Source organism: Capsicum annuum, chromosome 12 (genome assembly GCF_002878395.1).
Source record: "Capsicum annuum cultivar UCD-10X-F1 chromosome 12, UCD10Xv1.1, whole genome shotgun sequence".
Classification (NCBI taxonomy): domain Eukaryota; kingdom Viridiplantae; phylum Streptophyta; class Magnoliopsida; order Solanales; family Solanaceae; genus Capsicum; species Capsicum annuum.
In genome coordinates this window covers 100,909,953-100,982,041 of record NC_061122.1, presented here as the reverse complement: position 1 = coordinate 100,982,041, position 72,089 = coordinate 100,909,953, and positions in this window count along the sequence as shown.

Genomic DNA, 72,089 nt, shown 5'->3' with positions numbered 1-72,089 from the left:
GTTCTCTATAGAAGGCTTTGAAAGCCATAAAAATTTTGTGATGATTATATGGTGTGAGAGGGACATGCGACACCTCTACTTATTTGCTTTGTTACACTTGTTCAATTGTTTGACTTATTATACTATAAATGAATATGTTACTTGAAAGTAAATAAGTGTAGTTACTTGAAGTTGAATTTTTATTTTGAATTTTGTTGAAGCATAGGTACTTGAAATGTGAACTTTTTACTATGAATTTTGCTATGCTTGGTAATTTTGAATGTGGTTTAGTTTGGTGACTTGGGTGGTGACTTAGTGACTTGAAATTGATTAAGTGTAGGTAGTTGAAAGGTGAATATTTTTTTTGAATGTGGTTTAGTTTGGTGACTTGGGTGGTGACTTAGTGAATTGAAATTGATTAAGTGTAGGTACTTGAAATGTAAATTTATCATTTTGAAGGTAGTTTAATTTGTTGTTTTAGGAGGTGACTTAGTGACTTGAAAATGTTGATGTTTAGGTACTTAAAATGTGAATTTTTGTTTTGAATGTAGTTTAGTTTGGTAACTTGGGAGGTGACTTAGTCACTAGAAATTGATTATGTGTAGGTACTTGAAATGTAAATTTATCATTTTGAAGGTAGTTTAGTTTGTTGTTTTATGAGGTGACTTAGTGACTTGAAAATGTTGAAGTTTAGGTACTTGAAATGTGAATTTTTATTTTGAATGTGGTTTACTTTGGTAACATGTGAGGTGACTTATTCACTTGAAATTGATTAAGTGTAGGTACTTGAATTTTTAATTTTTGTTTTGAATGTGATGGAATTTGGTAACATGTGAGGTGACTTAGTCACATAAAATTGATCAAGTGTAGATAATTGAAAGATGAATTTTTGTTTCGAAAGTGGTTTATTCTACTAACATGTGAGATGATTTAGTCACTTGAAATTGATTAAGTGTAGGTAGTTGAAAGGTGAATTTTTGTTTTGAATGTGGTTTAGTTTGGTAAAATGTGAGGTGACTTATTCACTTGAAATTGATTAAGTATAGGTACTTGAATTTTGAATTTTTATTTTGAATGTGATGGAATTTAGTAATGTGAGGTGACTTAGTCACATGAAATTGATTAAGTGTAGATAGTTGAAATGTGAAGTTATCATTTTGAAGGTAGTTTAGTTTGTTGTTTTGGGAGGTGATTTAGTGACTTGAAAATGTTGAAGTTTAAGTGCTTGAAATGTAATTTTTTATTTTGAATGTAGTTTAGTTTGGTAACTTGGGAGGTGACTTAGTCACTTGAAATTGATTATGTGTAGGTACTTGATATGTGAATTTATTATTTTGAATGTAGTTTAGTTTTGTTGTTTTAAGCGGTTATTTAGTGACTTGAAAATGTTGAAGTTTAGGTGCTTGAAATGTGAATTTTTGTTTTGAATGTAGTTTAGTTTGGTAACATGTGAGGTGACTTAATCACTTGAAATTGATTAAGTATAGATAGTTGAAAGATGAATTTTTATTTTGAAAGCGGTTTATTCTACTAACATGTGAGATGATTTAGTCACTTGAAATTGATTAAGTGTAGGTAGTTGAAAGGTCAATTTTTGTTTTGAATGTGGTTTAGTTTGATAACATGTGAGGTGACTTAGTCAGTTGAAATTCATTAAGTGTAGATAGTTGAAAGGTTAATTTTTGTTTTGAAAGTGGTTTATTCTACTAACATGTGAGATGATTTAGTCACTTGAAATTGATTAAGTTTAGGAACTTGATATGTGAATTGTTATTTTGAATGTGGTTTAGTTTGGTAACATGTGAGGTGACTTATTCACTTGAAATTGATTAAGTGTAGGTACTTGAATTTTGAATTTTTGTTTTGAATGTGATGGGATTTGGTAACATGTGAGGTGACTTAGTCGCATGAAATTGATTAAGTGTAGATAGTTGAAAGGTGAATTTTTGTTTTGAAGGTAGTTTATTCTACTAACATGTGACATGATTTAGTCACTTGAAAATAATTAAGTGTAAGTAGTTGAAATGTAAATTTTTGTTTTGAATGTGGTTTAGTTTGGTAACTTGGGAGTTGAGTTAGTCACTTGAAATTGATTATATGTAGATACTTGAAAGGTGAATTTATCATTTTGAATGTAGTGTAGTTTGGTGACTTGGGAGTTGACTTAGTGACTTGAAATTGATTAAGTGTAGGTACTTGAAATGTGAATTTTTTTTGAATGTGGTTTAGTTTGGTAATTTGAAATTAGGTACTTTTTTATTTTGAATCTAGGTACTTGAAATGTGAACTTTTATGACTTGAACTAATTAGTTAAATCTGATTGATTGTGTAGATGGAACCTGATTATAGCTGGATATATCAACGAAATAATGATAATAGAATGGGCCTTAGGGTGGAATTTGTTGAAGGTGACGATTTGTTGAACATGCTAAGACACTTGATGCTTGGTCACGTTTTTGGGCTATTCCTTGTCGTTGTGTTAGAAATGATGGTACATGTCTTTTAAAAAAAGAAGTTGTGAAGGAAAATTTTTGTAGAAGGGGTTTTCATGAGGATTTTTTAAGATTGCGTTCTATTGATGGTTCTATTTACTATGCTCTGTGAATTGAATATGATGAAGACGACATGATAAATTAAACATAGGGTAGGAATATGTAAATCGATGCAATAACCACGTGATGAACATATAATGTCATAATATTCTAAATAAACCAAATACTAGGTCATATATGATTTTTAACCAACATACCTCAATCTGAGTTAACCAGAGTCTAACCTATAACCCTAGTTGGAGTGTGTTTTGTACCTTGCCAAGGGTACAAACACGGACTAACGTGAATACATTAAATTGATGTCCAAAAGGGCTAATGTGTCAAGATGGTCTGACGGTTAACCATTTAGAACCTAAGGTGGCCCCATAGTTTTGGGACTTAGGGACTAGTACCAAAGGTCTCAGCCTAATTAATGAGTGAACCTTCAACTTTGGGTCCACTCGGTTCTAAGTAATAATCCCAACTAAATGACACTGATAATAGGAATGCTAAATAATAGTAATATTCTGAAGACTGAAAATTTATTTATTATTTGAGAGTATTCAAAACATGTAAATTTGGAGATATAATACTTATAAGTATATGCATGAAATCCTAGGTCATTCGGTGTTCATAACCAGACTTCCCTAATGAATGTAAGTATTATGAAAATACCATAAACTGAGTGAATTAAGGAATTTAGTAACTCAAGATCAACAATCATAGATTTAACATTATAATTAAGGTTTATACTTTTGAATATGTAATGGTACTGAAAATCTTGTTAAAACGTGGGTATATAACTCAATTGGTGGAAAGAGACCCATTAATGAAATCTCAAATGTTTGGATATGGAAACCTTGGTGAAACATTTGAATTTAGAGTTTGAAGTTGAAGAACCCTAGTTATGCATTGGGAGAAGAGAATTGCATCTATCTCTAATTTCTCTCTATATGTTGACTGAATTTTCAATTAATGGGGAATTTGGGGTATCTTAGTCTTATATTTCAGCCTTAGGAAAGCTTAAATGACATAGTTTTGGTATTAAAACAGTGGGAAAAGGCCAAACAACCCCTTTGTCAATGTTATAGCATTGCATAATAGTTTTGGCTCAAAGTTCAGGTGATCAACCATCAATCCTTTGACTAGCCATCGAAAAATCACCAAAATTTTGTCTTACTACATAATCCTATTGTCTTGCCCTGATGGGTCATTACAGGTGTAATGGTTCATCAACTGATCTATCGCACTGTGTCAAGAAAACTCCCTCTGGTAAATAGAGCATAACTGTAATCTAATATTAGATTATGGCAAAACTTGATGAGTTGGAAAACAAAATCATAGCTCAAAAACACTTGAGAATATAAGACAAAGAGTTTAATTTATCACACTGTGTAATCATTTATTGGGTATTGAGTTCAAAAATACTTCAGAATCTTAGAGTTATGGTCCTTTGAAGTTTACCATAGAAAGATAACTCGAGCCATAATACTATGGCAAACAAAGACCCTCTGGTTTACTAAGCATAACTTTTACTACAATATGAGATTATGAAAAAGCTTGTTGCATTTGAAAGAAAACTGAAAAACATTTAATTTGGTGGGTATTGAGCTAAAAAAATATTTTAGAATGTAGGATTTAAGGTGGTTTAAAGTTTACAACATAAAGATTCTTCAAAAGAAATCAATCGGTAAGGAAGGTTTTGAGTTGGCTAGTACCTAAGAGTTTCTTATGGCATTAATAATTGTCTAAATCATGTATCATACTATAAAAACATTATGTTTGGATTTACAAGTACTTAAAGCATCATTTGAATCTTAGATTTGATTTTGGGGATGCTGCAATATCTCACTCTTAGTGTTATTCATCCATGAGTGAAAACTAACAAATCTGAAGTGTCAGGGAAAAAGCTGCAATTACCACAAAAAATTTGTAAGACCTAAATACTAACATTATAATTGTTTCTACAACTGAAACATGGACTAAAATAAACCCATGAATTTATTTTATGAAATGAAAATAATCAAATGATATAAAGAGGAAAGAACTAAAAGAGAATAAGCTATTACCTTATACTAGAACTGAGTTTGAAAGAGAAAGGTGGAGGGAAGGGGTAATTCGTCATCATATCTACCTCAGATTCCCAAGTAGTGCCCTGAATAAGTTGATTTTGGCAAATAACCTTTAAAATGGTGACCTACTTATTCCACAACCTACAAACCTGACGGTGACAGATCTTCACTTGGACCTCCTCATATAAAAGTGATATGAGGAGGTTTTATGCATCTTAATATTGTTATTGTAGCTTATTTAGCATTATTTTTAGGAAAACTTATGTTTTTAATATATTAATTATGATATAATTAAGAATATTAGTTTCTAATTATGTGATTACTACGTATAAGGTATATTTAAAACAAGATTATACTTAATTTGATCATGTAGAGTTCATATGAGAAAAAAGTGTTACTATCTTGAGCTAGGTTTTGTTCTAGTTGATCGCGATGGATTTTGATGTGTGTAATGAGTTCCTAATGGAATTATTGTGTAATTATATGTTTAATAACTTTTTTATAGTGTTCAAAGTGAAATTGGATCATGTCAAGAGTCAAAACTAAGTGAAAGATTAAAAGGGGCAAAACTAGTATTCTTATCTTAAGTTTCTAGTTCGTCATCTTGGATATTGTGTTGTTTCGAGCCTTAATTTGTTGTGTTTAATTCTATAGTATTCTTGATGATTTTATTATTATGATATATAAAGGATATAAAAGCATTAAATCAAGTAGAAACAACACAAAAAGGCTTGGAATGGATCAACAAAAGCCCAAGACACAATTTGATATAAATTGTAAACCTTGGATGTCAAGGGTGCATCACAGACAAAAGAAAAGGCCCTAGGGCGTGTTAAATACATAGGTAGCTTCCTAAGGGACCCAAAACATCCTGAATCCATGATAAGGGAATGTTGCGGATGTATACACAGAGAATTATCCCCGCAATGTTGCCTAGTACAAAAACTCAGCAGTTTTGTCCTCCTATAAATAGGACACTTGTACTTGATGTTGTACACCATGGACGGATTTGAAACTTTGATAGGGATGGAAAAAACTTATATTAGGGTTTTTATTTATTTACTTTTGATTTTTGATGGATTTTATCATGTATTCAATAATCTTGATTACGGTTATGTCCATGAGTGGCTAAAAGCTCTATTCCGGGGTTAAGGCCAAGAACATGATTATTATTTCTTTGAATTGACTTGGTTTTGATATATTATCATATTTTGTTATTTATTTATACTTTTTATATCTAACTTAAGGATTATTTTCCCTTAGGATACATCCATTGTCGACTTTGTGAGCCTGAGAGGTGGAATTAGAAGATAGAACATGGGGATAGATAGAACAAGGTTCTTATTCTTTTATAAAATAAGAAATTTTAATTAGCGACTAGGATTGAGATATAACTAGAAGCCTTGTTTGGTTCACAGGTTGGATGATAGCTTCATACATCTAATTGGATTATTACATCCACGCTCAAAGATGTAGTTGTAATGTCCAAGTTAGGTAGACGATTAGAGGTCGGGAAACCCTAATCATGTGATAAACCTTATGAATCATCAACCAAGTTAAGTAGTCTAACTAATGAAGTTCAATGGCATAGTATGATTGTTCATAAGCCTTAACCCTGGGTCTCTATCTATTTATTTTCCAAAGTAATTACTTTTCCGCATTAGTTACTTTACTTTTAGTTTACATCTCTAAAACTTTTTTTGTTACTTTATCTCAATAGTTGAACTAGAATTGGATAAGATGTTAGCAAAAGTCTCTGAGGAATTGATATTCAGCTTTATTTAAGGCCACTGTATTACTTGGTGAGACCATGTATACTTGTGTGTGCGCTTGGGCACAAAGTTCTTAGTGCCATTGCCAGGGATATGTAAATATGCAACTGTCTTGATTTTAGTTTATATATTTTGAGTTGTACATAGTTTAGGTTGTTTTTTTAATTTCTTTTACTTTTTTTTCACCCTTCTTGATATGTTAGCCTGAGATAGATGGTTTTCAAGTGATGATGACTCTTGTTATTTTTGTGGGGGACCCCATCAAGAAGGTTTTTGGCAAGATTTTAATTGAAGCATATGGTCCCCTTCACAATATGAGGTGGATACTATCCTATCTGTGGAGCAGACCATAAATTAGTGTATATTTTATGGTAATAGTGGTCATTCTACAGCTGTGTGTGCTATTAATCCAGATTTGGTAATGTTTGTGGGCTATGCTCAAAGGCCATATTAGGTGAATGCCTACAACCAAGTGAAATAGACTCGGACACCAATTCAATCATGGAACAACTGGCAACAACAATTTCAATAGCAACAAAAAAACATGCAGGCAGCAACATAGAGAACATGCTAAAAGTGATCATGGCCAACCAAGAACAGTTGGTTCTTGAACTTAAAAATCGACAAGTAATTCTGAAAAAGTTAGAGAATCAGTTGGGGCAGATGTAGTAGGAAGTAAATACCATGAGTCAAGGTGGTTGGCCAAGTGACACTGAACCTTCTAACCAAGTAATGGCAATTACATTAAGGAATGAGAAAGATATGAATGAAGAACCTCCAAAGACAATTAAGAAGGTAGATGCATAGTTGACTCTCCAACCAGTTGCAGACAAAACTGCTGATAGTTTGAGGAAGTCTGAGTACTCAAAAAATAAAGTTGCTTAATAGGTTAAGGAGATACCACGACCACCATCTCCATAGAGGCTGAGTAAAGAGAAGGAGTAAACTAACCAATGTGTGGAACAGACACAAAAATAGCAGCCATTCAGTTGTCATCTTTTTCTTAAAACTAAAATGGATAAGATGAATAAAAGTGAGGTTGTTGTGGGTTATGTAAATTTGAAAGTGGGATTGGTTGGGCCTCACTCAAAGCACTTTTCTACATTATATTTAGATAATGTCTTGACTATGGAATCATTTCAACTAGTGGGAGAGTGTGAATAGGAGGAACGAGAATCTTATATTTATGATTTTGCACCAGAAAAGCAACATAAAAACATAGCTTACTTCAAGGACGAGTGGTTTACCAAGCACCATCAATTGCTTGGTTCCTTAATATTTGTACCACCATCCTATGAGTGAAGCAAAAAGATGAATGTGAAATTGGTGGTGAAATTCATATCCTCAAGGGTGAGAAAAAAATTGATGTGGGTCATGCTGTGACACTAAATTAGGTGTTTCTTGGAAGGCAACCGAAGTAAAGTATGTTTTATTTGCAGTATGTTTAGTTTTTACTTCACTAGCTTTTTTCGTTGAGTCATAGGTTTATGGAAAGTTTGGGTATTGGAAAACCTGAGCTAAGAGGCATGGTGAAGACTAAGTGTGGGGTCCCCTGAACCTTCTTAATATGTAAATATGCTACTATCTTAGCCTAGAGGCCACAGGGAGTATTTCTATCTCTGCTTTTAAGTACACTTTGGGGAGAAAATAGATATTTATGTATGGGGTGGGGAAATTTCAAATTTTTAGGGTAATTTTTAGGGGAGAAAATAGATATTTAACCAAAGTTTTGATTACAGACTCGTCTGTGAACCTAAATCTAGGTTACTCCTATTTGCAATACCTATATTACAAGCACACCTTGACACCTTGGCTAAGTTTACCTTAAAATCTAGCTAACTCTAACCTGCAACAAGCTTAGGCAACTCTACCTCAACACTTTTCTCAACAAAATTAAACACTACTCTTATAGCATGAGTTGTTAAATTTCTAATTAGTATTTCACTCAAGAAAAACTTTTATTTAAGCTCACACACTTACTAAGAACTTGAGTAATGTTGAATCTCTGAGTTTTTTCCTTTCTTCTCTTTTAAGCTCTTCAAAATATTTGTAAAAATCATTTGATGAAGAAGCATCCTTTTCATTTTATAGATGAATGATGATTAGGGTTGAAATATCATTGGACCAGGTGTCCTATTCAGTACAACCAGCACCTGCAAGTTTGTTACGCAAGAGGACCAAACTGTACAGACACGCGTGTTAGTTGTACTATACCATGAAAATCAAGGGACCAAGTCCCTTGCAGTTAAAGGCTCATCATCAAAACTACATATAGCACTAACCATCCATCTGCTAATTAAAATCCATAATAAGATGAACCTGGTACCATGACACTTCTAAAAAGTTTTCAAAAATTGAGATATAAACTGGGTACCTCTATCTAAAATGGTAATCAGAAGGACTCTATGCTATATCACCAACTCCTTAAGATAGAGTGTAGCATAATCTTTGATTGAACTTGAAGTATTAACTGGCAAGAAATGGGCCAAGTTATTTATTTTTCCCATGATAACCAAAATAAAATTATGCTATCTACGTGGATGAGGCAATCTTGCAATGAAGTACGTATTAATCATTTCCCACTTTAAAGTAGTAATACTAATATCCTGAAGCATACTACCAGGTCTTTCTTTTTCAACCTTAACCTGCTGGCAATTCAGACAGTTAGCTACAAATATTGCAATGTCCTTCTTCTTTTCATCATTCCACCAATAGACTTTCATTAGGCCACATACATCTAAGTGGCTACTAGATAAATATAATACTGAGAACTATGAGATTTTGCTAGAATTAGTTGTCTCAAGTCATCCATATCTACAACACATAATTTTCCTTAACAACAAAGAACACTATCTCCTCCTTGGGAGAAAACTTCAACCTTCTTACCCTAGACCGCATCTTTGAACATAAGAAAAATGGGATACCTATCTATTTTTTCTTTTACCTCAACTATTATGGAAGATTTTAAACTATTCTAAACCATGATGTCTCCTTTAGCCTAATCAACCAACTAAATTCCCAATCCAGCTAGCTGGTGAACGTCACAAACTAACTCTTTATTCTCATCCTTAATATGAGCAACACTTCTCATAGACCATCTAGTAAGAGCATCAACCACAATATTTTCTTTACTCGGATGGTACAAGACCCTCATATAATAATCTGTCAACAACTTGAGCCACCTTCTCTATTTAATATTTAGATCTTTTTGGTTGAGCACATATTGAAGGCTTTTGTGATTCTTGAAAACATTAACATAAACCCCCATAGACATAGTTCCTCTAAATCTTTAAGGAAAAAACTATTAGTGCCAACTCAAAATCATGAGTTAGGTAATTCTTTTCATGAGGGTTAAGTTGTACAGAAGCATACCTTATAACCTTGTTATGTTGTATCAACATATAACCAAGTCCAACTATGGATGCATCACAATAAATAAAAAACCCATCTTACATTAGGTAGAGCCAATAATGAAGTCGCGGTAAGTCGAGTCTTTAGCTTCGAAAATCTTTTCTCATATGCATTGGATCACTGAAGTATGATTTTATCCTAAGTCATTCTTCATAAAGGAGAAGTAATAGAGGAAAACCCTTCAATAAATAGTCTATAGTAACCAACTAAACCCATGAACTCCTAATGTTTAATGGAAAGATGGGTTTAGGATAATTTTTAACTACTTTGGTCTTTTGAGGATCAACCCAAATGCCTTAACTAAAAATTATATTACTATGAAATGCTACTGATTTTAAAAAATTCACACTTATTGAACATTGCATAAAACTGGTGTTCTTTGAGAGTCTGTAAGACAATCCTCAAATAGTCTAAATATTCATCTTCACTTTGAGAATGATGTCATCAATAATGAAAATAATGAACATACATAAGTAGTACTTTAACACCCTATTCGTAAGTCCATAAAAGTAGTTGGAGCATTCATTAGTCTAAAATACATAACAATAAATTCAAAGTGACCATACCGAGTTTTGAAGGTTGTCTTTGGAAAGTCATATTCACTTGCTCTAAGCTAATGATAGCCTGATCTTAGGTCTATCATAGAAAATAACTTGGCCCCCTAATATTTGTCAAACAAGTCATCAATCCTTAGAATGAGATACTTATTCTTAATTATGACTTTGTTCAACTAGCGATAGTCAATGTACATTCTAAGAGAACCATTTTTCTTATGCATGAAAAGTATTGGAGCTCATATGGAGAGACACCAGTCTTGATAAAACCCTTGTCTAGGAGATCTTTCAACTTTTCTTTTAACTTCTTAAGTTTTACTGGAGCATTTTGTAGGTGGTGGAATTGAAATACTTTGGGTATATAGAAGGAGATCTATTCAGAAGTCAATTTCTTGCTTGGGAGGAACTTCTGGAAGATCCTTAGGAAATAATTTTGGAAATTAATTTCCATAGGAGTGTTGGGGTCTTGAAATTTGAATCCTAAACCTAAAAAAATGATAGATACATCCGGTAGAAATAAATTTTCTATCCTTGAGGTAAGAGATACGGTTTGAATCACCATTGGGAACTTTTTTGTATGCAGGTGGAAGCGTACTCATATTATTCCTGATTTTATTTTTCTTCTACTTTACTTAGCTAGATTACATACCAACTGGTATAAGTGGACCATAGTCAATCCTAAATCTATGCCCTTTTGGAAAACATCTGTAACGCCCTGAATCTGGTACCCATAACGCTACACGGTGCTCATAATCCTGAAAGACCATAAGCTAACCCATGACTGATATCTGTAACTGAGCCCTGAATAATAATGGTAATATCATAAATGGAAAAACATAAATTGAAAGGCCATAAGGTTCAATATTGATACATAACTGAAAATATGGTATAACAATATCAAAACAACTTAAATAACTGTCTGAACATGCTGTAGTCTAAAAGCTGCCAAAACTGAACTGTCTAAATAAAGAGTTGATGGGACAATCCCCCAACAAACCCCATCTGCTAAAATAAACTAAGTAGTGAGAGAATGAAATAATCAAATAATAACATCCTCAAATTATGAGGACTCACTGTTGACTCTGACTACTGAAACTGGAATGCTACTAATAATCTAGAGTGCGTGTTTCTGAACCTATGGTATAAAACACCATAGCGCAAATGCGTCAGTATGATTGAATGTACTCTTATGCAAGTGATGTAGGCTAAATACAATGGTTCATATGCATGATACTGACAAGACTTGACACTTCGTGAATACATAACCAACATCAACAATTCATAATACAATAAGTTGGGGGTTTCATAAAACACATGGTTGACATAATGTTGTATATTGATGGAATTGCATATAGACATGTCATACTTTCATTAAACTAATATCATGAACATTCCATCAAATACTCATAATGCACATAATACCATAGAAGTCAGTCTTGGTCATAAGGGTAAAGCATGCATTTATTATGTGAGTTACAATTGAGCTATAATACCCAATTTCTATCCTCCTAGCCATTTTGTCAAACACCCTACATGCACAACTTTGGGCAGAGGTAAAATCATCAAATTACACATCATAAACAACTTAAATCATGGATTTCATCTTGCATGCTAACGTAGTTTCATGAAAACACATAAAGATTCCAACTTGGGAATCATACAATAAGATAAACGTGGTTACAAATAACCCACAACATAAATATCATGTTTTATAATTTGAAAGAGGATTCTTGGACTTCATGGATGAAAGAAATCCATAAATCAACATTTGACATACCTTAGTTCCTGATTTTACAAAGATTAGTGAAGAGATTCTTGAATTTGAGTATTAAATTTAAATCCTTAATTGAAAACCTCACTTGTTCTTGAGAGAAACTCTATATTTTTGGTGAAGTATGGCTGAATCATGTGTTACTGGATTTGTCAAAGGATGGAAAATTGACCCTTATGACCTTAAAAATACGGACATTTAATGACTAAAAACTGGGTGCCAATGCTTCAAGCGACGCAGCGCGTTGATGGATACAACGCGATACTCAATGTGTCGCACCATGATTGCGTCAAGCCTAAGAAGTTTTGGCTCTGGAAGCCTGCACAAATGTTGACCAATGCTATTGGCGATGCGGCGTGCCATAATTGCATTGGTTCACTATTTTAGGACTCCAAACATGATCTAAACGTGTTCCAGAAAATCCTAAATTTGACCGGGAACACCTATTGACCTTCCTGATCATGAACAAGTAAAAATATGAACTATTAAAGGATGTTAAGGTGGAAAAATGAGATATCCAACTTTCAAAGGCCAATAATAGGCTAAGTCTGGGAACCTAGCTAGAATTTTCTAAGTCTTCGACTTCTTGATAAGCTTAAAGAATGGAATTAAGCTTTAGAATTTTACAAGGTCTTACAATATTTCCCCCTTGAGAATATTTATCCTCGAATGAGACTGACTGAGAGGGAATAATAGATAAACTGACATACATACTGAACATGAACAAATGGAACATAATTTCATGACTAACATGGTCGATAAACTTAATGTATCATACTGAACATGCATATCTGATGAATGGTTAACTGGTTCATGAATGCATGACTGAGTATACAATAGTAATTGATACCAAGTTTAGTATGGAAATCTGAGCATGAAATTGGATAAGTTCAAGATAGACTATTTTCTTAAATTGAAAATGCTAATGAGTGATGTGTTAGCAAAAGCTAATATGTTTAATGCTTTTTAGCTCAAAATAATTGTGAAATCTTAAGAAACTATTGTTGTTTTGATATGTTTACTTGTGATACTACAGAAAAAGGTAAAATGAATCATAATAAACAACAATGGAGCAAAATAGTTAAAATTGGAGCAAAAATGAGAGGAAGACATGGCAGATGACATTCATGATAAGTCATCATCCTTATGATAAGTTATCAGCAGTGCCATCAACCTAAACCAGAGATTAGAATTTGTAAGGAAGTTGTGATGACGTTTATGATAAGGCGTCAGGATCATGATAAGGCATCAAGGACATCATCAACCTTAAGCAGAGAATCAGGATTTCAAGGAGGAATCTAACAACGTTCGTGATAAGGCGTCAGGATTATGACACAACATCAGAGATGGCGTCAGCCTAAGGTAGAACTTAAAGAAAATAGGAGCACATCTGACGTCATTATTGATAAGGCGTCAGATCCCTGATAGGGCATCACCCACATCGTCATCTAATCTAATGATTTTATTTATTTTGTTATTTTATTTCCACAATTAGGTTTAGGTATAAATAGAAGTTTTGAGGTTCTTATTCAGGATCTCTCTCAATCTTGTTTTTGGAACTTTGGAGGAACGTACATTGCCTCATCTTTTTCATCAAGTATTTTTCTTGTTTACCCTTCAACACTTATCAACTATTGTGGATTATTCTTTTGTGATTCAATTGAAGAAATAATTGTTGTTTTCATCCACTTGTAAGTTTATCCATACTATCATGAATTCAACTTTTTATTTTGTTCATCAAATCATGAGTGGCTAATTCCATTAGCCCAAGTTATTGGATCTATGGATTAGGGTTTGATATGTTGCTAGGTACTTAAAGGGTTCAAAGAGTAGTAGGACATCTTGAAATTCTGTTGTTTTAACTAAAATCTATTGGTTGCAAATAATAGGTTATGCCTTAGGTTTGTTTGCTTGAACAGAGAAATAGACTAGAGGACGTGAATTATCAATAGGGACTCAAAAGCTACCAACCTTTTGTTTAATGATTGATGCCGTAACTGGATTAATTTACCTGAGATAACATGCTATTGGAAATAGATATGTTATCTAAGTTTGAAAGAATTAGATAATAAATTGTCTGGTGAGGTCAAAAGATAAGTCAGATAGTATTGTCGTCAGGGATATTCTATTGTTCCTACTTACTTCAAGAGTCTTAACTAGTACCTAGTATCTGGCAATTCCTGAAACCCACAGTGAATATAAATCTGGTTTTCCATTTATATTGATTGTAAACATTAATACTAAACCCTCATTTTATATTTTCGTATCATTTGTTTGAATTTAACTTGTAGCTATAATTTCAAACTAGTTTAATCGCCACTCATATTGTTCCCTGTGGATTCGACCCTGACTCCAAAGTTGGGTAAATATATTGATGACGACCTCCTTACACTAATTTAAGGTGTAAGTTGGGCGTTATAAAAAATGGCGCCGTTACCGGGGAACAATTTGGCGTATTAGTTGGTTTGGAATTTTAGCCTACTAGCTTAAATTCAAACTTGTAAATATTTATTTTTAGTTTTCTTTTATTTCTTGTGTTAGGTAGATTTTTATTTTAGTTTACTTATTACTATGGCATCATGGAATGAACATGATCTTGGTGGTTGGAAATCCTATCTTGATAATCCATCTTCATATTGTGATGGACCTCACTTTTGGCAAGATTGTAGAGATGCTCTTCGAAGAGAGATATGTACACCATCTCTATCCTACCGAGAGTATGATTATTCTTTATGTGGTGGTCAAGATGGACATTAGAGTGATTGCTCAAATCCCCCCTCCCCTATAGTGCTAACCTAAATTCTAATTCATCTTATGAGTTTGATAGGTCTTATAGTCAAGAAAAGGAAGAACGAAGCATCAGGAAGTCTGGCACTGAAGCTATGCTTCTACTAATGTCAGATCATGTAGACACAACGAATTATGTCATACATGATATACATCAAGACATAAGGGTGATTAATAAGGAAAGAAGAATAATAGATGAGATGGATATTGAGGTGAATTATTTAAAGAACTCTTCTACATTATACTTAGATGATATCTTGTCTGTAGAATCATTTAAAATAATGGAAGAGAGTGAAGATGAGGAGTAAGAATCCAATGTTGATGATGAGATTGATGTTAAGCAACCTTCGATGATTTCCTAACTAACCAAACCATTTATGAATGAAGATGCGAAAGACGAGAAAATGGTGCTAGAATCAAAAGAAGAAACCAAGAAAATCTCTTCTGAAGACTCTAGCCCAATTCGGGGTGAGGATTACCAGAAGGATGCAACTCTGAAATTAAGGAGAAAACATCATTGAAACAATTTTTTAACATTGTGCTTGGTGGATATGATGAAAGTCGAATTACCCAACAAATGATGAATTTTGAAAATGAGGAGGAAGATTCATACATTTTGGAGTTTGTCCTTCCAAAAGGGTATACCACAACCCCATTCTTGAAGGCCAAGGAGCTTAAAGATCAATGTCCATTTAGTGACTGTTTAAGATTCTCAACATTGCCAAATTAGCCCACACAAAAGTTTAATGCAAAATTGGGCAATTAGTTCAAGTCTTCGAAGTGGCATGATAGAACATTCCTCATCATGCCCTCACATTTTGCCAACACACCCCGAAGATATATTGATCAAAAGTTGGGCCGACGTTTTAAATCCTCCAAGTGGAGACAAAAATAATTATCAGTAAGGTATCTTGACGAAGTCTGAGTAGTCAAGATAACTAAGTCGCGCCGCGACATTAAACCAAGCGTTTCTTGGGAGGCAACCCAAGGTATTTTGTTATTTGTATTAGTATTATGTGATTGACATCAGATCTTCGAACCTATGGTGCCACAGGTATGTTTCTAACTCTCTTATTTTGGTTTGATGCATTGGAGACATTTCATGATTTTAAGTTGAGGGTGGGGCTACTTTTTATGATGATGTCATCCTTGGGTTTTTGTTGTCGTGCCTCTTTTTCTCAGATTCTTGTTCCTAGTATAGCCGGCATATTTAGGCTTATTATATTTTCTTTGTGATGTGTTGTGGTTAACTGGGAGAAAAATAATTATCTACGACAGTTGACATATTTTTTTGTTAATTTTCTTGGAATGATAACTACATCTCCAATTATCTATGTGGTAGCTGTATGAATTGCATTCATGTGTAACCACTATGCATCTTGTTATGGCATTAATTTTTAGTTGCTTGATAATCACTGCTAACAATTGCATAAACTGGATGAGTAGTAGCTGGTAATACACTTGTGTGCCATGTATGTGTGTGAGATCTTACTCAGTTTCCTTTGTATTGCCGAATCTAAAACTTTCCCAGTTTGTCTTACCTTAGTTGAAAAATAGGGGTTAGGAAAGGATTATAGGCCATTTTGACTTTTAGCCACTTTCAGCCTAAATAACCTTCCTTGTTATGTATGCTATCACTTGATCCCTATTTTGAGCCAGAATTGACCATTTCTTTCTATGACACCTATCACCTTTCCGTTTAGATCATAATGAACCTATTTTAGCCTCGGTCCTCCTTGGGCACTATGCACCTTGACTTAGACAAACAACCTAAGTTGAGGGTGACTATCATAGGGGTGCGTGATATAAATTGGGTATGAAGAGAGGTAGAATAAAAGAAAAAGAATAAGAGAAAAAGAATAAATTGGGTAGTGTAAAAAAGAATAATAAAAGAAAAATAATGAAAAAGAAAAGTCACATCCATCCTGAATAATGGGTGATGAAGAAAAGAGAAAAAGAGAAAAAAAGGAAAAGAAAAATAGAAAATAAAAGAAAAAGAGAAAAAAAAGAGGTTAATAAGTGGACCCCATAAGTTAAGGTACTGCCAAGGAGGTTAGTCACTCTAAATGCCATTTAATATCATATCAGCCCTTAGCCTACGTTACAAGCCGAGAAAGAGCTATAGTGATCCTAACTCACCTATCTGGATACCTTGGTAATGAAAATAAGGGCAAGCATATGGTATTTGGCATACACTGGCTGGAACTTCATTCTGGGAGTGAGTGTTTTTGTGCAAATCCCCATGTTTAAATTTTGATTTCTGAGATGAGACAAAAAGGGGAATTTCTTTGTTGTGAGGGAACACTAGTATCTTGCTAGGTTACATACTTGTTTGGGTAGTGTTATATTAATATATGCATGACTGTTGGTACTTAATTGATGTCATGGCTAGAATCCTTTGTGTTACATTATTGCTTTTCAATAATCTACATAGTTAGTTTAAATTTGTTGGCCTTGGATATGGTAACTGAGTTTCGAGCTAAATTGGTTGTTAACTGCTGGATGTGCTTTTTGTTCTCTTAGTTTTTTGGTTGCTTGAGGATAAGAAATTGTTTTAAGTTGAGGGTGTTGATATGTGAGCAAAAGCTAACACATAATAATTGTGAAATCTTAAGCAACTATTGTTGTTTTGATATGTTTACTTATGATATTGCAGAAAAGGGCAAAATGAATGATAATAAACAACAACGGAGCAAAAGAGTTAAAATTAGAGAAAAAAGAGAGAAATACATGGCTGACGACATTCGTGATAATTCGTCAACCTTGTGATAAGCTATTAGTAGTGCCGTCAACCTAAACCATAGATTGGAATTTGGGAGGAAGTTATGACGACGTTCATGATAAGGCATTAGGATCGTGATAAGGCGTCAAGGATATCGTCAAACTTAAGTAGAGAATCGGGATTTGAAAGAGGAATCTCACGACGTCTGTGATAAGGTGCCAGGATCATGATGCGGCGTTAGAGACAGTGTCAGCCTAAGGTAGAACATGAAGAAAACTGGAGCACATCTGACACCGTTCTTGATAAGGCGTCAGATCCCTGATAGGGCGTCACCCACATCGCCAGCTAATCTGATAATTTTATTTATTTTGTTATTTTATTTCCATAATTAAATTTAGGTATAAATAGAATTTTTGAGGGTTTTATTCAGGATCTCTCTCAATCATGTTTTTGGAACTTTGGAGGAACGTACATTGCCTCATATTTTTCATCAAGTATTTTTCTTGTTTTCCCTTCAACACTTATCAACTATTTTGGGTTATTCTCTTGTGATTCAATTGAAGAAAAAATTGTTGTTTTCATCCACTCGTAAGTTTATCCACACTATCATGAATTCAACTTTTTATTTCGTTCATCAAATCATGAGCTGCTAATTCCATTAGCCCAAGTTATCGGATCCATGGATAAGGGTTTGATATGCTGCTAGGTACTTCAAGGGTTCAAAGAGTAGTAGGACGTCTTGAAATTCTGTTGCTTTAGCTTAAAATCTATTGGTTGCAAATAATAGGTTATGCCTTAGGTTTATTTTCTTGAACAGAGAAATACACTAGAGGACATGAATTATAAATAGGGACTCGGAAGCTACCAACCTTTTATCTAATGATTGATGTCGTAACTAGATTAATCTACCTGAGATAACATTCTATTGGAAATAGATATGTTATCTAAGTTCAAAAGAATTATATAATGAATTGTCTAGTTAGGTCGAAAGATAAGTCAGATAGTATCGTCGTCAGGGATATTCGTCTGTTCCTACTTACTTTAAGAGTCTAAGCAGTACCTAGTATCTATCAATTCCAAAAACCCCCAGTTAACATAGCTCTGGTTTTCCATTTATATTGATTACAAACATTAATACTAAACCCCCATTTTATATTTTCGTATCATTTGTTTGAATTTAACTTGTAGCTATAATTTCAAACTAGTTTAATCGCCACTCACATTGTTCCCTGTGGATTCGACCCCGACTCCAAAGTTGGGTAAATATATTGACGACGACCGCCTTACACTAATTTGAGGTATAAGTTGAGTGTTATCAATGAGCCTAAAATTAATTACTAGATATGCACGAGAGGAAATATGTGAATGCAACTGAGTTTGGAATGTGATACATGAGCTAGATATCGTGATCTGAACTGCGTAACTTGAATACGCAGCTTACGGCTGAGGTCGGATTTTGAGGGTCAACTTATAAGTACCTCCTTACTCCAAACAAGATTCATTACGAAAAGAGATAATGGCAAGTTTTATGTCATGAGAGTTCAGGGAATTATCGCGTATCTCCCCCCTTGGGACACTAGGTCCCTCAAAGAATACTGATTTTGCTGAGATACTGAGGAAAACTAGGGCAATGCACAAGGCACCTACAAACTGAATCGCAACTGGATATCCAGGATCTTAAGCTAAGATAAAGTGATTAGACCTTACGCACTACAACTGAGACTACTAAAAAGATTTACGTGAGTGATAAGCACGAATGCATAAATATATACTAACTTTATCTGATTAACTGAATAACTTATATATGAATAATAGGCGTGTAAGACTGAACTGTACTTAGTCTGGATAGCTGGACTGAGACTATTGGGTATTATACATAAGAGGTAATGATTGACTAGGTAACATGAGGTAACTGAGCATAAGTGACGAAAACTGTATTACCTTAGGAATGCAAGACCAGGCGTCTAATCATGATTCAGAAACATTCTGTAAATTGAGGTACTGTAATACTAATAACTAAGTAACTGATGGCCATATGTTATGGTCGGGAAATCTTGAAACTGGACTGAGTTTCTGTTCTGACTACTGGACTAGGACTGAGACTGAGATTGTAGCTAAGATGGTAATTAAGACTGTAATCGTAAATAATACTGTAATTGAGACTGAATGCTAGTTTTCTATAACTGAGAGTTAGACTGGTATGGGAGTACTAAATTCTAAAGGCTAAGTAATTGATATCTGAAAGCCATGGTTCTGTAGGACTATTTGAGTCCTCTACGAAATATTGATTACTGAACTTACACTATAACTGAGGCATGTGGTATGGAACATTAACACTACAGATTCATGAGGGATCTAAATTGAGGGTATACGTGGCATAATCTGAGTTTGACAAAACACTAGGAGTGAAGTCATGAATCGTGTGGGCTAAGCATACTGTAAAACATAAAATGAGTGCATGAGTCATGATCTGCACGAACTGGGTTTGGAATTTCTGAATTCGTGGAACATGATCCACAACATTGGATGAAATAGGACTCCTTATATGAAGAACTTAAAATACACACTATTCTATGAAAAGTCCATGGATATAAGTTGTATTCGTGGGACTAAAACGAAAAGAATGCATAAGTATCGTGATGGTTGAAGTACCAAACTTTGCACTGAGATAGGAATGGGTTGGGAATCATCTTTCCTTATGGATTTCCTATACATACTAGTATTACTACTGGAACCTGAAGGCTTAAATTTCAGAGATTTCATAATCAAATAGTTCCTGTATACCTGTCAGGTTGTGTTAGACTAATTAACTGGGGTGGGGACTGGAAAAAGGTCCTATTAGCATTTGGTCTGGCCTTAAAGTTGGCTGCTATGCAAAGAGTTACAAAAGAAAAAGGAAGCTCCTGAATCTGAAGAAACGTGAACATGTAAATAAGGAATCTGTAACATACCAGTGGCTACATCAGGAGGACTTTCCTGATCCTTTCGGGACTAAAGTGCATAGAGTCTATTTGGGCGTTGCCCACTGATAGCACTAGAATTGGCACCCTGCTAATTTGGGGGACCAGATTGAGTTGAAGGATGACAGTGCTTACTTATAGGGCCAGGCCTAGGACAATCTCAGACCTTTTGACCTGTCTCACCACATCTGAAACACACATCACTATCGGCTCTACATATACCCTTATGATGCTTACTACACTCTTCACAAAGGCGATGAGTTAAAACCCTACTCTCACTACCCTAGGCCTTAGAGCCTGATGCCCCATCTCTACGGTTATTCCTGAACTTTGGTACTACTGTGCTAACTAAAGATGGAACTGGGGCTAAAATCTTCTGTCTATGTTGAGAATGGTTACCACCCTGTGACCCTGGCTGAGAAAAACTATAACTACCTGTTTTGGACCTCTTATTTTCCCTCTTCTTCTTCTTAAGTTTCTGCTCCTCAATCTATTTAGCATGGACCATAAGCCTAGGTATGTCCATCTCCTTAATCAACATCATAGTCCTGCACTCCTTAACCACTCTACCTGATATCCCAGAAATAAATTTATTAATTCTAGATATACTATTTGCTACTACATGAGTAGCATACCTGGCTAACTGAGTGAACTTGAGGGAGTATTCTTTTACGCTCATGCTACCTTGTCTGAGGTTGATGAACTCTAACACTTTGGCTTCTTTCTGCTCTGGAGAAAAGAATCTACCTAAAAAAAGTCGTAGCAAACTCTTCCTATTCTATGGGCTCTACATTTGTACCCCTTTTTACCTTTCACTGCTTAAACCAAGTATAGGCTACATCTTATAGCTGATAGGCGGCTAACTCGGTACTCTCACTGGAAGTCACTCCTATGATATCTGTGACTTTTTGAACCTGGTCGAGGAACTCCTGTAGATCCTCTTCAAACTTAGAATCAGAGAATAGGGGAGGATTCATTTGAATGAAGTCCCAAATCCTGGCTACAGCATAATTGGCTATTGGGTTAGCCGAAATAGCACCTGGCCGGTTGTTCTGAGCTGTGACAGAATTGGCTAGAGTAGTGAATGCAGTTCTGAATTCTACATAAGAGACATTCTCATCTAGAGGATCTACCTGGATGGGCTGAGGTGTTGACTAATTCCCTGTTCCTCTTTCATTAGCCCTTTTGAGAGGCATGTTCTGAGAGTTTGACTGGAGCTCATGCTCACTCACACGACATGAATACTGAAAGAAAGGAAACTATTCCTAAAATATCTCATATCCTCCTGCACATAAGTGTGGTGCACAACACACCCATGTATAAGACTCTACTAGATGCATCTTTACAGACTTCCTAGGATGATGTTGAACCTTAGGCTCTGACTCCAAGTTTGTGACGCCCCAAATTTGGTACTCGGAATGCTACAGGGTTCTCATAATATCGAAGGACCACAAGCTAACCCATGACTAATATCTGTAACTGAGACCTGAATAATAATGGTAATATTATAAATACAAAAACATGAACTGAAAGGCCATAAGGTTCAATACTGATACATAACTAAAAATATGGTATAACAATACCAAAATAACTAAAATAACTGTCTGAACATATTATAGTCTGAACGCTACTAAAGCTGAACTGTCTAAATAAAAAGTTGATGGGACAATTCCCCAACTAACCTCATCTACTAAAATAAACTAAGTACTGAAAGAATGAAATAATAAAATAATAACATCTATGAAGAATGAGGACTCACTGCTGACTCTGACTTTTAAAATTGGAATGCTACTGATACTTTGGAGTGTGTGCTTCTGAACCTATGGCATTGACTAAATTTAGCTGATTTGAAAAGAGTTCACTAAATTTCATTCACTGATAGAATACTACTGAGATCGGATAACTAACTGAGATTACTGAGATTATTGAGTTTTCCTGAATCATGTAACTGACTGAATTTTAATGATCATGGCTTGAATGGGAATATCGTGAAAGCTAACACTGGCTCTAGGCACACAACTAAATTATTTGGTACAAGTACCCCCAGGACTCGATAGCATAAAATTGATAAGACTTGACACTTCGTGAACACATAACCAATATCAACAATTCATAATACAATAAGTTAGGGATTTCATGAAACACATGGTCATCATAATGTCTTACATGGATGGAATTGCATATAGACATGTCATACTTTCATTAACCTAATCTCATGAACATTCCATCAAATACTCATAATGCACACAATATCATGGAAGTTAGTCTTGGTCACAAGGGTAAAGAATAAAGAATGCATTTATTATTTGAGTCACAATTGAGCTATAATACCTAATTTCTATCCTCCTAGCCATTTTGTCCATCACCCTACATGAACAACTTAGGAAATAGGTGAAATCATCAAATTACACATTATAAACAAATCAATTCACGGATTTCATCCTGTATGTTAACGTAGTTTCATAAAAGTACATAAAGATTCAAACTTTGGAATCATACAACAAGATAAACAGGGTTACAAAAAACCCACAACATAAATATCATGTTTTATAATTTGAAAGACGGTTCTTGGACTTCATGGATGAAAGGAATCCATAAATCAACACTTGACATACCTTAGTTCCTGATTTTATAGAGATTGACGGAGAGATTCTTGAATTTGAGTATTGAATTTGAATCATTAATTGAAAACCCTAACTTATTCTTGATAGAAACTTGAGAGAAACTATATTTTTGGTGAAGTATGGCTGAATCACATGTTATTGGGTTTAGCTAAGGATGGTAAATTTACCCTTTTCCCCTTAAAAATAAGAACATTTAATGACTAAAAACTGGGTGCCGACACTACAAGCGATGCGGTGTGTTAATAGATGTGATCCGATACTCGATGTATCCCGCTATGATCGCATTAAGCTTCAGAAGTTTTGGCTCTAGCATACTGCACAAATTTTGACTAATGCGATTGGCGACGCGGCGCGCCGTGATTGCATTGGTCCAATGTTTTGGGACTCCGAACATGATCTAAATGTGTTTCGAAAAATCTAAAACTTCTTCGGGAACACCTATTAACCTTTCTGATCATGAACTAATAAAAATACGGACCATTAAAAGATATTAAGGTGGTGAAATTAGATTTCCAACTTTTGAAGGCCAATAATAGGTTAATTCTGGGAAACTAGCTAGAATTTTCTAAGTCTGGGACCCCTTGACAACCTTAAAGGATTGAATTAATCTTTAGGATTTTATGAGGTCTTACAACATTATATTATGATTACAACTCGCAGTAGCTAATATGGGTTATTAAAACCTAATTTTGGGTACTGGTGAGATCCCTATCTATAGACTTTTTCTAGCCTCTATCTATCTTTTAATTCTTTACTTGTATTTAGAGGCAGAAATAGTCTTAGATAACCTTTATACTTGTGATATCACATTTTGCGATTCAGTTGTAATTTATTTCAGATATTTTATATCTATGATTACTATGGCCCAACTTTATTCTAAAAATCTTGGATTGCTTTATTTTCTTTCCCTTTCACATTTCAATTTTTTTATGGACATTTGGCTTACCTAACAAGGTTGTGTCAAGGTAGGTGCCATTATCACCTCAATTTATAAGTAATGACAAATTTTTATCAGAGGATCACGTTCACTAGACTCATCAGTAAAAGAGTGGGATGTCTAGTATAGTCTTTCAGATCAATATGTTGATGTCCATAATTGTCTTCAGAATACTATTGCATACTTTTAGGAAATATTCTCCAATATGATTCCTTATCATGCGAGTTGTGTAGGCCTAGTATTTTAAAATTCTATACCAATATTTTCTATGCAGAGAGTGAGGACTAGATCCAAAGTTGGTAAGGATGATAATCCGACACCAGCTTTTGGTGCCCCAACAACAAGAAGAGTTAGGGGTTGCAGCCTTAATAAAGTTATAATCTGAGAATAAGGAGTGGATCTAGCTAGATGATGAACTAAATCATGCTCTTCCAAGACTAATATTGAGCATGATAAATCTACCTACTAGACAGAGGCACTGGAACTTGCTGAAGACAAGTACGTTCTCTTCAGTTGACATAGACCCAGTTTTCTAAGGCTTTCCTGGAGAGGTTTTTGGCCTATACCTTGAGGGACCAGTTTAGAGATGATTTTGATCATGTAGATATAGGATCTATGAATATTATAGTGTATGAGGCTTATTTTCATACATTATCAAAACATGTCAGATTAGCATATCCATAGATCCCGAGAGAATCTAGAAGTTTGTGTAATACCCTGTAGTTTTCCTAGCTAATTTCATCTCAAGAATGTCTAATATTAGATTCTAAATTGAATGATGATTATTCCATGAGTAATTTTCAAGATTTTTACTTTTTTTCATATGGGAAATTCAATAAGCTTTCCATCGATATAAGATTTACCCAAATTTGATAATCGGGTCAGAAGTTATGACTATTTTAGGTTCCTATCGTAAAACAGTGCCATATTAGTCAGTGACGCACCACGCCAAAAGAGGAAATCATATTTGGAAAATTCTAGTAGGTTTCCATGATTATGGCATGTCACGCCAGCGCTCAAATTCAAAATTGTCCTTTTTCTAGTGTCTCAGCACGATTTTCCCTGCGTCACGCCAAAGTTTGAGGTCATAGAGGAAGGGACAACGTGATGGCTCTGCATCACGCTATCCCTCAGTTTCCTAATTTTCCATTTCCAATGACACAACACGATGGCACCGTGTCACACCAGTGGCCCAGTTCGAGAAAATTTTACTAAAATTACAAGACGCGTCCAAGGGTTAAAAGGGTCAATTTCCTACCCCTATTTAAACCCAATAACACATGATTTAGCTATTCTTCACCCAAAATATACTAGTTTCTCTTAAGTTTCTCTCAAGAACAAGCTAGGGTTTCTATTGGGGATTCAAATTCAAGAAGGTTCGCCGTCAATCCTCACAAAATCACAAACTAAGGTATGCATAGTGTTCATTCATGGACTCCTTTCATCCATGAAGCCCAAGAATCCCCTTTTTTAAATTCAAGTTTATGGATTTTCTTATGAATTTCATGAGTGGACTACTCTTGTTCATATTAATAAGGTGTAATTGAATTCTACTCCATGGGGGTGATAAATTCTATGTGGGATAATGATTATAGATATAGATTCATGCAAACCTATGACTAAACCCTTGAATGATAAAATTAGAATTGAACCATGATGTTTAATTATTGTACAATAATGCTTACATATACCATGCCTACAATATGAATGATTAAATGCCTAGATGAAGGAAAAGTGCCTAACTAGCATGACACCATGAAATCCCCATGTATGTACAAGTTATGCCTATCACATGTTTTGATGGAATACCTCTATAAATGTATTATGGATTATGATGTTAGTTATATTTTCAAGTAAGTTATCCTTGGTCAGTTTCCTTCGATCGAGTCCTGGGGGGGTACTCGTACCCGAAACATTAGCTGTGTGACTAGAGCCATGTCATGTTTTCATGATACTCTCAGTAAAGCTATAAATCCTTAGACTTCAGACAGTCTTATGACTCAGGAAATCTCCATGATCTCATGAACTCGGTCAGTTGTCAGATATCAATAGTATTCCATTAGTCAACAAAATTCAGTAACTCAGCCTATGTTCAGTTCATTTAATCATGTTCAGAGTCTATTCAGATGGGAATAGAAATTAGCACCGAGTGAACCCAAGGATAGGAGCACACACTATCAGATGAGGATGTGATTCTTAGAAGTTATCCTTGTATTCCAAAACTATGTAGCGAGCATAGGTTGAGACATCAACACTGTCCAATGAGATTTGATGAGGTGGATAAGCACTGTCAGATAAGAGCCCCACCATTTACTTTTGGGGACACTAAGTCGGATGAGGATCACCCACTACTTGTCCTTACGAGTGGCGCGGTATTGACACCCTTCCAATTAGGGTTACAGATTGGGCCCCAACTCAGCTATAATGACATATTAGGGGTATGTCGGCTAGATAACTACTTCCCACAGTTTCATATTATAGAATCAGGACTGTCATACATAGTCAATCAGTCTCAATAATAGAACTCAAATAGTTCTTCAGATTTTAGGACTGTCAGATACAATCAACTCAGATACAGTACGAAACTCCGATAGTTCCATCAGATTCAAGACTATCAGATACAGTCACTAATGTTATCAGTTATATTCAGATTCAGTATTCATGTTATCACAGTATTAGTGTCAGTTGTTATATCTCATGCATGTATTCTCATGGTCATGATAGTTAGTCAGTTATTATTATTGTTCACGCATATGAATCCTATGTATTCAGCCACCTCACATGCATACTAGTAAATTCAAAGTACTGACACATTTTTGCTATGGTGTCTTATACCATAGGTTCAGAGACATGAGCTCCAGAGCAACAGTAGATTCCAGATATCTGCTAACAGAGTTAGAAGTGAATCCTTATCTTTTGAGGACATGGTTATTTCCCTATTATCTCATTAATTAGTTTATTAGTTGGAGTTATTTGGGGACATATCCCATCAACTCCTTACTCAGACAGTTCAGAAAGTTAGAGGCTTTCTAAACTATTATGTTTCAGACCTCAATATGTTCAATTTTGTTTTGGGTATTCTGTTACCCCACACAGATGTTATATTATTCAGATCATCTTCATATTGAACCTTATGGCCTTTTAGTTCATGTTTCAACATTATTATATCATATTATACAGTGTACAGGTACAGATATTAGTCATGGATTATCTTGTGGTCCTTTGGGGTCATGAGCACCATATAGCATTCTGAGCACCAGGCTCGGGGTGTCACAAACTTGAATTAGAGCCTAAGGTTCAATAAAGTCCTAGGAAGTATAAAAGTCGCATCTAGTAGAGTCTTGTACATGGGTGTATTGTGTGCCACATTTATGTATAGGAGGCTATAAGATGTTTTAGGAATAGTTTCCCCTCTTTCAGTATTCATGTCATGCTAGTGAGCATAATCTCAAGTCAATCTCTTAGTCTAATCCATTTCTCCCTTTATTCTACAGAACATGCCTCCTAAAAGAAGAAACGAAAGTCAGTCAGCCCCTCAATCCAAAGATCCTTTGGGCGATCATGTTTCTCATGTGGAGTTCAGGTTCGAATTCACTACTCTTACTCAGTCAGTTGCCTCTCAAAATGAACAGCCAACAGTCATTCCGGCTAACCCAGTGGTCAATTTAGCCACAGCTAGGATTCGGGACTTCACCCGAATGAATCCTCCATCCTTTCTCGGGTCTAAGCTAGATGAGGACCCTCAGGAATTCATTGATCAAGTTCAGAAGGTAATAGACATCATGGGGGTGACTACTATTGAGAGTGTTAAGCTAGATATATATCAGTTGCAGGATATGGGTCATAATTGGTTCAAATAAAAAAAGTCAAAGAGGTCAGATGATGCAGGTCCTTTAGGATGGGAGGATTTTGTCACTGTATTCTTAGATAGATTCTTTCCCCAAGAGCTTAGAGAGTCTAAGGTTCTAGAATTCATTAACCTTAGGCAGGGCCATATAATAGTGAAAGAGTATTCTCTTAATTTTACTTAATTAGCCAGATATGCCCCTCATGTGGTTGCAGACAGCAGAGCCAAGATGAGTAAGTTCGCTTCAGGGGTAAATGATAGCGTGGTAAATAAGTACAAATCTACCATGCTAAATAGTGACACGACTTTAGCCAGGCTTATGACTCATGCCCAAAATATAGAAGGGCAAAAGATTAAACAGAGGGAGAAGCAGAATAAGAGAGCGAAGACAGGTAGTTTTAACTTCGCCCAGCCTAAATCAGAAGGAGGAAACCGTTCCTATTTTTTCCTAAGTCATCAATTCCAGCTTCTTCTTCAACTAGTGCTCCATATCCTAAGTTCAGGTATGGTAATAGAGATAGAGCTCCAGGCTTTAATTCTCAGGGTAGTGTCAGCAATGCCCGAAATAATCCCCTTTCTTAGACTTATGGTAAGAACCACAAGGGTGCTTACAGAGCTGGCAGCGATGTCTCTTTCGGTTGTGGCAAGCTAGGCCATAGAGTCAGAGACTACCCTTAGTCAGGTTATTAGAGTCATCCCCGCTCCTCAGCTCAGTACGGTCACCCGAATCAGCAGGGTGCCACCACCAGTGCTACTAGTGGGAAATGCCCAAATCGTCTCTATGATCTTCAGTCCTGATAGGATCAAGAAAATTCTCCTGATGTAGTTACTAGTATGTTACAGATCTTTCATGTGCATGTTTACGCTTTGCTAGATCCAGGTGCTTCCTTGTCTTTTGTTACTTCCTATCTAGGAGTTGATTTTAGAGTCAGTCCTAAAATTCTAGTAGAGACCTTTTTAGTCTCTACCCTAGTGGGTAAAACCATCATAGCCCGGTGGGTATACAGGAGCTGCACGATTATGATAGTTCATAAAGTCACTTTAGGAGACTTAGTTGAATTAGAGATGACTGATTTTGATGTCATTCTCGGCATGGATTAGCTTCATTCCTACTGGGCCACAGTAGACTATAGAAATAGAATAGTCTAGTTTTAGTTTCTGAATAAACCCATCCTTGAGTGGAAGGGTAGTACTTCAGCATTTAGAGGTCAGCTTATTTCCTACCTTTAGGCAAGGAAAATGATATCTAAGAGATGTGTCTATCATCTTGTTCATGTTAAGGATTCTAGTTCCAAAACTCCCAGTCTTGAATATGTTCTAGTTGTGAATGAATATTCAGATGTCTTTCCCAAAGATCTTCTGGGGTTCCTCCTGAAAGGGAAATAGACTTTGGCATTGATCTTCTTCTAGATACTCAGCCTATCTCTATTCCTCCATATAGAATGGCACCAGCAGAACTCAGAGTATTGAAAGAATAGTTGAAGGATCTCCTATATAAGGGATTCATCAGGCCCAGCATTTCCTTATGGGGCGCTCCAGTATTATTCGTGCGTAAGATATACAATTCTCTCAGGATGCTTATAGACTACCATCAATTTACTAAGGTCACGGTCAAGAACAATTATCCTTTTCCTAGAATCAATGACTTGTTTGACCAACTTCAGGGTGTCAACTATTTTTCTAAGATAGACCTCAGATCCAGCTATCATCAGCTCAGAGTTAGAGAATGCGACATCCCAAAAATAGCTTTTTGTACTTGGTATGGTCATTTGAAATTCTTAGTTATGTCCTTTGTTCTTACCAATGCTTCTGCAGTTTTCATGGACTTGATGAACCATGTGTTAAAATAGTACTTGGACATATTCATCATAGTTTTAATAGATGATATTCTGGTCTATTCTCGCAGTGCGCGAGATCATGAAGACCATCTCAGAATAGTACTTCAGACTCTCAAAAATCATCAGTTGTTTATCAAATTCAGTAAGTGCGAATTTTGGCTAAGGTCAGTAGCATTCATTGGTCATATCATTTCGGGTGATGTCAATAGAGTGGATCCTTAAAAGACCAAAGTAATAAGAAAATGGCCTCGCCCTATCTCTCCATCAGATATTAGGAGTTTCTTGGGTTTGGATGGCTATTACCGATAGTCTTTTAAGGGATTTTCTTCTATTGCATTCCCTATGTCCAGATTACTTCAGAAAAAGTCAAGTTTCAGTGGTTATATCCTTGTGAGAAGAGTTTTCAGAAGTTGAAAACTCGACTCACCTCAGCTCCAGTATTAGCTCTTCTAGATGGTCTAGATGGTTTCATAGTGTATTGTGATGCATCCAGAATAGTTTTGGGTTGTGTCCTAATGCAGCATGGTAAGGCCATAGCCTACGCCTCCAGACATCTTAAGCCCTATGAGAGGAATTATCCTACTCATGATCTTGAGTTAGCAGTCGTAGTATTTTTTTTGAATATTTAGAGGTATTATCTATATGGTGTTCACATAGATGTGTTCACAGATCATAAGAGCCTTCATTATGTCTTTTCTTAGAAAGATCTCAATCTTCATCAGAGAAGGTGGTTAGAGCTCTTGAAAGATTATGACATGAGTGTCCTTTATCATCCGAGCAAGGCCAGCGTAGTGGCTGACGCTCTCAGTAGACTATCCATGGGTAATGTTTCTCATTTTAAGGATACTAAGAAGAACTTAGATCAGGAAGTCCATCAGTTTTCCCAACTAGGCGTTCGCTTAGTTGATATAGAAGAGGGTGATATATGGGTTAAGAGTAGTTTAGAATCATCTTTAGTTTCCAAGGTGAAAGAAAAGCAATATAGAGATCCCAGTTTAGTCAAGTTGAAAGAGTCAGTTAAAGATCAGAAAGTGGAGGTTTTCTCCTAAGGGGGAGATGGTGTTCTGCATTGTCAGGGTCATCTGTGTGTTCCAGTTGTAGATGAGTTAAGGCAGCAATTTCTTGCAGAAGTGCATGGTGTGCACTACTCTATTCATCGAGGGGGCACAAATATGTACCACAACTTGCGGGAAATCTATTGGTGGAGTGGGATGAAGAGAGACATTATAGAGTTTGTGGCTAAGTGCTCTACATGTTAGCAGGTTAAGATAGAGCATTAGAAGCCTAGTGGGTCCATACAGGAGTTTAGTATTCCTATTTAGAAGAGGGAAGTTGTGAACATAGACTCCATGATGGGTTTGCCTCAAACTCATCATCAGTATGATTTAGTCTGGGTCATTGTAGACAGAATGAACAAATCAGCTCATTTCCTTCCAGTTCATACCTCTTATTCAGTCGAGGATTACTCCAAACTATACATCAAGGAGTTAGTCAGATTGCATGGAGTTCTGTTGTCAATTATCTCAGACATAGGTACCCAGTTCATCTCTCATTATTGGAAAGCATTCCAAAAGAGTCTTGGTACCTAAGTTCATCTTAGTACAGCCTTTTATCCTCAGACAGATGGTCAATTAGAAAGGACCATTCAGATATTAGAAGATATGCTAAAGGCATGTAAAATCGATTTTAAGGGAAGTTAGGAGGACCACTTACCTTTGATTGAGTTTGTATACAACAACAACTATCACTCCAGCATTCAGATGGCTCCATTTAAAGCTCTCAATAATAAGAGAAAGACTTTGGGATGGGCAGAGCTGACAGAAGTCTTATGTAGATGTTTGTAGAAAAGATTTTGAGTTTGAGATTGGTAATCATGTCTATCTAAAGATCTCTTCCATGAAGGGAGTGAAGAGATTCAGCAAGAAGGGAAAGCTCAGTCCTCAATATGTTGGTCCCTTCAAGATTCTTAGTCGCTTTGGCAAGGTAGCCTATGATCTTGAATTTCCTTTAGATCTAGCCTCAGTTTATCCAGTCTTTCATGTCTGTTTGCTCAAGAAGGGCATAGTTACCCATCAGTTGTAGTCCCTATTCATAGCATTAATGTTCAGAACACTCTCTTTTATGAAGAGATTCTAGTTAAAATCATAGACTATCAAACTCGTAGATTAAGGAAAAAAGAATTCCCTCTAGTTAAGGTTCTTTGGAGAAATCAGTTCGTCGAGGGAGCTACTTGGAAAGCAGAAGTAGACATGCGTACCAAGTATCTTCTCCTTAAGCTTACTCTTTTTCATGTTCAGTGTTTATCACAAACTTAGTATGCAGTTTCATGCTCATGTTACCATTATAAACTTGATATCAAGTACCATTTCATATTCATTCATGCACTCACATATCAGTTCAGTTATGTAATTATGCATCAGACATGCATTCTCATTTGAGAAACTTAGTTCTTCAAACACTTAGTCATGCATTCATGAATCAGTTACACATGCATCAGATATGCATGTTCAATATTATATGTTCAGCTTGTTAGTCATGAGATCATGTTCCTGTTATTCATGTTCATTATGTACATCAGTTTTCTTTTCTCCCCTCTCAGTCAATCTCATTTGAGGATGAATGCTCTCAAGGGGGAGATATTATAATACCGCATACTTTTCCTAGCTAATTTCATCTCAAGAATGTCTAGCATTAGCTTCTAAATTGAATGATGATTATTCCATAAGGAATTTCCATGATTTTTACTTTTTGTCATGATCGATATAAGATTCGTCCAAATCTGATAATAGGGTCAGAAGTTACGACAATTTCAGGTTCCCGTCGTAAAACAGTGCTATATTAGTCAGTGGTGCACTACTCCACAAAAGGAAATGGCATTTGGCAAATTCCAGTAAAGGTCCGCGATTATGGCATGTTTCGTCAGGGCTTAAATTCAGAATTGTCCTTTTTCCAGTGTCTCAGTACGATTTTTCCCGCGTCGCGCCAAAGTCCCAGCTCATAGAGGAAGGGGCAACGTGATGGCTCCACATTGCGCTATCCCTCAGTTTCTCAATTGTCAATTTGCAGTGACACATTGCGATAGCACCATGTTGCGCTAGGGTCCTAGTTCGGGAAACTTTTATTGAAATTACAAGACGCGTTTAAGGGTTTAAAGGGTCAATTTTCTACCCCTATTTAAACCCAATAACATATGATTTATCCATTCTTCACCCAAAATATACTAGTTTCTCGCAAGTTTCTCTGAAGAACAAGCTAGGGTTTCTATTGGGATTCAAATTCAAGAAGGTTTCACCGTTAATTCTCTCAAAATCACAAACTAAGGTATGCATAGTGTACATTCATGGACTCCTTTCATCCATGAAGCCTAAGAATCCCCTTTTTTAAATTCAAGTTTGTGGATTTTCTTATGAATTTCATGATTGGGCTGATCTTATTCATATTGATAAGGTGTAATTGAAGTCTACTCCATGTGGGGGTGATAAATTCTATGTGAGATAAATTATTATAGATATATATTCATACAAACCTATGACTAATCCCTTGAATGATGAAATTCGAATTGAACCATGATGTTTAATTATTGTAAAATGATGTTTACATGTACTATGCCTACAATATGTTTGATTAAATGCCTAGATGAAAGTAAAGTGCCTAACTAGCATGATACCATGAAATCTCCATGTATGTACAAGTTATGCCTATCACATGTTTTGATGAAATGCCTCTATAAATGTATTATGAATTATGATGTTAGTTATATGTTCAAGTAAGTTATGCTTGGTCAATTTCCTTTCATCGAGTCCTGGGGTTACTCATACCCAAAACATTAGCTATATGCCTAGATCCATGTCATGTTTTCACGATACTCTCAGTCAAGCTATGAATCCTTAGACTTCAGACAGTCTTATGGCTCAAGAAATCTCCATGATCTCATGAACTCAGTTAGTTGTTAGATATCAGTAGTATTCCATCAGTTAATAGAATTCAGTAACTCAGCCCATGTTCTGTTTAGTTAATCATGTTCAGAGTCTATTCAGATGGGAGTAGGAATTATCACCCACTGAACCCAAGGATGTGAACACATACTATCAGATGAGGGTGTGATTCTTAGAAGTCATCCATGCATTCTAGAACTATGTAGCTAGCATAGGTTGATACATAAACACTGTCCGATGAGGGTTGATAAGGTGGATGAACACTAATAGATAAGGGCCCCACCATTCTCTTTTGGGGACACAAAGTCAGATGAGGATCACCTGCAACTTGTCCTTACCAGTGGTGCAATATTAACACCCTTCCAATTGGGGTTACAAATTGGACCCTAACTCAACTATAATGGCATATTAGAGGCATGTCAATTAGATAACTTCTTCCCACAGTTTCATGTTACAGAATGAGCACTGTCAGACACAGTCAATCAGTCTTAGTAATAGAACTCAGATAGTTCTTTAGATTTTAGGACTGTCAGATACAGTCAACTCAGATACAGTATGAAACTCAGATAGTTCCATTAGATTCAGGACTGTTAGATACAGTCACTAATGTTATCAGTTATTTTCATATTCAGTATTCAATGTTATCACAGTATTAGTGTCAGTTGTTATGTCTCTTGCATGTATTCTCATGCTCATGATAGTTAGTCAGTTATTATTGTTGTTCATGCATATAAACCTCATGCATTTAGCCTACCTCACATGTATACCATTACATTCAAAGTACTAATCCCTTTATGCTATGTTGTCTTGCACCATAGGTTCATAGACACAATCTCCAGAGCAACAGTAGATTCCAGATATCCGCAAACAGAGTTAGAAATGAGTCCTTATCTTTTGAGGACATGGTTATTTCCCTATTATCTTATTAATCAGTTTATTAGTTGGAGTTAGTTGGGTACATGTCCCATCAACTCCTTACTCAGACATTTCAGTTAGTTAGAGGCTTTCTAGACTATCATGTTTTAGACTTCAGTTTGTTTAGTTTTTTTTTGGGTATTCTATTACCCCACACAGATGTTATGTCATTCAGATCATGTTTATTATTGAACCTTATGGCCTTTTAGTGCATGTTTTCGCATTATTATGTCATATTATACAGTGTACAAGTACAGATATCAGTCATAGGTTAGATTGTAGTCCTTCGTGATCATGAGCACCGTGTAGCATTTCGAGCACCAAGCTCGGGGCATTATAGTTTGTTAAGGTTTTGAATGGTTATTATTATTTGGCGATAGCTCAATAGTAATTTTGAGTGGTTCTATCCAGTTCATCATGGATCATGCTAAGTTGATTTAGAAAATTCATCAAACTACTCGACGTGGCGGTGCCAAGAGGATACGTCGACATGACAAGTTTAATGGCCATCCATCTTGTGATAGGGATTTATTTAGTAGAGGCTCTCGTGGTTATCATGATAGACCAATTTAGATAGGTTTGAAGAGTTTTTGTGTAGGTCTATGTGTTTTGAGGCTTTATGTAGTCAGATATTAGGTCATGCAAGCTAAAAGACTCATTCTGGTTTATCCAGTTATGGAGGGTGTTTTGGTTCTTCAAGGAATTCTTAGTATGATTTTTTTAGCAATGGTATTTTGAATTGGATTTGTTGATGTCATATTGGCTATGGATTGGTTGGATCCTTATCACACAATTTTGGATTCCAATAAGAATTTAGCTACCACTGGTGCGTCAACACTAAAATAGAAAAGGCACCCACAGTTCATGTACCAATGAAGTTATATATTTTTATTGTGCTCATCGAATGGTAAGAAAAGGGTTTCACTCTTATTTGGCCTTTCTTCACGATATAAGTGTTGCTTTACTACCCTTCTTAGATTGTGTAAGTTTTGTTAGAGAGTTTATAAATGTGTTTCCTACAAACTCACCTAGTGTTCCCTTGTATAAAGATGTGTTTCTCACTATTGATGTAGATTTGATCATGAAGACCATTTCCATTCCTCCAGATACGATTCCCTTAGAAAAGCTGAAAGATTAAGGGAGCAAATATAGGACTTGTTGACTAAGGGCTTCATTAGGCTAAGTGTGTCTCCTTGGGGTTCTTCTATCCTATTTGTTAATAAGAAGGATGGAACCATATTCATATGTACTGATTATTAGTAATTAAACAAGTTTACTATCAATAATAAGTGACCTCTTTATCACATTATTGATTTTTCATCAACTTCAGGGTGCCTCGGTATTTTTTAAGATTGACATAAGGTATGATTACTAACAGTTGAAGAATAGAGATTTGAATATTCTAAAGACAGCCTTTCATATATGGTATGACCATTATGAGTTCTTGGTTATGTCTTTTGGGGTTACTAAGGCACTGGCAACATTTATAGAGTTTATGGACAAGATATTTCAACCCTATTGTAATTATTTTGTGCTTGTGTTCATCGATGATATCTTGGTCGATTATAAGAATGAGGCTAAGCATATAGGACTTTTAGGGGTTGTACTTCAGATATTGTGTGATGAGAATTTGTTTGAAATAGAAAGTTCAAGATATATAAGATGCAATAAAAATGATAATTGTGATGATGACACGATGCACGAGGTTGTCGCTGATGTGCCATGGTTTCATGAAACTTCCAATGCTTAAAATGATGAAATTATGCAAGTACTTAGGTCCTTTTTACTAGATTTTATGTGTTTTGTGTTTGTTTTATAGGAAAATAGGGTTGGAAGTGAGTAGAAAACAAGAAAGAAAGAAAGAAAAATCTCCAAAAAGTAATGTCTCTGCTTGAAAAATGAGCTGTTGGGTAACATACGAATCATCGTCCAAGACATAGTGTGAACAGTGAAGGAAGCTAAACAAAAAAATAAAGTGGACACTAGCTACGAATTGTAGGATCTCACTATGAGTCGTAATGAAGATCTTTCTAAGAAAAAATGTGAAAAAGTCCTACAGGATTACAAGTTTAAGCCTAGTGGAGATGAGGTTGGCGACGAGTCATAGGATCTGATGATGAGTCAGCGTGATAACCATTCTGAGCATATAGAGAAAGGAATAGAGAGCTGAAAATTCAATAAAGTGGCAACGAATCTAGCAAACAAATCATTGGGAGACATGTAGAGTTGTCACTAAAGGTTAAATAAGACTACATACGGAGCAGACAATGAGTCATCATCAGTCCAGATAACCCTCTTCTTGAGGCATTACCACTACCGATCTTATTTTTCTATTCCATTTGGTTGTGATTTTTAGGTTTTATTTTGTAACTTTTGATAATGCTCAACTCTCTCCCATATTTGAGGGATGAGGCAGTCGTTGTCAAGTAACCCAATGTAAATTGGGGTCAAATCTCAAAGAGTGATTGCTATAGATTTCCAACGTATGGGTACTCAAGTTACTATTAGGCTATCTAGAATGCTAATGGAAACAACAATTATAAGTATGGGGGGGTTTTCAAAAAAATTCTTCAGACAAACTTTAACCAGCACGAAGTGAATGCTATCTCTGGTCTAAATTCAAGGTTTCGAGGAATCTTGGGATTATGTCTCCTTAGAGGTAACGTATGCGGGATAATGTTGGTTTATTAAGAGATTTAGTTGTTAAGTAATGGATAGGCTAGGTCGAATATCATTGAGGTCAATCTTTCGATAAAACCACAATGATTTCACTCATTGGCTCTTTCGAGCACCTAATAATTGTGGAGTTTATGTAACCACCCAAAACCTCAACCAAGCACCCCTATTTCTAAGATGATGCTCTTGACAAGATTTACACTTCCTAAACACTTATTTCTAAGATTGCAAAGCGTAGTAAACCATAGGATTAGTTGTTCACCATTGCCTTGCCCCTCGATAACCCTCTTTCGAGGATGTTATGGGTTACCTAATATTCACCTAAGTCCCTCTTTCGAGGATGTTATGGGTTACCTAATTTTCAGCTCCAATTCATATCTTTTGACCTTCTTACCTTTCTTACCTGCATCAGGGGGATATTATTGCATCTAAGAAAAAGTTTGTCTCATTTATGCATTAAAATCAAGGCATTGTACACGAATAATGAGTATGAAAGAGTGGTAAAAACATTACTCATCAACACCCCCAACTTAAAACTTTTCTTGTCCTCGAGCAACACTACCTATATATTATGATACAATGTGTGCCCTCATTCTATCAATCAGTGATCATGATGACTTACTTGAGTGCCACCACTAAAAGCATTTTACACATAGACAAATAAGTTTCTAACCACTCCCCTCATTATACAGTGAAATAGCGAAGGATGCAATAGACTTTGGTGAGAAACCATGTAACAACTACTAACACTTTAAAAATGACTTGCATGCTATACCTTAATTTACCTCATTGCACAGGAGATGACAAAATTACCTACCTCAACTAGCTCGTATGCCTTCACATGAGAAATAAAAATTTTGCACACCTAGTTACTTATTATGCAACAAGGAACTTTAAGTGCAACCCCTCACTCTCTGAAGAAGTTCTCCATGTTAACAAGCACCATACCATAGGCTTGCCCCAATTTTCAATTACCACTACAAAAAAGGTAAGCAGTTGGAGATCTCGAAGGACTTTCTAAGATTGTAATGTGGGGTTGGGGTAGGGTAGGATATTATTTTGGAAACAACATGTCTACACCCTTCCTTTAACTTCTACATCACATTTTTCAAAGTTCTTTATTTTTCTCTATAACTATGGGCCACTCTCATTGCTTTCTTTCTTTTACGAAGCCTACTTTTGGCTTCCTTTGCTCACCCAACTTCTTTTATCTGAATTTCCTGCAATGTTAAAGATATAATTTTTTATTGGGTTCTTTCCTCTTCTATTTGCTTTTTTTCCAAACTTAGGCACATTAGGCATACACTAACTCTTTGTGGCACCAAACTTTCTTCCTTCAATCATTTCCACCCCCAACTTAGGATTTTTGTCTCAAATTACATTCTTAAGTTCAAGAAGGGTATCGTTCAAAAGAGGGATAAAAAGAGTGGTTCAAGGCTTATAATCTGTTTGCCAAAGAAAGGTCCAAAGGCTCAAAGTGATTATGAGGGATTACACTTATGCAAGGGTAAGATTTTTAGGCTTAAAGTGGGAACAAAAATCACAAATATGGCCTAAGATCCATTCTCCAACCAAGTACAATCTAAATTAGCTATGAAAGACTAGAGGGGAGAGTTCTAGATAGCACAAGTACAAAAAAGATGAAGACAATCAACCTTACACCCATGGTATGCGAGTACCATTAAGAGGGTTCAATCATTCTACCTGCTCGAGATAAAGATGGGTTATTCATTAACTTTCCAACATCAACTCTCAAAGTCATAAAAAGAAGGAAAATATCATTACAAAACTGCTCACGTCCATTTCTTTGGATTTTGTAAAAAATTTTGGATGTAGGGGGTTGTTTGCCTTTGCATCTGCACCACGCATAATTTGCTAATTATGGAAACAACAGAAGCCATAGTCTAACATTGTGAATCAAAGTGTGGGCTAACTGCCCATATGGTTACTCAGACTTCACCAATGGATATAAGTACGATCCCAAATAATTAACTTATACTTCCCTTGCATTTTATAGCTTCAATCCCATAGAAACCCAATCATGATGGAAAGACTCATCTAGAGTAATTCAAACTAAAATGGCCAACTAACAAACGCAAATAACTAGTCCATGCAAATATGGGCACCATCAGAGTGCCTAAATATTGAGGTAAGGATTATCCAAAAGAGTAGAGAAGTATGCAAAAATATCAATAATACAAGACCAAATGTCATGAATAAGGAAACAACCCCAACCAATAAGGTAGAAGTGTCCCCAATGCATAAATAATCAAGGGTAGAAGAGCTAAGGGTGCTTCCTAAAACCGTATAAAGGGCTGCTATCACTCGCAGACCCTGCATCATCACCATCTTTCTTAAGATCTGACCACTCGGCTGAGGCCTCATCATCACTGTCCAACCAAGAAGTAGGAAGCCTACTTCAGGGCTTTAGAACCTTCCATAGACCCTTCACCCCTTTCCACATCTTGGTAAAGAACTCTTTCCTCTTTTTTCCGTAGTATCATCTTTTTATGTGCGCTCAGAAGATCCCAGTAAGATGCCGCCAAAGAGGAGTATGCTTTCTCAAGATGATCAATAGTAGATTTTTGCTTCTTTTGGTCCTTCTTATACTCATCATAATTGGCACGTGACACATACGAGTGATGGGTTGTGGAGGGCTCTCCCGGCCCTTGAGGCAAGCTAGCCAAAAGCTCTTTAATGGTTACAATATTAACTATAATCTCTTCAAGAGTTCCCCTGATGGTTGGCCTATGAGACTCAGGTTTACTACATGTTGGCTCTACCAAGTTGATCTTTCTTTTCTTTTTTTTGCCTAGTGCACCCTCTCCTTGAATCCTTAATGGGTAGATGGGGGGCACTAGGACGTACCCATATATCACTAGCATATTCTTCAACCCTTGCTCTTTTGCACAGCTCAGTAATTAGAGAAGGGTAAAAGATATTTATACCACCATGGTTTATGAAATGATCTATTTTGTCGACCATAAGTTGACCAACATCCAGAGGGATGCCGTTTAGAATACAAGCAACCATTTGAGTACATAATTCAGGGACTGCCGTCATGTGGGTGCAAGGAGATACTTATCTACAAATGATGTAAAACCATATTCGAGCCTCAAAAGTAAGGTAATTAATGGATATGTTGCTTTTTGTCTTGGTCCATGAGACTTGTTTTCTTGGACATAGCCATTATGCCAACCGATTCCTCGATTAATACCCCTTCACCTTGAATTCACCCATGTCTACCTGCTTGAGCCCATAAACATCATTGATTTACTTAGCCTCAACTTTTAATGGCTTCCCCCTCATCTTTACAATCACATTGAGTGTGTCTGAGAAAGTTACTTCACTAATATTGGCGTAAAATTCACGGACCCATTGCCCATTTGCAAGGCATGGATATGGGGCAAAGCACCTCCACCCTGTGGCTTCAAGTTTGTCTTGAAAAGTTGGTAGCTTCTCCGGTACATTCTATAAACAAATTCCTCTTTCCAAAAACAACTTTTTTCTTTAAAAGATCACTATAGTAGTGAGTGTGTCATTCGGGTGCCATGAATCTGATTGATCAAACTTATCCATGACGTTGTCCTGAAAGAACTAAATATACATTATATCTTTCAACGTTAGTTGAATCATGTAAGTTATGCTAGATTGATCATTAAAGTTCATTGAACTAGGTTCTTGGGGTTACCTGGCTAAAAGTTAAGAGTATAGGATTTTTGACAAAATAGGAACCTACCCTCAGTTACCGAGATCGTAGAATAAGTGTCACATCTATGTTACCACAGTAACAGTATCACCATAATCTTGAAACCTGATACTGGTTCCATGTTAGTTCTGCATGTTCAACTTCCTCTCAATTCTAGGCTACCATCATGTTCTATAATATGGGTTCAAATCAAGGTCATGTAAACAATGCTACTGGTGTGTGTGAATGTGCCCTTAAAAAGTAAATACCACTATTGAATGTTCATTTGAGAAATTTATCAAACACAATGTGTGCATATCATATTTGGCTACCATACATACTATTGGGAACTCGGGGTTTCCCCACTTGTGTGCACACCTCAATCAAGCAACCAACACCGCAACAATAATAAGTATGAAAACATGTAAATCATAACAATTAAAACTTTAGGTCCTTTCTTAATCATGCACTTAATGACTTATTTTCCAAAATGAAAGTAAGGGTTCATGTAACCTACCAGAGTTGTGATGCAAGAGAGATGTACACGGAGGCTGATTGAGCGCTTACTACTTGGCCAATAATGTAGCTTAGATTTGAGAGTAAAACTTTAAAAGGGAGTGTGAGGTAAATAAAAGAGACTAGGGGTTAAATGACTAAAATGACGGTGACCACGTTCATGGGCCATCACCATGGGCACCCATGTAGTCGTGATCGCGCATGGTGGCTGCGATTGCAGTAATTGAGAGCAGTTTTTGCTCCTTTGTTTTCCTCTATTCAGCATTTTACTCAATTTTCACAGAATTTTCCAGCTCAAATTTTCAAAGTAAACTTTCACACTTTGCCCTTTTCAAAGCTCATTCAATGCAATCCAAAGTGCCATAAATGCATGGGTTATTCAAATGCAAAAGACAACATCTACACTATGAGAACATAACAAAAAGGATACGAGACACTAACGTGGAATTTGTGGGTTACCTCTCACCTAGCACCTTAGTTATCGTTGTGGCATGACATCTTTTTTCTTCAATCTCACAGTAGGTCCTCAAACCCCTCATATTTCACTATCTCATTTTCAACATCCACCACGGGTACTACTTGGAGCTCTGCGGTTTGCTTGTTTGACTTGCAAATTTTTAATGATACCTCATCTTCTTGCACCCAAAATGTCATTTACCCAAACTCTAGATCAATAATAGCTCTCCCATTAGCCAAGAAAGGACGAATAAGAATGATAGGCACCTCTTGGTCTATCTCACAATCTATTGTAATGAAATCCACCAGGAGAATGAATTTTCAACCTTCACAAGGACATCAAATAATATACCTACCGGTTTTTTATGGACAGGTCTGTCATCAAAATTCGCATTGAGGTTGGTGTAGGAGTGTCTAAATAAAGTTTCTTATAGATGACATACGGCATTAGGTTGATGCTTGCACCAAGGTCACGAAAAGCTTTTACAAACTCATGAGTACCAATGGTGGAAGGGATAGTGAAGGCTCCGAGGTCATTTTTCTTTTCTGTAACTTTGATATCCATGATAGCACTACACCCATGAGTAATTTCAATGGTATCACCTCCAATGATCTTCTTCTTGGACATTAACTTCTTTATTAACTTCGCATATCCTAGAATCTCTTGAATAGCCTCAAGTAGTGAGATATTTATGGAAAGATTGCTAAGTTTTTCCATAAATTTTACCACTTTGTCACTCTCTTCCTTTTTGTGCAACCGTTGATGGAACGAAGGTGGAACATGGATGGTTGGCTTTGCTGCTCCTTGCGGATTTTCAACTTTGACTAATTCCTCATCGCTTTCATCTAGATCTTTCTCATTATTTTCTTTTCTTCTTTAAGGTGTCACCTCTTTTGCCTTGGGCTTGGGCATATTTTCACTCACCTCTCCGCTAAAGGGTTCCTCAAGTGCTTTCCCACTTCTAGTGATAATTGCTAGGACTTGTACTTCATTCTTTGGGTTAGCAATTATGTCACTCAGATATCCACCTCTAGCCCTTGCATTTAATTATGTGGAGATTTTCCCAACTTAGGTCTCCAATTTTTTGATAGAGGCAGCCTGAGATACCACCGTTTAAGAGAGTACGGAGAAGTCACTCTTCAACTCACAAACCATTTTGTCCATACCTTCAACTCTACTCAAAATTCATGCCAAAACATCTTCAGTCTTGAACTTTTCGGGGTCAATGATGTTTGACTCCTTGTCCTTATCCCTATCATAAGGAGGAACATAGCGGTCATAGTCATATTCCCTATCTCTATAATCTCTATCTCGGTCTTGATCCATCAAACCTTGATTCCTACCTTGCTTTTTATAGATGGGGCAGGAACCCCCCGAGTAGTTTTCCATGTACCAAATTTCTTCATCCAACTTATTTGCCTCATCATCATCTTCATATGTCTTTAATGTTACGGCATTTAACACTTGCGCGGGTACTCTCATAACATGTTTTGTTAGAAGCTCAAGATGGGTCATCATCTTGGCCTTGCTCTCCTCCTTCTCCTCTTCTTATTTTCTTTGCACATTAGACACTATGGAGGTAGTAAAAGGTGCTTTAGGATCATTGGCATCACGGGCTTACCACCCTCAGTTTTGCTTGGATATTGTACCTATCAATCGTAAAGCCTCAAGATGATGCAATTTTACAATAGATCCACCCGTTGCATTATCCACAACCATTTTGTTCAATGGGTCAGGAGCTCTATAGAAAATCTCAAGGAGCATCTTATCCGAGACCTCATGATTTAGGCATTGTGCTAGCTTTTCATTAAACCTCTCCCACGCTTCAAATAATAGTTCTCCATCAATTACCGGAAGTTTACAATCTCATCCTATTTTTGAAGCATTTTTTATGGTGGGAAGAATCTATCAAGGAACACCACGGTGAGCTCCTCCAAAGAGGTGATTGAGCCAGGTGGAAGTGAGTGAAGCCATAAAACTGCCTCGCCCATTAGGGAAAATGGGAATATTTGAGTCCAGATGGATTTTTGTGTAATATGCGCTATGTTAAATGGCACAAAAACTTCTACAAAGTTTTTCAAATGAACATTTGGGTCCTCGTATGCTTGACCCCCATATAATCCTTTCATTTGTAACATGTGAAGCATAACTCTAGTCACATGAAACACACAATTTCCATTGGTTGGTGGGATTCGGATAGCACTTGTTTGCCCCGTTTTTTTCAATTGGCCATCATCACCTAGTGGAGCATCAAAGGGGCCAAAATTACTTGTATTATCACTCATTGCTTTGTTCATACTTTGATCACCTACAAATTAGTCAAAAACAACAAATAAAGTAAATTACCCCACTCCAAGTATTCCCAAGTAAGAATAGCACCACACAAGTAAAATCTATATTTCACTCTCTGTATTGGCACTATTTTGATAAGGCTAAACTCACTCCCATATTTGAGAGATGAGGTGGTTATTGTCAAGTAACCCAATGTAAATTAGGATCTAATCTCAAGGAGTGAATGTTATAGACTTCCAACCTATGGGTACTCAAGTTACTATAAGGTTACACAGGATGCTACTGAAAATAACATGTATAAGTAAATGGGGGCTTTGTCAAAAATTCTTCACACAAACTTTAACCAACACAGAGTGAATGCTATCTTTGGTGTAAATTCAAGGTTTGGAGAAATCTTAGGATTATGTCTCCTTAGAGGTAACGTATGTGGGATAATGTTGGTTTATCAAGAGATCTAGTTGATAAGTAATGGATAGGCTAGGTCAAATATCATTGATCTCAATCTTTTGATAAAACCACAATGATTTCACCCATTGTCTCTTTCAAGCACCTAATAAGTGTGGAGTTTATGTAACCACCCAAAACCTCAACCAAGCACCCCTATTTCTAGGATGATGCTCTTGACATTATTTACACTTCCTAAATACTTATTTCTAAGATTTCAAAGGGTAGTAAATCATAGGCTTACTTGTTCACCATTACCTTGTCCCCCAATAACCCTCTTTTAAGGATTTTATGGGTTACCTAATATTCACCTAAGTCACTTTTTTAAGGATGACAAAGGATTTATAGATCTTGAATCTTTCACCTATCAAACACATTTGGAAATTTGGAGTTTTCACCCATCAAATCCTAACTCATAAGGTCAATCGATGGTAAAATTCCATACTCAACAACTAAAATCCATTCAAATACAATAATACCTACACACAATTACACACTAATTCAACATAATCCCAAGACTAAATTACTTAGCTACTCATGAAGAAAGTAAAGAGAAATATACCATATGGGTCAACCAAAATATTCATTTTCCAATAAGAAACTAAGAAATTTAATTCTCCAAAGTTGATTAATCACTTGCCCAGTTAGGGTTCAAGATTAGAATTCAAAACTATATAATGAAACAAGTAATACCCAAACAATAAAGGGTTTTTACTAATATATGATTTGGGATTCGTCTATGACATTTTACAATTCTGTCCTTGGTCCAGTTCCCGCTAATCCACTATCTCGTGTATTTGACTACAACCATACCTGCACGATTGTGGATAGATTTTGCGACCATGTTGCTCTGACCATCTTCATTTATTGCGACCGCAGCTAGAGAACCACGGTCGCGGTAACTGGGGCTGATGCAATCCAGGTCTTCAGCTGCACTCTTCTATGCTTTCTCTTTATTATTTTCACCTCCAATTTGCATCTTTTGACCTCCTTAGCTTTTTTTACCTACATCAAGTGGATATTAGTGCATCTAACAACAAGTTTGTCTTATTTATACATTCAAATCAAGGTATTGTGCACGAATAATGAGTCTAAATGAGTGGTAAAAACACCACACATCAATTATAATTACCACTGTGATGTTTTTGTATTAGTTTACACACTTTTTATATTCACAAAAATATATTGTTTCTGAGATTCATCTATCAACCTTGGATTCCATTGTTCTTAGTTTTATGTTTGGATATTATTTTTAGAATTGGGTTTTTATTCTTCAATTACTGTGAGCTTATTCATCTGCTTACTTTTCTAAATTCAATGAATGTTCTTACAAACATGAGAAGCTAAATCACCTATCTAGGGTTATGGGAACCCTGATGGGATAACAAAGTAGGGAAAGTGCAAAGTCATACGTGATCAATATTCTTACATGTATTGTAATCTTTTTTGGTGTGATTGCTTTCTTAATGATTGTAGATATTGACAACCTACCGATATTTGATACTTACTTCAAAGTAGAGGCAGAGATTAGGAAAAGAATATCACAATAGTAATTTGAAGATATTAACCTTCATCTAATTAACTTAAGATTCAAAAGGTAATTGTTAATCAGGGATCTAAGACAAAGGTTAGTAAGGCAACACTGAGACTTAAAAGGTGATTAGTGAAATTTATCAAATACATTCACAAGATATTTGGTTATACATATCTTGTCAAATTCATCAAGAAAGGCATTGGGAAAGTTTGACCGATCACGATAAGCCTATAAAGTTAGAAAGTAAGAGGGAACATAGTTCTCATATTCATCTCAAAATTGATTTCCACCAAAAAAGAGTAAGATTTTTTACTATTATTACTGTTCTCACAAAATTTCCCCATGTACTATTCTATACTTTTTTGGTTACTTTAGGAAGTTTGTGATAAATATTTTGCCTATTCCATGTTGGTTCTACCCCAACCTTTGTTGGTTTATTTATTTGATAGCAACCGTGTTATAGTTTCTTGGAGGTACAATCATTGGCGACATCAAATTTTAGTACCCTTATTGGGGAATACGATTATGGATTGATTTGATTGAAGTTGGTGAGGTTGTTAGTTTTTATTTTTCTACTATTCTTAGAGCTTATGTTGTGTATGCCCAATACTCGAACTCAAGAAACCCCTTAATCCCACTTGACTATGGGCTTGAAAGAACCCTACAACAGAATCGTGGGATAGTAGGACACGAGCATAGAGTTCATAATGACCCAGATCTCTTGAATCCTCAACCTCTGCCAGGTGTTCAAGAAATAATTGCACAAACCATTGCTCAGATATTGGATTAACAAAATATAAGAAAGGATATTATTTCCTGACTTATAGCTTAAGAGAAAAGGTCAGATAGGAAGAATATCATCGAGAAAAACTCCCAAATTTTATGTTCTTGCTAACATATGATGATTTGGGGAAAGATTTAGTGTATTTTAAGCCTGTTGAGCTATCATTACTCCTTAGTTTCCCTAATGATTAAGTTTGATATTATAAGTGCTACGATATAACTGTTGAATCTGAAGGGTGTTTTTGTTGGTTTGTTAGCTAATAACCCCAACATGCACATCATGAATTTTGTTGGGATTTGCACTTCGTATAATTTACTTGGGGTGAGTCAGGAAGCTTTGAGACTCAGGTTGTTCCCATTCTGTACTACTAATAAACCAATAGTATGGTTGAGAGAAATACTTCATATGTCCATCACTACTTGGAATTAGTAATAGAAATAGTTCTTGGACCATTTTCTCCCACCTTCTAGAATATTGTTGTTAAAGGATGAGATACATAATTTTAGTTTATTGCATTCTGAGTCATTATACGAGACATGGTTGCGGTTGTACAAGAAGTTGATAATTGTTCCCAATCAAAGAATTTTAAGGAGGAATTTCCTTGAGATATTCTATAGAGCCCTAAATGCGAACACCATTGTTGATACTATTACTGGTGGGGATTTCATGATCCTTCACTGGGAGCTAGCTACAGAAATCTTAGACTAAGTCTTTGATACCAAATGAGGATATCATACTCGAGAGGTAGAAAGAGGAAATAGTACCTATGATATCGGTGCTTCCAGTACATAGAGAATCATAAATGATATATTGGCTCAAAAGGTTGAATAGCTGAGGATGGAGATTGGGTTACTTACCTAGAAATTTGCAACTATGAATTCATAGAAAGTGAATATTGTGGGTTCACAAGGTAAATCTCCTAAGTTCTATGATTTTGTATTGAAGAGAAAGAAAAGTGCCTACATAGAGAGATGGTAGGTTGTCGAGCCAAAGGACAAAGGTCCAATCAGGAATCATGGAACTCAAGGTAAGAGAATCAATATTGGAACTATTATTAGGATAGGTAAAGGGATTAAAGAAGAGAGAGATGGTGATTAAAGGTGAAATGATGACTATAAGTAGAAGAGTGATCCGTATATTCCGCGAGGGAACCATGATATAGATTCAAGGATAGAAGCTTTACTTGCTAAGCTATTTAAGGGTTTAGAGAATCAAGAGAGTTACCTTAAGGATTTTAAGGAAGATATTTTTGGTTTGATCCAAAAGGTAGAATCACATGTTACTGTGATTAAGCAACTAGAGCACCAGTTTGGTTAGATGTCAGCTACACTGAATCAGCATCAATCGATTACTCTTTTGAGTAATATTGTGTCGAATCCAAAGAATGACAAACACTATTTGGACATCACCATCCAGAGTAGTAAGGCTACTATTGATCCTCCTATGTTGATAGTTGATAAGGTAAGAAATGATATCATTTATCTATGATACTCCCAAAGCTGAAATGGAGAAGTTGGTAATTGATGATGAGACATCACAGAAATCAAAGGATGTTGAGAAAATAGTTGATACTGATAAAGGGAAGGGTAAGGAGTTCGAGACAACTTTGAAGACCATTCCACGACCTCCTCCATATTTTCCTCAAAGGTTGAAGAATAATCAAGAAGAAGGGAAATATCCTAAATTCATATCTATGTTAAAGAAGTTGTATGTGAATATCCGACTTGATAAAACATAGGAGCAGATGGTCGGTTATGCAATGTTCATGAAGGACTTAGCAAGGAAGAAGCAGATAATGAGTTTTGATACTATTGATAATATGCACCATTCCAGTGCTATAGCATCCCAGTAGTTATTTTAGAAGAAAGAAGATCTTGGATCATTCATTATTCCTTACACTATTGGATCTCTAAATTTTGCGCAAGGACTACCTGACTTAAGAGCTATTATAAATATGATGTCGTTAGTTGTTTACAAGCAATTAGGGTTGGGGACACCTAAACCAACATCGATGATATTATTAATGATTGGATAAACTGTGATGAAACCTGTTGGCATATTATGTGATATTTTGGTGAAGAAAGCTTTTTTCATATTCCTAGATAATTTCATTATTCTTGAATATGTGGTGGATTTTGATATTCCTCTTATCTTAAGAAGGCCTTTCCTAGACACTGGTAGAGCATTGGTTGACATGGAGATGGAATATATGAAATTCAAGCTCAATGACTAACAAGCTACTTTTAATGAAGGTCGGTCAATATGGCAGCTAAAAGATACGAGAGTGGTATATGTGATTGATATTGTTGATGCAGATATATTGATTGCACCTATTAAGGAGCGACTTAGTATAGAGGAGTTAGTGGCGGTGATCATAAATTTTGACAGTGATAAGTATGACGAGATAGTGAGATCTTTTATTGGTAGAGGATCTTACACTTATGTGCAAAAAGTTTGATTTGGACTTGAAGAATAGAGTGACTCCAGCAGCCAAGCCATCCATTGAGGAAACACTAATCTTGGAATTGAAGGCCCTCTCTTCTTACTTATGCTATGCATTTTTGGGGGCCAACAAAACCTTACTAATTATTATTATGGCTGATTTATTTGAGAAACATGTTAAGTCCTTGATCTCGGTATTGTAGAGGTTCAAAAAGCCCATTAATTAGAACATTATAGATATTGTCGAGATTCCACCCAAACTTTATATTCCTAAAATTCAGCAAGAATAGGAGGTTGTACCTAGCATCGAGAATCATCATTATCTTAATCTATCTATACAAGAGGTGGTAAAAAGAGTGATCATCAAGTGGTTATTTTCAGGTGTGATTTAACCTATTGCAGACAGTAAGTGGGTGAGCCCGGTTCAGTGTGTGACAAAAAAGGGTGGGATCAATATGGTCCCAAATAAGAATAATGAGTTGGGGACCATGAAACTAGTTATGGGATTGAGAGTTGTATGGAATATCGGAAGATGAACACTTAGACACTGAAGGATCACTTTTCCAAGCCATTTATGGATCAACTGTTAGACTTTCTTACTAGTAAAGGATGGTAGTTTTCTTGATGGTTATTCAATGTATAATAAGAAGTCTATTTCCCCCAGAAAGCAAGATAATACCACTTTCAAATGTCCATATGGTACATGAAGTTGGGTGTATGTATGCATACTAGTGTCCCTATTCCAACCTTTTTAGCCTTATTTTGAGGATGATTCTATGCTATAATGGTGGATAATGATATAAATGTGTATCAAAGTATTAAATCATGTGTTTATGATGTTAAGAGTGAGTTTCAAATAAGTTTGTACCTAAATGATTCATTTAGAGTTCAACCCAGAAAACTAGCATTACTAGCTTGAGTTAGGTGCTTGTCTAGTTGATTTTGGTGGATTCTATTGTGTTTAAAATGTTCCAAATGGTTTTTATATGGAATTATATATGAAAGAACTTTTTATAATGCTCAAGGGTCAATTGGATCAATCCAAGGGTCAAAACAATGAGTTAAAGATCAAAGTGAAATTAGCCAATGCTTAGCTCGTGTTTCAAGTTTATCACGTTGGATGTTGTATTGTTTTGAGCATTAAATTGTTGTGTTTAATGTTATATGGTGCTTTATGAATGGATTATTATTATATATGAAGGATATAAAAGCTTCAAATCAAGTTGTAACAACTCAAAAAAGGTTCGTAATGGCTCAACGAAGGTACAATATACAGATTAATGCACTTTTGGACCCCTGGAATGTCTTTGGCACATTTAGATTTTAGGAGTGGAAAATGAACAAGTAAAAAATATCAATGGATTCAGAAGAGGCCCACAATATCAACCAGTAGGCGCGTGGTGGTCCTAAAGGCGATTAGCGTGCGATGCACGCTCATCAATTTCCAGAGAGTGCATGCGATTAGCATGCAATGCATGCTCTATTCCATATTAATGGAGCATACGACACATGCTCCAATCCACACCTGGGTGTTTTCAAGCTAATATGACTTCTATGGGGATTTGGCTTACCCTTATGCTATAAATACATGTTGTATCACATTTTTACATAGTTTTAGATGTCTTGAAAGATTGAGGAGGCTACCACAGCTTCTTTTTAGGGTTTATATCTATTTAATTTAGTTTCTTTTATGGTTTGTATCATCAATCCAAGGGATTGGATGATTAATATGTGCATTAAAGGCTAAAACTCCTATTCGGTGTTAAGGCCACGATCATGATTACTTTCATTTTGAAGTAAGTTTGTTGATTTTCTTATCATAATTGGTTGTTTGTTTTTTGTTATTTTAACTATTTTAAGGATTAGATACCATTAGAATACATCAATTTTCAACCTTGTGATCTTGAGAGAGAGAATAGGGCGATAGAACATGGGAATAAGCAAGGTAAGGTTCATAGTCTTTTATAAAATAAGGATTTTGAATTAGCATCTAGGACAGGGTTGTACCTATAAGACTTACTTGAATCACATGTAGGATGATATTTGTAAAGAACTTAAGTGAACTATTACATCCCAGCTCAATGATGTAGTTGTAAGGTTCAACTTAGATAAACGATTAGAGGTTGGGAAATCGTAATCATGCAATTAACCTGATGTTGGGTGTATTTATGCATTCTAGCATTACTATTCTAGCCTTTTTAGCCTTGTTTTAAGGATAATCCTTATGCTATATGTGTTTATAATAATATAAATGATCATTCATGTGTCCAAGTATGTGCTTACAATGTTTAATGGTGTATTCACATGAGTTTTGATTTAATTTGAGCATTTAGAGTTTAACCAAGAAAACTAGTGTGACTAGCTTGAGCTAGGTGTTTGTCTAGTCTATTGTGTTGGTTTATAATGTGTATTAATGAGTTACTAAGGTTGTTATTATATATTTATATGTGAAACAACTTATTTATAATGTTCAAGGGTCAATTGGATCAAGAAAACATTCAAAACAAAGAGCTGAAAATCAAAGTGAAATTAGCCTAGGCTTAGCTCGTGTTTAGAGTTCACTGTCTTGGATGTTGTGTTATTTTGAGCTCTAATTTATGGTGTTTACTGATTTAGTATTATTTTTTAATGGATCATTATGATATATGAAGGATATACAAGCTTCAAATCAAGTATAAACAACTCAATAAGGCTCGGAATGGCTCAATGAAACCAAAATACAGAAATTGACTCCATTTGGAGTCCTGAAATATATTGGACCATGGAGGGCGCATGAGAATTCCAATGGACTCATGTAAAACATCAATGTATTCATAAAGGGGTTTAGTTTAATACCCATTGGCGCATGCAGAAATTTATGGAGTGTACGGAGGCTCCATGATGCGGTGAAATCGCAGTGAAATTCTGGAAATTGAATTACTGGTGGTCAAAATGGTGGACCACCAGTCTTATGAATGACCACCAGTTCGACCACCAAGTTAAAACAAAACTCAGAATATTAGGAAACTCAGTGAAGGTCGAAATGGTGAACCACCAGCTTTGCGACTGACCACCACATTCAAGATTTCAAAAAAATCACTGGTGGCCAAAATGGTGGACCACCAGTCTTGCAACTGGCCACTAAACTGACCACCAGACCTAAAACAAAATTCCAGATTTCAGCACATCCAGTGAAGGTCAAAATGTTAAACCACTAATTTTGTGGTGGACCACCAACTTGACCACCAACGTGGATGAAATTTTTCTAAATGCAAATTTCAATTCTTTTTTACTTGGGAACATATAAATACTAGTTTTTGGTTTTATTAGATTATCATTATCATTAGCATTATCTTTGTTTCATCTTTTATCATAGCCTGTATACTTGAAACTCTATGTAAGGTAGTATTTTTTGGAATTAAGCAAATATTGTGGATCTAATCATTCCATCTTTATTGAAGATTCAAGAACAAATTCTTGTAACCTTTGTACGTAAATCTTGAATTTATTTATGAATAATACAAAGATGTTTTCTATTTCTTCTATAGATATGTGTGGCTAAGCTCCCATGACTAGGCTTATGGGAACCTTGATGTGAAAAATGGATTTGGGGTTGTGAATCCAATTGAGTTCTATGAGTAATGGACATTGTATAAACATTTCTTTGCTTTAATGACTTTTCTTGGTTGTAAACTTAAAGAGTGAGCCCTTAAACATCACTTGTCTAAAAAGAAAAGTGTGTGGTGGGAAAAGAAAAGGTTTACATAAATTCTCAAGGCTCTAAACCTTAGATTAACGATGAATGGCTTAGCAAGATTGATCTACATGAGAAAAAAGTAGAATAAATAATATATCCTTTGAGTTTGAAAGAATTGAGGGATAAATTACCCAATCAAGTTGAGAAACTAATGGATAAATAATAGGAATCAACTACTTTTACAATGGAAATTGTTAATTGGAACTCATAAGTGATTCACAACCCTAATTGTTTAAGCATCTTGGTAACCATAACTCTAGTTTGTTTAATATCATTGAATTACTACTTACAAAATGAATCAATCGTTGGAATACTCTTGTTACAATTAATTAGGATATAATTCACAAATTAAAAACCCCTATTTTATATTTTCGTATCATTTATTTTAATTCAACTAGTAGGTATAGTTTCAAATTAGTTTAATCGCCACTCACAGTGTTCCCTGTGGATTCGACCCCGACTCCAAAGTTGGGTAAATATATTGACGACGATCGCCTAGCACTAAATTGACATGTAAGTTGAGCGTTATCAAAAATGGCGTCGTTGCCGGGGAACAATTTGGCGTATTGAGGTGTTTGGAATTTTAGCTTACTTGATTGAATTCAAACTTGTAAAAATTTATTTACTTTAATTTTTTATTTTATTTTATTTTATTGTTATTGTTATTACACCTTTTTGAGATGTCAACCTGGATAGATGGTTTTTAGAGTGATGACAATTTGTATGATGATTCTTGTGATTATTGTGGGGGACCACATTATGAGGCTTATTGTCCATATTTAGATAGAACTATAACTTGGTGTTTAACATGTGGTCAAAGTGATCATTCTAAAGATATGTATGCTGCCACGATTCAAGCGGAAAAATTAATAAAACAAATTTTAGAGAATCAAGCACAGTCGTGGGAAGAGCTAAAGGAGTTACCACTCCCACCATGTTTACAGTGGCTAAACAAAGAAGAATATGAGGAGGACATTAGCCAATTTGAGGAAAAAAACTCAAGAATCACAGTCACTTGATTGCCATGTTCATCTTGAAACTGACAATAAGAAGGTGAATAAAAGTGAGTGTGTTGTAGATAGTGTAAATTTTGAAGTACGATTAGTTGGGCCTCACTCGAAGCATTTTTCCACATTATTTATAGATAATATCTTGTCTGTGGAATCATCTAAAATAGTAGAAAAATTTGAAGATGGGGAACAAGAATCCTATATTCTTTATTTTACACTTGATAAGCAACATAAAAATGCACCTCACTTTAAGATCGAGTTGTTTACCATGCATCATCCATTACTCGGCTTCTTAATCTTTGTACCACCCCCTTATGAGTGAGGAAAAAATATGGATGATAAGTTGGGGGTAAAATTTATATCCTCATGGTGGAGGAAAAAATTGATTGACACTAAATTACGCGCTTCTTGGGAGGCAACCCAAGCTAAGGTATGTTTTTTTTTCAGTTTTGTGTTAGTTTTTAGTTCATGTAGTTTTTGTTTATCGTTGAGTCACAGGTTAATGGAAAGTCTGAGTACGATAAACTTGAGCTAAGGAGCATGGCATCAAATAAGTATAGAGTCACAAGGATCTCCTTGATGTGAAAATGCATCTAGCTAGGCCTAGAGGCCTCAGAGAGTATTCCTATCGCTTCATTTAACAATTCACTTTGGGGACAAAGTAGGTTTTTAAGTGTGGGGTAGGGAAATTCCCAAATTTAGGCTCAACTTAAAAATTTTAGGTTGGGAATAAGTGAGATATTCTTGTTTGTGCTATTTTTTATTACATGATGCAAGTGAGTTTTTTTGTAAAAACATGTTGAATTGTGTGAATTGATATTTTTGAGACTCTTAGGCTCATGATGTGACTCTGGTATTTGTTGGCTTAAAAATTGAATTCATGTTGTTGTTTGGTTGAGAGTCTATGATGATCCTATTGAGTTGAACATGTTCCATGTGCGTGTAAAGTTTTTGTATATTTCTTGTTGCATGTGAAGTCTAGAACTTGCCCGGTGTGTGTATTAAGCAAAATAAAGAATGTGAGTTTAGGAGATGATTTAGGCATTTCTTTGATAGCCTTGTTTTATACCTTCTTTTGCCTACACTTGTGCATTATCTTACTTAACCCCATTGAGAATTTAGCCTTTTCTTTGGAAACCTCATGTGTAGCCTAATCCCTTCTTTGATAGACCATAATTTGATCTAAAGAAAAGGCTCCTAAGTGCTTTAATTAAAAATAATTGAATTAGCAAGGAGTTTGTGAAATTGAAGAAGGAGGAAGGTGAAAGTGAAATTCTAAAGAAGTGTTCATTGTGTGTCCAAATCGTTATAGTTAGGATCTATAGAAAACATGAAGGCAATTTTAGTTTTTGGTTGCCCAATTTTTACTGTAATAAATCTGTTTTGGCCCTGGTCCATTTAGGACAATTTTCACCTCAACCAAAGCGAATAGATTTAGTTGAGGGTGGCTACTATAGGGGTGCATAACAACAACTGGTGTATGAAGAAGAGCTGGGAATTGATTTATGATATAAAAGGAATGTACTCCTACCATAGTTTTTGTTAATGCATTGAACAAAATTAAGGTGAAATGATTGATGTGTGAAAGTAATGAGTTGGGTTGATAGAAGGTGATTTTGAGAGGTGTGTCATGTATTAAAGCGCTTGGGAGAGGTTAGTCACTATTCATGGCCAAAATAGTTCCTACCCATTACTTAGCCTACATTACAACCCGAAAAAGACCTAATTGATCATAAGCTTTACATTCAACTATTAGTAGAGCATTACACTGAGGACAAGCCTATGGTTCATTATGTGTAACTTGTGAATTCTTTGCGAGAGTGAGCATAATTTGATTCTTGTACCTATTGTTATAAATTGCATTATTGTGAGTGTTTATGGGTACCTCTCTTGTTGTGAGGGTCACATTTTTTATGAATATGGGTGATTTGTAAGATGTATATGACTGAAAAATGAGCATGAGTTTGCCAACAAGGAGAGTAAATTCTTGAGGCTAGGATGTTTAGGAAATAGGATTCATGAGCTTTCCATTATGTTTGTGACTTGCTTAGTGTAGACACTTGCATTTTGTGTAGTTATTGTAGTACTAGCTGAATGTCTTGCATATAGTCTAAGAGCATATTTCTCAGCTCGTGATACTTTGAGTGAAGATTTTTTTGAGGATGAACAAGGTTTTAAGTGTGGGGTGTTGATGTTGGATGTATTTATGCATTCTAGCATTACTATTCTAGCCTTTTTAGCCTTGTTTTATGGATAATTCTTATAATATATGTGTTGATAATAATAGAAATGAGAATTCATGTATCCAAGTATGTGCTTACAATGTTTAACGATGTTTTCACATGAGTTTTGATTCAATTTGAGCATTTAGAGTTTAACCAAGTAAACTAGTGTGACAAGCTTAAGCTAGGTGTTTGTCTAGTCTATTGTGTTGGGTTCTAATGTGTTTTAATGAGTTACTAAGTTTGTTATTATATATCTATATGTGAAACAACTTATTTATAATGTTCAAGGGTCAATTGGATCAAGAAAACATTCAAAACAAAGAGCTGAAATTAAAATGAAATTAGCCTATGCTTAGCTCCTATTTTGAGTTCACCGTCTTGGGTGTTGTATTATTTTGAGCTCTAATTTGTGGTGTTTAATGATTTCAAATAACTTTTTAATGGATCATGATTATATATGAAGGATATAAAATCTTCAAATCAAGTATAAATAACTCAATAAGGCTCGGAATGGCTCAACGAAACCAAAATGCAAAAATTGATTCCATTTGGAGTCCTGAAATATATTGGACCATGGAGGGCGCGTAAGAAGTCTAATGGAATCATGTAAAATATCACTGGATTCTTAAAGGGATGTAGTGTAATAACCATTGGCGCTTGTAGAAATTTATGAAGTGTACGGAGGCTCCATGATGTGGTGAAATCGCAGTGAAATTCTGGAAATTGACTCACTGGTGGTCAAAATGGTGGACCACCAGTCTTGCAACTGACCACCAGTTCGACCACCAAGTTAAAACAGAACTCCGGATTTCAGGAAACTCAGTAAAGGTCTAAATGGTGAACCACCAGCTTTGTGACTGACCACCAAACTGACCACCACATTCAAGATTTCAGAAAACTCACTGGTGGCCAAAATGGTGGACCACCAGTCTTGTGACTGACCACCAAACTGATCACCAAACCTAAAACAGATGTCCGTATTTCAACACATCTAGTGAAGGTCAAACTGGTGGACCACTAATTTTGCGGTGGACCACCAACTTGGATGAAATTTTTCTGAATGCAAATTTTAATTCTTTTTTACTGGGGAACATATAAATACTAGTTTTAGGTTTTATTAGATTATCATTATCATTAGCATTATCTTTGTTTCATCTTTTATCATAGCCTCTATACTTGAAACTTTCTGTAAGGTAGTATTTTTTGGAATTAAGCAAATCTTATGGATTTAATCATTCCATCTCTATTGAAGATTCAAGAAAAAATCTTGTAACCTTTGTAAGTAAATCTTGAATTTATTTATGAATAATACAAAGATGCTTTCTATTTCTTCTATGGATATGTGTGGCTAAGCTCCCATAACTAGGGTTATGGGAACCTTGATGTGAAAAATGAATTTTGGATTGTGATCCAATTGAGTTCTATGAGTAATGGACATTGTATAAATCTTTCTTCACTTTAATGACTTTTCTTGGTTGCAAACTTGAAGAGTGAGCCCTTAAACATCACTTGTCTGAAAATGAAAGTGTGTGTTTGGAAAAGAAAAGGTTTACATGAATTCTCAAGGCTCTAAACCTTAGATTAATAATGAATGCCTTAGCAGGATTGATCTATATTAGAAAATAGTTGAATAAATAATATATCCTTTGAGTTTGAGAGAATTGAGGGATAAATTACCCAATCAAGTTGATATACTAATGGGTAAATAATAGGAATCAACTACTCTTACAATGGAAATTGTTAATTGGAACTCATAAGTGATTCACAACCCTAACTGTTTAAGCATCTTGGTAATCATAAATCTGGTTTTTTCAATATCATTGAATTACTACTTACAAAATGAATCAATCGTTGGAATACTCTTTTTACAATTAATTAGGACATATTTCACAAGTTAAAAACCCTCATTTTATCTTTTCGTATCATTTATTTGAATTCAACTTGTAGCTATAGTTTTGAATTAGTTTAATCGCCACTCATATTGTTCCCTGTGGATTCGACCCCGGATCCAAAGTTGGATAAATATATTGACAACGACCGCCTTGCACTAAATTGACGTGTAAGTTGAGTGTTATCATAACCCTACGAATCAACAACCAAGATAAGCAAGTTAACGAATGAAGTTCAATAACGTAGTATGATTGTTCATAAGCCTTAACCTTGGGATACTATCCACAGATTATCCTAATTCATTACTTTTTTGCATTGGTTTAGTGTAGTTTTAATTTACAACTTTAAAACTCTATTTTCTCCTCTCCTTAATTGGTTAAACTAGAATTAGATATGCGGCAAACGCAAGTCCCTGAGAGATCGATACTTGGGATTTCTTGAAGCCACTTGACTACTTGATAGGACCATGTACACTTATGTGTGTGCTTGGGCACTATCAGTACATCTAAGTTCAATAGGATGCCTTTCAAACTTTGTAATGCTCTCGCAACCTTTCATCATTGTATGATATCTATCTTTTCTTATATGGTGGAGGATACTATAGAGGTCTTTATGGATAATTTCTCAGTCGTGTGTGATTCTTTTGATGACTATTTGGCTCATCTATCTAATCCATTTTAGAGATGTAAGAAGTGCAACTTGGTGTTGAATTAGGAGAAGTGTCACGTTATGGTAAAATAGGGTATAGTCTCGGGTTACTGGATTGCAGAAAAGGGTATGGAGGTTGACCGAAAAAAGATTGAGGTGACTGAAAAAGTTCCTCCACCTATTTTTGCCAATGGTATTAGAAGTTTCTTGGGCCATGAAAGGTTATATAAGTGGTTCACCAAGGATTTTTCCAAAATTGAAAATCCATTGAGCGAGTTATTGAAGAAAGCGGTGAAGTTTGTGTTTAATGATCCGTTTCATCAAGGCTTTTGTGTCTAAAATAGAAATTGATATTTGCTCCCATCATTGTGTCTCCAAAATGGTTTTTTCATTTGAGATGATGTGTTATGTTAATGGATTGGCCCTCGGAGCTTTTCTAGGCCAAAGACGCAAAACAATACTTCATCCTATTTACTATACCAGTAAAGCACTCAACCCCACATAGAAAAATTACACAGTGACTGAGCAGGAGTTACTTATGGTGGTGTTTGCTTTTGAGAAATTTTGGTCCTATTTTATTGAGACCAAATTCATTACGCATACTGATCACACAGCATTGAGGTACCTTATGGAAAAGAATAATGCAAGGCCTAGGTTAATTCAATAGGTACTATTATTGTAGGAATTTGATAGTAAGGTCAAGGACAGAAAAGGTATAGAGAATCAAGTTGTAGACCATCTATCCCATTAAGGGATAAACTTTAATTGATGATACTTTACCAAATAAGCACATCTTAGAAGCATCATAGTACTTAATCCTCAGGTTTGTGTAACACCCCGAATCTGGTACCCAGAATGCTACACAGTACTCATGACCTCGAAGGACCACAATCTAACCCATGACTGATATCTGTACCTGAACACTATATAATATACTGAATGATTGTGGAAATAAAGGTTGAAATGCCATAAGGTTCAAAACTATAACATAACTGATAAAAATATAACATCTGGATGGGGTATGAACTATCCAAAATAGCTGAAATAACTGACTGAACATGATAGTCTGAAAAGCCTCTAATTGACTTAACTATCTAAATATGGAGTAAATGGGACATGTCCCCAACTAAATCCAACTAATAAATTAATTAATGAGATAATAAAGTGATGGTCATGTCCTCGAAGGATGAGGACTCACAGCTAACTCTAACTGCTGAGACTAGAATGCTACTGATGCTCTGGAGCTTGTGCTTCTGAACCTATGGTATAAAATACCATAGCGCAAATACATCAGTACATTGGAATGTAATGGTATGTATGTAAGGTAGTCTGAATGCAAAGGGTTCATATACATGAACTATACTAACTGACTGAAAAACATGAACGTGAGAATTCATGCATGAATACATAATAATCGTAATTGAGTTCATGATAACATGATTACTAAGTCTGAGTACTGATAACATGAGATACTGATATCTATATAACTGAAGTAACTGATACTGAGTGACTGTATTTAATAGTTTAGATTCTAATGGAACTAGCTTAGTTTTGTACTATTCTGAGTTGACTGTAATTGACAGTACTAAATTCTATTTGAGCTCTATTACTGAGATTGAATGACTGTATCTGATAGTCCTGATTCTGAACTAAAATTGTGGGAAGTAGTCATCTAACCGACATGCCCCTTATATGCCATTATGGCTGATTTAGGGTCCAATCTAACACCCTAATTGAGAGGATGTCAATACTACGCCACTAGTAAGGACAATCTGTGACTAACCCTCATAAAATAGGTAACTCTAGTAAGAATGGTGGGAACCCTCATATAACAGGTTAAGCGACCTCATCTACCCTCATATAACAGGCTATGATGTATCAACCTACGCTGACTATATAGTTCTGGAAGGCAAGAATTTCTTCCAAGAATCACACCCTCATATAACAGGTTGGTTCCCATCCTTGGGTTTGCTCAGTGCTAATTTTACTCCCATTTGGATAGAAACTGAGCATGATTAACTGAACTAACTAGACCGAGTTAACTAAGTTCCATTGACTGACAGAACACTACTGAGATTACTGAATTTCTAAGGTTTCTGAGATTACTGAGTTTACGGAGATTTCCTAAGTCACATACTGACTGAATTTCTATGAACATGGCTCGACTGAGAGTATCTTGAAAACATGACACTGGCTCTAGGCACACAGCTAATTGTCGGGTACAAGTACCCCCAGGACTCTATAGCATGAAACTGACAAAGCATGACTTTCTTGAATATATGACCAACATCACAATCCATAATACAATAAGTTGGAGATTTCATGAAGTAGAAGTTCTAAAGCACCACAAGGGTTACACATATATCCACAATTCATTGACTAAGACATTTCATCAAACACTTAACATGCATGAACTAGTACATGAATGGGTATTTCATATTATCATACTAGAATGGTACTTTTCCTTCACATACGCATTTAACCAAACACATGGGAAGCATTCTTTGGTTATACAATCATCAACACGTCTAATAATCATGGATACATCCATCAACGTGTAAATTTAAGGGTTTATCATGATTATTATGTAAATCATCACCTCCTAGGGTCAATCATTGGAATATGTAATTTCAAACATGAATCAAAACCCCACAACATCATGAACATGAATATCAATTCAATTTAAATCATGAACATTCATAAATATACAAATCATGGATTTTGCAAAGAGATTCTTGAGCTTCATGGGTGAAAGGGACCCATGAATCAACACACACATAACATACCTGGGTTGTGATTTCTTGAAGATTTATGGAGAAAAACTTAAATCCTTGACTTAAAATTAAAAACCTAGGGTTTCTTGTTCTTGGGCATTAATCTTTGAGAGGAAACCCTAATTTGATATTGTGAATGAATAATGAACTTATGAGCCTTGGTCTGATATAATTAGGGGTTAAAACGGATGGAAAAAAACCCAAATACCCTTTAAAAATGACTTAAAATTCTCTGAACAGGAGCTACGATGGCTCGTGCAATGGTCTATCGCTGGCTTGATGGTCTATCATTCCAACCGTTGTACGAGGACCAGAAAAAAGACTCACTTCCTTATAGAGATGGCTTGGGCAACGGTCCGTCACAAGTTCAATGGCCCATCAACCTATCCATCGCACCTTATCCAGAAGGTTAACTCACTGCCACGGCTGCGACGGTCCGTCACTAGATCGACGGTCCGTCAACCTGGCTGTCGCACCTGGGCGATTTTGACAGCTCTGAGTAAAACGTCCATAACTTTTTACTCTGATACCAAATTTAGACAAAATTGGTATCGTTGGAAAACTAATTCAATTTCCCACATGATAAAAAGTGAAAATATTAAAAATTTCACATGTACACAAATGGATTTATCTTTCAAGTAAAGTTTCTAACATTCTTGGGATGATTTCAAGCTAGGTAGAAATATGGGATATTATAATATCTACCCCTTGAGAACATTCATTCTCAAATAAGACTAAGTGAGAGAGGAGAATATAAACTTACATACATACTGAACATGAACAATTGGAACATGATCTCATGACTAATATGACTGATAACTAATATATCATATCTGATCATGCATATTTGATGCATGTATAACTGATTCATGACTGCATGACTGAGTGTTCTGATGAACCAAGGTTCTCACAATGAAAATGAATGTCTGATGCATAATTATATAACTAAACTGATATATGAATGCATGACTGACTATGCAATGGTACTTAATACTAATTTTATAATGAAATTCTGAACATAAACTGAATACTAAGCTTGTAACTGAAAGCTGAACATGAAACTGAAAAGCTTAAGGAGAACTGTTACCTTGAGGTTGATCTGAGTTGGCAGAGAAGAGGTGACTATACTTGGTACGCATGTATATTTCTGCTTCCCAAGTAGCTCCCTCAACAGAATAATTTCACCAAAGAACTTTGACTAGAGAGACTTCCTTGTTCCTCAGTCTACGAGTCTGGTAGTCAAGAATTTTGACTGGAATCTCTTCATAAGAGAGGTTGTTCTAAACATCTATGCTATGAATAGGGACTACAACTGTTGGGTCACCTATGCACTTCTTGAGAAAAGATACATGGAAGACTGGATGAACTGAGGCTAGATCTGAAGGCAATTTGAGCTCATAAGCTACCTTGCCTAAACGACTGAGAATTTTGAAGGTACTGAAATATCGGGGACTGAGCTTTCCCTTCTTGCCGAATATATTCACTTCCTTCATGGGAGAGATCTTTAGATATACATAATCACCAATCTCAAACTCGAGATCCTTTCTGCACACATCTGCGTAAGACTTCTGTCGGATCTGAGCAGCCCGGAGTCTTTCTTTGATCAACTGAACTTTCTTTAAAGTGTTGAACACTAAGTCAGGCCCTATAACTAAGGACTCACTAACTTTAAACCAACCGATTGGAGATCTATATTTCCTACCATAGAGAGCTTCGAATAAATCCATCCGAATACTGGAATGATAATTGTTGTTGTATGCAAACTCAATCAAAGGCAAGTGGTAATCCCAACTACCCTTGAAATCAATTGCACACGCCCTTAGTATATCTTCTAATATTTGAATGGTCCTTTCTGCTTGACCATATATCTGGGGATAAAAGGTTGTACTGAGATGAACTTGGGTACCAAGAACCTTTTGGAACACTTTCCAGAAATGAGAGGTATAATGGGTACCTCTATCTTAGATAATGGATAATAGAACAGCACACCATCTGACCAACTCTCTGATGTAGAGTTTGGAATAATCCTCGGCTGAATAAGAGGTATGGACTGGAAGAAAATGAGATAATTTTGTCATTCTGTCTATAGTGACCCAAACTAAATCATACTAGTGATGAGTAGGAGGCAAACCCATCACAAATTCCATGTTCACTTCTATCCCACTTCCAAGTAGGAATACTAAACTCCTGTATGGACGCACTAGGCTTCTGATGCTCTATCTTAACCTACTGACATGTAGAGTACTTAGACATAAACTCTTTAATATCTCTCTTCATCTCACTCTACCAATAGATTTTCCACAAGTCGTGGTACATCTTTGTGGCCCCTGGATGAATAGAGTAGCATGAACCATGCACTTCTTCAAGAATTCATTGCCTTAAGTCATCTACACCTGGAACACACAGTTAACCCTGACAACACAAAACACCATCTCCCCATTGGGAGAAAACCTCTACTTTCTGATCCTTGACTGACTCTTTTAACTTGATAAGGCTGGGATCTCTATCTGTATTTTCTTTCACCTCAGAAACTAAAGATGATTCTAAACTACTCTGAACCCATATATCACCCCCCCCCTCTGAATCAACTAAGTGAACACCTAGTCTAGAAAGCTGATGGATTTCTTGAGCTAACTTCTTCTTACTGTCCTAAACATGAGCAACACTACCCATAGATAGTTTACTGAGAGCGTCGGCCACAATGTTGGCCTTGCCCAGATGATAAAGAACACTCATGTCATCATCTTTCAAGAGCTCTAACCACCTCTCTAACAAAGATTGAGTTCTTTCTAAGAAAAGACATACTGAAAGCTCTTATGATCTGTGAACACATCTACATGAACTCTATATAGATAATACCTCCAAATTTTCAAGGAAAAAACTACAGCTACTAACTCAAGATCATGAGTAGGATAATTCTTCTCCTGGGGTTTAAGCTGTCTGGAGGCATAGGCTATGACATTACCATGCTGCATGAGGATACAACCCAATACACTACAAACCCATCTGAACCATCTGGAAGAGCTAAGACTAGAGCTGAGGTGAGTCGAGTCTTCAACTCCTAAAAACTCTTCTCGCAAGGATCTGACCATTGAAACTTGACTTTCTTTTGAGTCAATCTGGACATAGGGGATGTAATAGAAGAAAATCCTTCAACAAACTATCTATAATATCTAGCCAAACCCAAGAAACTCCTGATATCTGATGGATAGATAGGTCCGGGCTAGTTTCTTACCACTTCGGTCTTGTGAGTATCAACCCTAATACCATCACCGAAAATGGTATGACCAAGAAATGCTACTGACCTTAGCCAAAATATTCACTTACTGAATTTGGCGAACATTTGATGATCTCTAAGAGTATGAAGTAAGATTCAAAGATGGTTTGCATGATCACGCTCACTACGGGAATAGACCAGAATGTCATCTACAAAGACTATGACGAATATATCTAAGTACTACTTGAACACCCAGTTCACCAAGTCCATGCAAGCTGTTGGGGCATTAGTAAAACCAAAGGACATGACTAGGAATTTGAAGTGTCCATATTGAGTACGAAAGGCTATTTTTGGAATGTCACACTCTCTGACTCTGAGCTGATAATAGCCTGCTTTGAGGTCTATCTTAGAGAAATAGCTGGCACCCTGAAGTTGGTCAAACAAGTTACCGATTCTGGGAAGAGGATACTTGCTCTTAACCATAACTTTATTGAGCTGATGGTAATCAATGCCCATTCTAAGAGAACCATTTTTCTTATGCATGAATAAGACTGGTGCACCCCACGGGGACACGGTGGGTCTGATGAATCCCTTATCTAGGAGATCTTTCAATTGCTCTTTCAGTTCTTTGAGTTTTGCTGGTGCCATTCTGTAAGGTGGAATAGATATAGGTTGATTATCTGGATGAAGATTGATGCCGAAGTCTATCTCCCTTTTGGCAGAAATTCCTGGAAGATCTTCAGGAAAGACATCTAAATATTCATTAACGACTGGGACTGAATCAAGACTGGGAGTTTCAGAACTAGTGTCCTTAACTCGAATAAAATGATAGACACATCCCTTAGATATCATTTTCCTTGCCTGAAGGTAGGAAATAAACTAACCTCTGAAAGCTGAAGTACTACCCCTCCACTCTAGGACAGGTTTATTCAGATTTTGAAATTGGAAAATTCTGTTTCTGCAGTTGACTATAGCATAGCAGGAATAAAGCCAATCCATGCCGAGAATGACATCAAAATTAGTAATCTCTAATTCGACTAAGTCTACTGAAGTGACTTTCTGAGATACCATAACTGAACAGTTTGTGTATACCCGTTGGGCTATGATGGTTTTACCTACTGGGTATATACTGAAAAGGGCTCTGCTAAAATTTTGGGACTAACTCTGAAATCAACTACTATATAGGGAGTAACAAAAGACAAAAAAGCTCTTGGATCTAGAAAAGTATAAATATGCACATGAAAGATGTGTAACGTACTAGTAACCAAATCATGAGAATTTTCCTGATCTTGTCGAGACTGAAGAGCATAAATTTGATTTGGGTGTTGCCTACTAGAAGCGCTGGAGGTGGTACCCTACTAGTTTGGTCGACTGAACTGAGCTGAGAAACGGTTCTACTAACTCTGAGGACCTGCCTGAGGACAGTCTCTAACTCTGTGGCTTGGCTTGCCACATCCGAAACAAATACCACTGCCAACTCTGCAAATACCCAGATGGTACTTGCCACAAGTCTGGCAAAGAGAATAGATACGGGCACTGCTAACACTGCCCTGAGACTTAGAGCCTGGCACTCTATCTCTATTACCATCCCTAAACTTAGGAGCTGGGGAACTAGCTGAAGAAGGAGCTGGAACTTCTTGCTTAGGAAGAAACTGAGAACGGTTTCCTACTTCTGATTTGGGCTGAGCAAAGTTGAAACTACCTATCCTTGATCTTTTATTCTGTTTCTCCCTCATCTTAATATTTTGCTCTTCTATCTACTGAGCATGGTTCATAAATAATCCTGGATATGTTTTTGTCACTATTCAACATCATAGACCTGCACTCATTGACCATACTATAATTCACCCCAGAGACAAACTTACTCATCTTAGCCCTGCTATCTGCAACCACATAAGGAGCATATCTGGATAAGTGAGTAAACTTAAGAAAATACTCTTTCACCATCATGTTGCCTTGCCTGATGTTGATAAATTCTAACAATTTAGCTTCTCTCAGTTCTAGGGCAAAGAATCTATCTAAGAATATAGTAGCAAACTCCTCCCACTCAATAGGCCCTGCATCTACAGCCCTTTCTAACTTTCACTGTTTAAACTAAGTGTGAACAACATCCTACAACTAATATGCATCTAGCTTTACACTCTCACTAGAAGTAACCCCCATGATATCTGTAAACTTCTAAAATTGATCAAGAAATTCCTGAGGGTCCTCGTCTGACTTTGACCAGGAAAAGGATGAAGGATTCAATCGAGTGAAGTCCCAAATCCTGGCTGCAGCTGAATTGGCCACTGGGTTGGATGGAAAGACAGCTGGCCAATAATTTTAAGTAGCGACTAACTGAACAAGAGTAGTGAATGCAGCTCTGAACTCTGCATGAGAAACATGTTCGCCCAAAGGATCTTCAGGCTGAGGGGCTGGCTGATTCCCATTTCTTTTATTAAAAGGCATGTTCTGTAGAAGAAAGGGAGAAATGGATTTTACTGAGAGATTGACTTGAGATTACTCTCACTGGCATGACATGAATACTAAAAGAAGGGAAACTATTCCTAAAATATCTTATAGCCTCCTGCACATAAATGTAGCGCACAACACACCCATGTGTAAGACTCTACTAGATACAGATATTAGAGATCCTAGGATACTATTTAACCTTAGGCTCTGATACCAAGTTTGTAATACCCCAAATTTGGTACCCGGAATGAAGGACGACAAGTTAACCCATGGCTGATATCTGTACCTGAACACTGTATAATATACTGAATAATTGCAGAAATAAAGGCTAAAAGGCCATAAGGTTCAAAACTATAACATAATTGATAAAAATATAGCATCTAGATGGGGTTCGTAATACCCAAAACAACCAAAATAACTATCTGAACATAATAGTCTGAAAAGCCTCTAACTGACCGAAATGTCTGAATAAAGAGTTGATGGGACATATCCCCAACTAACTCCAACTAATAAAATAATTAATGAGATAATAAAGTGATATTTATTTCTCAAAGGATGATGAATCACTGCTAACTCTAACTGCTGAAACTAGAATGCTACTGATGCTCTATAGCTTGTGCTTCTGAACCTATGGTATAAAACACCATAGCGTAAATACGTTAGTACGTTGGAATGTACTGGTATCCATGTGAGGTAGGCTGAATACAAAGGGTTCACATGCATGAACTATACTAACTGACTGAATAACATGAATATGAGAATGCATGCATGAATACATAATAACTGAATTGAGTTCATGATAAAATGATTACTGAGTTTGAGTACTGATAAGATAAGATACTAATATCTGTATAACTAAAATAACTAATACTGAGCGACTGTATCTGACAGACTAGATTTCGATGGAACTAGCTGGGTTCCATACTATTCTGAGTAGACTGTATCTAACAGTCTAGAATTCTTTAGAATTATCAGAGTTCTATTACTGAGATTGAATGACAGTATTTGACAGTCTTGATTCTGTACTGAAATTGTGGGAAGTAGTCATCTAACCGATATGCTCATTATAAGCCATCATGGCTGAGTTGGGGTCCAATCTATAACCCCAATTGGAAGGGTGTCAATACCGCGCCACTAGTAAGGAAAATCTATGAGTAACCCTCATATAACACGTAACTATAGTGAGAATGGTGGGAACCCTCATCTACCCTTATATAATAGGCTATGATGTCTCAACCTATGTTGGCTACGTAGTTTTAGAATGCAAGGATTGCTTCTAAGAATCACACCCTCATATAACAGGTGGGTTTCCATCTTTAAGTTCGCTTGGTGCAAATTTCTACTCCCATCTAGATAGACACTGAACATGATTAACTGAACTAACTAGACTGAGTTAACTGAGTTTCATTGACTGATAGAATACTATTGAGATTACTGAATTTCTCAGATTACTCAGTTTACTGAGTTTTCCTGAGTCACATGACTGACTGAATTTCTAAGAACATGGATCAACTGAGAGTATCTTGAAAACATAACACTGACTCTAGGCACACAGCTAATTGTCGGGTACAAGTACCCCCAGGACTCGATAGCATGAAATTGACAAAGCATGACTTTTTTGAATACATGACCAACATCACAATCCATAATATAATAAGTTGGAGATTTTATGAAGTAGAAGTTCTAAAGCACCACAAGGGTTAAACATATATCCACAATTCATTGACTAAGACATTTCATCAAACACTTAACATAGATGAACTTGTACATGAATGGGATTTCATATTATCATACTAGAATGGCACTTTTCCTTCACATTAGGTGTTTAATCAAATAAATAGGAAGCATGCTTTGGTTATACAATCATTAACACATCTACAAATCATGGATACATCCATCAACATGTAAATTTAAGGTTTTATCATGATTGTTATGCAAATCATCACCTCCTAGGACCAATTATTGGAATATGTAATTTCAAACATGAATCAAAACCCCACAACATCATGAACATGAATTTCAATTCAATTTAATCATGAACATTCATAAATACACAAATCTTGGATTTTGAAAAGAGATTCTTGAGCTTTATTGGTGAAAGGTACCCATGAATCAACACATGACATACCTGGATTGTGATTTATTGAAGATTGATGAAGGAAAACTTGAATCCTTGACTTGAAAATAAAGACCTAGGGTTTCTTGTTCTTGGGGATTTATCTTTGAGAGGAAACCCTAATTTGATGTTGTGAATGAATAATGAATGTATAAGCCTTGGTCTGATATAATTAGAGATTAAAACGGGTGCAAAAAAAAAATACCCTTTAAAATTGACTTAAAATTCGCTGAAGGGGACCTGTGATGGATCATGCAATGGTTCGTCTCTGGCTTGATGGTCCTTCGTTTCAACCATCGTATGTGGACCAAAAAAAGACTCACTGTCTTATAGCAATAATTTGGACGACGGTCCATCGCATGTTCGAAGGTCCATTAACCTATCCGTCACACCTTATCCAGAAGGTTAACTCATTGCCTTGGCGGTGATGGTTTAAGCGATAGTCCATCACTAGATCTACGGTCCGTCAACCTGGCCGTCACACCTGGGAGATTCTAACATCTTTTAGTAAAATGTCCATAACTTTTTACTCTGATGTCGGATTTAGAAGAAATTGGTATCGTTGGAAAGCTAATTAAATTTCCCACATGATTAAAAGTGAAAATATTAAAAAGTCCATGTGTATACAAATGGATTTATATTTTAAAGTAAGTTTCTAAATTTCTTGAGATGATTTCAAGCTAGGTAGAAGTACGGAGTATTACAGTTTACTAATTTTGGAAATTATTTTGCAATTGGCCTCATCCAGGAAAACATATTTTTTCAGTAGAGAAAGTGATTTATGCATGAGGTAGGTAAGCTTTTTTGGGATAAACCATTCTTATTTTATGTGTACAGAGGGAATGATTTGGAGGTGTATTCCCGAATTTGAGATGATGCATATTCTTGAGGCCTGTCACTCATCCCCAGTTGGGGATCACTATGGTGGTACTCAAATGGCCTATAAGATTTTATAGTGTGGCTACTATTGTCGAACCATTTATAAAGATACAAATGAAAATACTTGTGCCTGTGACCAATGCTAGCGCCAAGGAAATATCTCACAAAAGCATGAACTCCCCATGAAACCTATCCTTGAGCTTAAGGTTTCTCATGTGTAGAGGAATGATTTCATGGGTCTATTTGTGAGTTTGTACGGAATGAAGTGTATATTTGTGGTTGTTGTCTTTGGTTCATAGTAGGTAGAAGCGGTTGCGCTTCCTAATAATGAGGGTCGCAGTGTCACAACAATTTTGAAGAAAAACATATTCTCAACATTCGGTACCTCACGTGCTATCACTAGTGATAGTAGGTCCCATTTTTGTAATCATCTGTTTAAGAGACTTATTTAAAATATGGAGTGAAATATAAGGTGGCAACATCTTCCTATCCATAAATAAGACTATAGGTTGAGGCCTCTAATCGTGAGATCAAGTCCATATTGGTGACGATTGTAAATGCCAACTAAACTAATTGGTCAAGGAAGCTTGACAATGCTCTTTTGACATATTGGAAAACAATTAAAAACCCCACAAGTGCCTTTCCATATTATCTTTTGTATGGAAAGACATGCCACTTATTGGTTGAACTTGAGCACAAGGCATTATAGGCATTGAAAAAGATCAATTTTTAGTGGAGCAATTCTACAAACTTGAGAATGAGTAAGGTAAATAAGTTAGATGAATTTTGGCTTTGAGCTTATGAGAGTGCAACTTTGTACAAGGAGAAGGTAAGGTTTTATCATGACAAAAAGATTGAGAAATAGGTATTCCAGCCTGGTGATATAGTTTGGTTGTATAATTCGAGACATTGTTTATTTCCTGGAAAGTTAAAGTCTAGGTGGTATAGACCATTCACCGTGGTTAGAGTATTCCCGCATTATAAAATTAAGTTGAAGTGAGATGGAGAATCCCCATACAAGGTGAATGGCTAACGTGTTAATCACTATATGGGAAATATAGAGGAGGTAAAGGTTTGTGTTTATATTAGCCTTGGTGAAGTCTAAGTAGCCAAGACAACTAAGTCGTGCTACAATGTTAAATCAGTTTCTTCATAGGAGGCAACACACAGGTTTGTTGGTGAAGTCTCTATATCCAACATAGCCTCACTAAGCCACAACGTTAAATCAAGTACTATGGAGAAGGCAACCCATGTTTTCTAATTATTACATTATAGGGTAACTTGTGTGTTTAGTGTGCAGGGTTGAAGGATTGCAGGAAAGACCAGAAGAATTATTTCTGGTGCCCATGTCCCCACAAAGGACCCTACGAGTTGTAGGGACTCCCTACGACTCTTTGTTGGACCCGTCAGAAGGAAACCAAGTGAAAACTGTCAAGTAAGTGCTCTTTAGAGTCTTGACGACTCTCTAAACTAGTTGTTGTTAGTGAATACGACTCAACGCCTTGAGTCATCATGACATGATACCCAGACAATAATACCAACTAAACAAAGGTATCCAACAACTTATAGTCACAAACTATGAGTCGTGAGCCATAGCCAAGAGTCGTAGTCAGGGCTAACATCGTAGACCATAAAGGTTGACCCATCCTGAATTG